The 72,089-nt window shown below is 40.9% G+C and overlaps 1 long non-coding RNA gene across 2 annotated transcripts; it reads left to right on the forward strand.

Moving 5' to 3' along the window:
* The first annotated feature begins 11,794 nt into the window (after window positions 1-11,794).
* On the forward strand, window positions 11,795-39,976 carry LOC138756141 (uncharacterized). Of its 2 annotated transcripts, XR_011352795.1 has the most exons (4): window positions 11,795-11,971; window positions 16,835-16,932; window positions 32,547-32,656; window positions 34,320-39,976. It is a non-coding gene; the product is annotated as an uncharacterized lncRNA (long non-coding RNA). The 2 variants fall into 2 exon arrangements; XR_011352794.1 differs by lacking the exon at window positions 34,320-39,976 and having other exon boundaries at window positions 32,547-32,984.
* Window positions 39,977-72,089: the final 32,113 nt, after the last annotated feature.

A 72,089-nucleotide genomic window follows, 5' to 3' on the forward strand; every position in this document is an offset into this window, starting at 1 on the left:
TTTACCTTCAGTTTTCTAATCACCTCTGGTTCATTACACAGCACCCAATCCTCAACAGCCAATCCCCTGGTGGGCTCATCTACAAGCTGCTCCAAAAAGCCATCTTGTAGGCATTCCACAAACTTTTCCTCCTGAAATTACATTGTCCTTCTGACATACCTTATCTATTTCCACTTGCATTTTGTAGTCCACATCCCAGCTTGTGTTTGGAGGCCTGTATATAACTCTCATTAGTGTTTGTTTGCCTTTAACATTCCTAAACTCAACCCATAAAGATTCTACCTCTTCTGATCCTGTCCATTCTATCCAATGATTTAATATTGTTGCTTACCAGCAGAACCATGCTGCTCCTTCTGCCTTCCTGCCTATCTTTGAATGTTCCCAATGACAACAATTCTTTAGCCACAACGCAGCAATGACCACAACATTGCACCCTTCATCCTATAGCTGTCCTGCAAGATCATTCACCTTGTTTCTAATGCTGCATGCATTAAAATATAATACCTTCAGACCAGTTTTTGAATGTACTATGCCTCTCTCATCTATCCGGCTACTATTCTGTTCCATTGGTGGCCTGTCATTTTTGCTGTGCACCACTTCACTTAACTGCTGTTTTCTCCTTCTTCAGCTCTAGCACACTGGTTCCCACCCCACTGCCAAATTAGTTTAAACCCTCCCTAACCTACCCACCAGGATATTGATCATCCCTCCCAAAAAGAGGTCCCAGTGACTCAAGAATCTGAAGCCCTTCCCCATGTTTCTTATATTTTTCAGCCTGATAACCGTATTTTTTCCCTCACTAGCACGTGGTACAGGCAGTAATCCTGAGATTACTACCCCGAAGGTCCTGCTTCTCAGCTTCATCCCTAATTCCCTGAATTCCCTCTTCAAGACCTCTTCACTTATCTTCCCTATGTCATTGGTGCCAATACATATTATTCACCTTCTCCCCTCAGCATGTTCTGGACCAAATTGGAGACACCCCATACCCTGGCACCAGGGAGACAACACACCATCTGGGTGCCTTTTTTGGGCTCACAGAATCTCTTATCTGTTCTCCTCACAATGGAATCTCCTATCACTATTGCATGCTTCTTCACCCTCTTCACTACAGAGCCATGCTCAGTGCTAGAGACCTAGTCCCTATGGTCGTCCTCTGTCAGGTCATCCTCCCCAGAATGATAAACTGGATGCTGAGGGGGATGGCCACAGAGGTATTCTCTAAATACTCCCTGTAGTTCCAATCTATCACTTCCTCACTCTCCCTAATGACCATAGGTCATCAAGCTGTGGCTCCAGCTCCTTAGCACGGTTTCTTCAGAGCTGCACCTCAGTCCACTCAGTGGCAGATTAAATACCACCGGAGCCCTAGGCTGAGCTTTAGTAAGGCCCTCCCCCCACCCCCATCAACTTTTGCCCCCTACCCCTTGGCCCCCACCATTCATCCGACGCTGTGACTGTGGTAAATCACAGAAATCTCATAGCGTCCACAGGAGGTAAAGATACCTTGAAGAAGGCAAAATGTCAGTAATACATCTTTACCTTCTATGATGCTCTGAGACCTGCTGAGTTCCTTCAGCATTTCTGTGATTTTACAACTCAGTTTACAAATGAGGCTTCTCCCTTTCATTTTGCTGAGATTTCATTCAAAACAATTTATACTTTACACATTTTCTACAACTGTCACAATAGTTACAGACCAAATATCCCTGCAGTGAAGGAATGCATTAGGCTTTCATTTAATAAAACTTGATTATGAAAAATCACATTTCAACAATGATTAAAAACAGACATCAAGCAATCGCAATCACCTTTGATGGTATTATTTGAAGAGAAATCACAGATTTAATTTAAAATTATATAAATCTAACAATTAATTTAATGTACAACCTTTATTTGCTAACCCTGCCAATTTCAATGAAATGTTAAAGCGGTGAGGGAGAGGTTGCGTCCACTGTACCCGTCCCGCTGTGCAGTGAAAGGTTGTCAACTCTGGCCCCGTACCCCTTTCAGCTGAGCATGGAGACATCGCGTGCCCTGTCCCACTGGGCAGGGAGAGGTCGTGCCCCCGACCCCATCACCTGTCCTGCTGGGCAGGGAGAGGTTCTGTCCTGCATCCTGCTGAGCAGGGAAAGGTTGCTGTCCCCTGTCCCTCTGGGCAGAGAGAGAGGCCCCATCGCCCAAGCTGTTGGGCACAGAAAGGTCACCGTCCTGCAACCCTGTCCCCATCCTGGCCCCCATCCTTCTGGTCAGGGAGAGGTTGCATCTCCCTTACCTGTCCTGTTGGGCATGGAAATGTCTTTGTCCCACAGCTCCATCCCCTGTCCTGCTTGGCAGGGAGAGGTCATGACCCCCACACCCATCCCGCTGAGCAGGGAGAGGTCATGTCCCCTATACCTGTCAGGGCTGTTGCATTCTAGACATTGGAGAGTATTTCAAACTCCAATGGAAGGTACATTGTAAGGTTTGCCGTGAGGGGAAATATCTATCCAGCACCCTTGGTTCCTACAAGTTAAATTGCAGTCGGATGCACATCTATAGACTTCTGAATGTGTTACCTGAGGCACAAATGCCAATGAGTATTAAGTTATCATCACCTAAGCTAACAAACTGGATGGGAGAAATCACTCAGCAGCTCAGTCCCAAGATAATTGACATTTGTCTGTCAGAAATGAAAAATATAACTTAGCATTTGGCAAAATAGCTGGATCAAAACTATATGATTCTCAGTCTGTGCATTCAAATACCCAGCCATTTTAGCACCCAACACATTTCACCAAACATGTCTCTTCAATTTAAATAGGGGATTGTCATTTTGCAACATCTCAAAAGGTCTGGGTTTATAATTAAGTTTCCATGGAACATATTCCTGCTGTGAAGGGGCCAGCACTGAAGGTCTAGAGGCATACTCTGGCATCTATTTATTTACCCTGGGATTTACTCTTCCCCTTCCTTTTGGATCCTCTGAGCTTGTCTTGTCAAAATGACAAGTGCTAATATTGCCTCAGATCATATTGGTGTACATTTGCTGGGGCATGGTATGTGTGAAAACCTGTGCCTATTTCTAAGGGGTAAATAAATACAACAGCTTTTTTGTGCAAATGGTGGACAATGTGAACTGCAGTGTGCCCCCAAGTCCTGATAAACAACCACAGTCTGGCATAGTCTTGCTATTTAACAGGCATTGTTATGGCTACTAAAAAGGTCACAAAGGATTTGTGGCACCATGAAGCCCATCTCAGTTATTCCAGGGAGGGAAGTTTTGTCATGCAATACACTGACAGAAAACTGCAGATACTGCCTCATTGCCTGTCAATCTTGTCACTAAATCTTCAGCTTCAGACCCTTTTACATTAAGTGTTCTGGTCATGTAGCAGTTGGTCTTAATTCCAAGCAAGCTGGATCTGTGGAGCAATGTCTTTCTTTTTATTTCCCCTGCTGGTTTATTAGGCAGATTGTGTTTTGCCGAGGCAGCTAGGTCAGACGCAGCAGATGATTAGCATGGTCTCTTTGTGTGGTATTTATAGCAAGATCTGGCCAATGTCAATCCTCACTTTATTGTTTTAATTCTCTTGAAATCTGTGAATTTTACCTTCACCTCAGATAATAAAACATGTGCTTACTAGGGAGAAGAGTGGGAAAGCAATGTCTTTCTATAACCATCTGCATTAAAAGTACAGCTTCGTCGGATTTAAAGTTAAAGGTATTTTTTACATTCAGAGATGCTTTTCTTCACTGCTCCATGATGCTGGTTTGCTCCCCTGTAAAATAGCTCTCTCTTCCTTTTCTTTGCAAAGCACATTTTAACAAAATATTTAATTTAGTGGAACAGGCAGGAGTTTTCCTGGAAAGTCTTGAATGCAAACAATTTCCGCCACTACAGGGCAAAATAGATGTTCATACTATTTGATAAAGTTACATTACCTTTAACTAAATAAAGATCTTTCAAAAGAGTCATAAAGCATCCATAAATATAGATACTGCATATGTATAACAACATTTTTGCAGAGATAGTCAGGATGAAGTTTTATTGCCAAATGCATTTTATCAATAAAAGCAAATTTATTAACAATTGAGAAAGATGCATAAAACAAAAGGATCCTTTGTGTATTCTGTGGAAGATAAGCATTTGGAAATCTGAAGAACATCTGGGAATTAACAACTTTATATGAACTTAGGAATGTTTACCATGGGGAAAACTAAAGATTTTCTGTGAGCTTCCTCTTCCAATCAAAAAAATTGAAATAAAACTCATTGAAAGCACAAGGATATGAACTGAACAGAGGATATACACTATTTCACACAAACATCTGTTTTAATTCAAATCTGTGATCCAAAATCCTTACAAGGTTTTTTTTTACTGATACATTTATTTCATAATTTTCTTGAATCTACTCTTAAAAGTATCTGAATTTTATTTATATCAAAAATGTAATCAAGATTTGTTCCCCTTTTCTAAATGAATTACTAAAAGAGATTTGACAAATTTACTTGTTATCTGAATATATTCACAAGGAATTAAAAGGGCGGAGAGATTGGCCAATAGGCTGAAAGCAGAGAATTGTGATGAATTGTTGCTTCTCAGACTGGTAGGAAGTGTGCAGGAGTATTCCCTGGGGATCAGTAAGAAAACCACTGCCCTTTATAAACTGACCACGAAATTTCAAAGTTTGCAGAAGTTTGCTGGAACTTGGAGATGCAGAAAATAAGGAGAAATGTAGGAGCAGAGTTCATTTGGGTAGAAACTGATGAGTAAAATGGATTGACCCACCCTGCTTAAATTTAATCTGTGAAGTAATGCATTTTGTTGAGAAGTTTACAGAGTCTAACATGAGATGAACAGAACAATTTTAATGTGTGTGTAGGAACAGAACATAAAAGAGCACATAGGATTGGCTGTGGATTATACATTGCTTCAAGTCTGATTCATTATTACATTAATCATGACTGATCTTACTTTGAGTCTCAACACCACTTCTTAGGCCAAAAGGCAGAAGTGTTAATTCCTGTATATTGTAAAAATGAATCTGTCTACATCTTGGCTATATTTAAGGACTCAGCTTTTGGAAAATTCTGAAAAATTGCAAGTTTGAGACAAGAAACTTCCCCTCATCACAGTCATAAGTAAAGATATCATCTTTCAGTCCAAGCTCCTGACATTATATAAGTCCAGACAACTTGATCTCTCTTCATACAACTGCCTGAGCTACCTGGAATGAGGAATAAACAGTTGCAATGCCATCTCCATGACAGGGCAGGCTTGTGGGCTGGAAAGACTTGCACTTTTAAATTAAAAAAATCTTTTCAGTTCAGTACCTGCACATAAATGTTATATATATTTTTTAAACCTGAGAGTGAAAGTTTGAAGTTGAAAGCAAAGATGAAAAGGCTGTTCATAAAAAAACCCCACCTGGAATAACAAAAACTGACTTCATTTGTTATATAAAAGAATTTAAAATTAAGAGCAGTAATCTAATGCAATATAAGTATCAGTTAAGATTCAGTTGGAGTATTGCATTAAGTTCTGTGGATTATTCTTTCAAGGATATAAGATTTGGAAAGGGTGCAAAAGACATTCACTAGAACATTGACCAGGAAAATGGGACATTAGTTACTTGAAGAGCCTGGAGAAGCTGACATTAATTTCCATGGAAGTCTGCTCAAATGCGTTAATAAAAATACAGAAATACTTTCAGCAAGTCTTTCAGCATCCATATGGAGGTGATGGGGGTTGGAGAGTTATGGGTGGAGACTGGAAGGGTTGAGCTAGTGGAGTTGTTTGAGTGAACTGGTGTGGACTCGAAGGGCTGACATGGCCTGTTTCTGCATTGTAAACGGTTATATGGTTCTAAAATATATAACCGATGTTTCAGGTTTGAACCTTTACTCAAGGTATGAGTAAAAAGTAGACAAGGGGCCTACACTGGCCTATATTAAGAAGCTGGTGAAAAAGGAAGAATGGGAGGGGGAGGAGTGCAGAGCAACAGAAAAAAATGTGTTAAATGGATATGATAAGAGGATAGGAGAGAGGAAAGGTGAGAATTGATGGGGAGGGGGTAATTTTTGGCTGGGTAAAAGAGAGACAGAGAAAAGGGAAGAAAGTGAGAATAGAGCTCAAAGAAAGGAGATATAGGCAAAGATGGGGTGAGGGTGGCTAACAGAAGCCAGAGAAGTTGATATCCAGTTGGAAGGTGCCCAGATGGAATATGAGGTGTTGTTCCTCTAATTTGCAAGTGGTCTCAGTCTGAAGTGCATGAGACCATGGATAAGTATGTTGGCATAGGATAGGGAATTGAAATAAGTTGCCACTGGGAGATCCACACAATTACAGCAGACAGAGTGAGGTGCTCAATGAAGCAATCTCCTCGTCTACATCCAGTCTCTCCAATGTAGAGGACAGCATAATGGAACCACTGGATGCAGTAGATGACTGAAGATTTATATGAAGCGTTACTTCACTTGGAAGGTCTGTTTTGGGCCCCAAATGGTGCTGAGGGAGGTGGTGTGGTGCAAGTGGTGCACTTCCTGCTGTCACAGGGGTAAGTGCCAAGGGAGCAATTGATGGGAAGGGAGGAGTGGATGAGGGAATCATGAAAGGGAGTGGCCCTTGCAGAATGGGGAAAAAAGAAGAGAAGGGAAGATGTGTCTGGTAGTGGGATCATATGGTAAGTGGCGAAAATGGAGGAGGATGAGATGCTGGATATGGAGGTGATGACAAGGGAAATCATGTCCTTGTTGCATATGGGGGAAGTGGGAGGCTAGGGCAGAAGTGTGGGAAACGGAGGATATGCAGTGAGATCTGAGTTGATGGTGATAGAGGAGAAGCCATGCTATTTGAAGGAGGAGGATATCTCTGATGATCTGGCATGAAAGAGCTCATCTTGGGAGCAGATGTGATGGAGATGGAGGAATTGAAAGAAAGGAATCAAATTGTTACAGAGGACAGGGCATGAGAAGGAGTAGTTGAGGTAGGCTTGGGAGTTGGTGGGTTTGTCGAAGATACCTGCCAAGGGTTTGTCTCCCAAGATAGCACTTGAGAGATCGAGAAAAGAGAGAGAGTTGCTAGAATGGAGCAAGTGAATTTGAGATCAGGGTTGAAGTTAACAGACAAATGTCAATTATCTTGGGACTGAGCTGCTGAGTGATCTCTCCCATCCAGCTTGTTAGCTTAGGTGATGATAACTTAATACTGCAATAAAACTCTAATTTTATTGTAGCAAAATCACAGTTGTTGTTCATTGATGAAATTTTCCCTCTGTGGTAATGTGCTGGATTTTTTGATATTTGTCAAGTGAAGTTTATTTTCATCTGATTGAACAAGTACAACCTGACAAAACAGCTTTCTCCAGTCCTTGGTGCAAAACATTCAGACACACGACCAGACATAACTCACATACAGACACACAATACATATGGAGGATAAGTATTCATATGTGCAAATAAATAAATAATATTGTTTCATGAATACAAGAATCTCAGATGATTAGATTGTGAGCAGTTCCTTTGGTCAGTCATCATTCCAACTACCCATGGGAAGAAGCTGTTCCTCAGCCTCATTGCGCTTGCTCAGATACTTGTGTATTTCTTTCTTGACGGGAGCAGCTAAAAGATGCAAGATGCCTTGTGCTAGGTGGAAAGGATCCTCGATGGTTTTGAGCACCCTCTTCAGGCAACAATCCCAGTAGATCATATCAATGGGGGCAGGGGGAGGGGTGCTGGGAAGACTCCACTGATCTAAAGTGGGGTGCGGATTGGGAGAATTAGCACCCCGCCTACCTCAAAAGAGCCCAAGAAGTGTGTAGATAACTGACAATAATTCTCCATGATTGCAAATTCCAAGAAATGACATGGTTAAATACAGAACTACCTCATTTGCATTACAGGCAGGTGTTTCTGAAACCTTTAACATTTTTTTTATGCAAGTAATGTAATACTTACAATGGATAAAGGTTTAACGTAAGAATAGAATAATCTACATAATTTGTAAGGCAACCTCTCCTGTGAACTGACCTATTGTAGATTCCGCTACACAATCATACAACTGGCAATAAAATCATAATCTCATAGACTATTACATTTTTTCAATGTTATTTAATGGATGAGATGTTAAACTGAGACACCATTTCTCTGTTTTTGTGACTCATGTGGATAACTCTATTCAATGATGATCAGGGAGTTTTCCGGTTGCAGATGTCAAATAGTTCCCAGATCAACTGATACTTTACCTTAAGCCAAGTTCATTAATACATGTAAGAGGAGTACTAAAAATTCATCTGCATTCCTAGAATTTTGATTGCATGGTAGTATAGGTTCCCATATAACAGTTTATGGCATGGAAACAGGCCATCTCAGCTCTACAAGTTCACGCTGGTTCACTCAAACAACTCCGCTAGCTCCCCCTGCCTATGCTCCCCGTCTATTCTCTGCCCATAACCCTCCAACCCCCTCTTATCCATGTATATATCCAGCCTCCTCTTAAATGAAAGAATTGACTCAGTCACAACTATTTCCTCCAGAAGATTATTCCATTCAGCCACCACTCTCTGAGTGAAGAAGTATCCTCTAATGTTTCTCTCAAAATTTTGCCCCCTGTTACCTTGCTGTATGTCTAAATTTAAAATTTAAAATATAAATTTTTAAAAACTTAAAATTTATAGTCAGGTTTATTGTCATTTTATTGCACAAGAACAATCCAACAAAACAATGGTCTCTGGTCCTTGATGTAAAACACGTAGACTCATGGCCAGACGTAACATACATACAGACAAAAAATACATATGCAGGACAAGTATTCATATGTACAAATAAATACATAAATAAATATTATTTTGTAAATATGAGAGAATCCGATGGTTAGTGAGAGCAGTTCCTTTGGTCGCTCAGCATTCTCAATGCCCATGGGAAGAAGCTGTTTCTCAACATACTGAGTGCTGGCTCTGATATTGCTATATCTCTTCCCTGATGGGAGCAGCTGGAAGATGCTAAGTGTGGGAGTGATAGGGGTCCTCAATAATTTTGAAAGACCTCTTCAAACATCAATTGCAGTAGATCACAATGATGGTGGGGGTGGGGAGGGGGGTGGGGGAGAAGATTCCAGTAATCCTCTCCTCTCTTTCACTATTGGGTGGCCTGGTTAGCACAAAGCCTTAACAGCACCAGCGATTGGGACAGGGTTTCAAATTCTGCATGTCTGTAAGGAGTTTGTACAATCTCCCTGTGTCTGCATGTTTTTTCCCTGGGGTCTATGGTTTCCTTCCACTTTTCATAACATACCGATGGTGTAGGTTAATTGGGTGACACGGACTCAAGGGCTGAAATGGCCTGTTACCATGCTGTATGTCTAAATTAAAGAAAATAGAACTTTTGTGGTCCTGTGCATTGAGCTCTGATCCATTTCTCTGCAGCAGACTTACCACATAGTGATGAAGCTGGCCAGGATGTTCTCAAAAGAGCTCCTGCAGAAGGGTGACATGATGGCAGACAGTATAAACTGGATGCCTGTGAGAGTGCAGTCCAAATTTGTTGAGTAGCAATTACATTAAAAACTGTATATTAGAGACCTAAATGAAAATTGAAAATATTGAAATGCAAAGATACAACCATATCTGTGAAAAGAAAAGTTTGAATTTTACATTTTCAGGTTAGGTCCTGATGGCTCGAATGTGTCTAGAGAATAGACACATGCATGGTTGAGCTTATAATGGGCATTAATGAAACAGTGAAACAATTTAAAAGAGTGCATTGTCGGGCCTTAGGTCTTTTGGTTCACGGGAGCATTGGGAGGAGGAGCGAAAGTCTTGACAGAGAGGTGAGTGGAAGGGAGGCAGTTTGAAAAGAGCACGAAGGGCAACTGAAGGGTTAAACAGAGTGTTAGTTTGCAGGAATGAGTCATTGGGATAATTGGCAGGGACAAATAAAAGGAGGGGAAGCTGAAGAGGAGCAGCCAGTGTATGAGTGGCCCAGTGAAGGAGTGGAGCTCCTTTTGAGGCTTTGGCTCGAGAGGCTTCAGAGAGCAGAGACTGAGGAAGAGCTTGCTTCCAAGAAGGTAAGGTCTTTGATTTTAAAGTAGGAAGATTTAATGGAGAGAGCTAAGGCAGTGGAATGCTCCTAGTGCAGGATGTGGGAATCTGGGACAGCACAAATGCCCCTGATGACAACAGCTGCAGCTCCTGGGAGACCATGTTAGAGAGCTTGAGCTGGATGAACTTCAGATCATTTGGGAGACAGAGATAGTTATAGAGAGGAACTTCAGGGAGACAAGCACCCCTAAAAGGCAGGAGACAGGTAACTGGGTGCCAGTTAGGAGAAGGAAGGGAGAGAGGCAGACGGTGCAGAGCATCCCTGTGGCTTATGCCCTCAATAACAAGTATACTGTTTTAGATACAGTTGATGTGGAGGGCGGGGGGGGGGGGGTGGGAAACAATCTATCAGGGACATCAAGGTGGTCACATGTTCATTAGAGAGGCTGGATCCCTGGTTCAGAAGGGAAGAGGGAGAAAAGGAGAGTTATGGTGGTTATGAGACCAGATAGGAGCTTTGGTGAATGAGGTTGAGGCTTCTGGATGATATGTGATATGTTACTACCCAGTTCCAGGAGGGTAACGGTGAGCAGCCACATGTCGTGGTCTAAGTGGGGACCAATAACATAGATAGGAGTAGGGATGAAGTACTGAAGAGGGAATATAGGGAGTTAAGAAAAAAGTTAGAAAGCATGGACTCAAGGTGGTAATCTCAGGATTGTTGCCTGTGCCACGTGCCAGAGAGAGAGAACAGGAAATTGTGGTAGATAAATGCGTGGCTGAAGGGGGCAGGGGATTAGATTTTTGAATCATTGGGATCTCCTCAGGGGAAGGTCCGACCTGTACAAAAAGGGAAAGGCTACACCTGAACTGGAAAGGGACCAATCAATATCCTAGCAGGCAGGTTTGCTAGAGCTGTTGGGGAAGGTTTCAACTAGTTTGGAAGAGGGATGGGAATGAGAATGTGAGTACAGAGATTAGGGTAGAAGGACCAAAGCATGATGCAATGTGCTCTGAGTTGGTGAGGAAGGACAGTCAGGGGACAAAACATAAATGTAGCTAGTTTGAAGGATTGAAAAGTATCCATTTCAATGCTCAGAGTATTAGACATAAAGGGGATGAACTTAGAGCATGGATCAGTACATGAAACTGGGATATTGTAGCCGTAACTGAAACTTGGCTGGAGGAAGGGCAATATTGGTTGATGCAGGTACCTGGGTTTTAGAGTTTTGAAAAGAATAGAATGGGGGATAGAAAAGGTGTGTGGGGGTGGCGGGGGGAAGAAGTAGCATTATTACTCTTGATATTTTCACGGCTATAGAAAGGGATGAATATGCAGAGAGTGTCCACTGTGTCAGTGTAGGTGGAAGTCAGAAATAGGAAGGGAGCAATCATTGTGATGGGAGTAGTCTATAGCCTCCCAAGGAACAGATAAGCAGTCAGATTTTGGAATGGTACGGGAAATACAAGGTTATAGTTATGGGTGGTTTCAACTTCTGTAATATTAATTGGCACCTACTGACTGCAACAGGGATAGATGGGGTATGGGGGCACACATCCTCATGGTAAACCGGTCCCACTTGTATCGCCACGTGGCGGGGCAGCCATGGGGAAATGGCGTTGTCAGAGGCTTCTCTCTGACTCCAGCTTCCCTTCCAGCGCCCACCCTGGGCAGTGATTATGATGTCACAATGCACCAGGTGACTGAGCTCATGCTGCCCTTATAGGGGCGTGCTGAATTTGAATAAAAATAGCCATTAACGTCCCTCAATGTGGTGGCTGTGTTTCTTCCACTGCTCACACCGTCACAGGGGCTTAATTTGTCAGGTGTGTCCAAGAAGAATTCCTGTCACAACATGTGGACTGGCTGACGAGAGGAGAGGACATATTGGATATGGTTTGGGGTAATCAATCTGGTCATGTGGCATACCGCTTGGTAGGGGAGCATTTAGGTGAGAGTGACCACAACTCCCTTAGCTTCAACATAGCTATGGAAAAGGAAAAAAAAAGTCAAATTGGGAAAGTTCTTAACTGGAAGGTGGCTAATTCTGAAGGGTTGAGGCAGGGACTAGCGAGAGAATAAATTGGAAACAGATGTTTAAGGGTGAAAGCACAAAAGTAATGTAGAGGAAGTTTAGGGACCATTTGTGCAGGGTCAAGATAAGTTTATCCCATTGGAAAAAGGAAAAGATAGTAGGAAAAGGGAACTGTGGCCGATGAAACAAGTGAGGCAGCTAATCAAGAGGAAGAAGGAACCATACACTAGATATAGAAAGCAAGAAACAGGAAGGGCTCATAAGAAGTATATGGTAGCCAGGAAGGAAGTTAAGAAAGGACTTAGAAGAGCTCGAAGGGGGCATGAGAAGGCCTTGGCATGTAGAATTAAGGAGAACCCTAAGGCATTCTATGTATATGTGAAGAACAGAAGAATGACAAGAATGAAGGTGAGACTGCTAAAAGATAAAGGAGGCAACATGTGTCTGGAGGCAGAGGAGGTTCGGGAGGTCCTAAATGAATATTTTGCATCATTATTCACAAGAGAAAAGGACCTTGATCACAGATGTTCAAATTGAACGGGCAGTATTGAATCTTCATAGAAACATCAAGATTAATAAGAACTTGGGGCAGGACACTATATACCCGCTGGTTGCTGTGGGAAGTGAAAGAGGAGATAGCTGGGGTAGTAGCTATGATTTTTCAATCCTCTTAAGCCACAGGGAATGTGCTGGAAGTTTTGAGAATGGAAAATGTAGTCCCCTTGTTTAAAAAAGGTAAAAGGTAAAATCTGGGAATTATAGACCAGCAAGTCTTACATCAGTGGTGTGCAAATAATGGAGAGGATTCCTAAGGATAGAATTTATAAGCATTTGAGTATAGTCTACTCAAGGATATTCAGCATGGCTTTGTGAAGAGGAGGTTGTGCCTCATAAGTCTCATTGTTTTTTTTGAAGAGGAAACAAAATAAATTGATGAGGGTAGAGCAGTAGATGTGGTCTATATGAATTTTAGCAAGGCATTTGACAAGGTCCCTCATGAGAGACTCAACCAGAAAGTCATGAGGCATGAGATCAGTGGAACCTTGGTTGTGTAGAAGAAATATTGTTTTGAGGGAAGAAAGCCAAGTAGTAGTGGAAGGAAAGTATTCTACCTGAAGATCGGAGACTAATTGAGTACTACAGGTATCTGTTCTGGGACCTCTCCACTTTGCGACTTTTATAAGTGACCTGGATGAAGAGGTAGAAGGATGGGTCAGTAAGTTTGTGGATGGCACCAAGGTTGGAGGAGTCATGGATGGACATGAAGGTTGTTGAATGTTACAAGAGGATATAGACAGAATGCAGGGTTGGGCAGAAAAGTGGAAGATGGATTTTGATCTGGATAAATATGGCATTTTGGAAGGACAAATCAGAAGGCTGAGTACAAGGATATTGGTTGTTCACTTAGGTTTGGAAGAACAGAGGGACCTTGGCATTTAAATCTATACAACCCTCAAGGTTGCCACATAGGTTGATAGGATAGTTAAGAAGACCCATGGAATGCTGGGCTTCATTAATAGGGGCATTGAATTAAGGAGTAGACAACTCTACAAATCTCTGGTGAGACCACACTTAGAGTATGGTGTTCAGTTCTGATCAGCTCATTATAGGAAGGATGTGGAAGCTATGGAGAGGGTGCAGAGGAGATTTACCAGGATCCTGCTTGGATTGGAAAACAAGTCTTATGAGGAAAGGTTAGCAGAGCTGGGACTTTTCACTTTGGAGAGTGAGAGGAGATGATAGAGGTCTACAAGATTATGAGATGCAGAGAGAGAGGGTGGACAGCAAGCACCTGTTTCCTAGGGCAGGATCAGAAAACATCAGAGGACATGTACAAAGTTAAAGGAGAGAAGTTTAGGGGAGACTTCAGGGATATGCTTTTTTAAAAAAAAAGACAGTTGTGGGTGCTGGAATGCCTTCCTGGCATATTTTTGTACTCCATTGTTAACTGCTGATTAAAAGTATACTTTTGTGCTTTTTCTATATTTTAAACATTTTGAACATTTGATTATCAGATGCAATAAATGTTTGCTTGATGTTGGAAATCTTTATATTTAAAAGGCATAAAATTGAAGATCATGCAGTAACTTTTCAATGTGCTTGTTTGGTGCATGCGGACAGTCCAATTATGTTTTCTGAGAGCACCCTGAAGTAACTGGTAACTATATCACTAGGTAGACTTATGGAATTGTGCCTTTTTTGGTGTTGCCAAGAATGTCACTCAAACTCTGACACTCCATACTGATGGCCAGTGATTTATGTGCATAATTGTGAGTGAAATTGAAAATATTTAACGAGTGATAAGCCACACTTTATTACTAATAATAACACAGAGAGCACATGGTATAATAGATAATAATATGAATAGTGATTTTTAAAAAAAAAAACAATTAAATGCCTGTAACCTAGAATATGACATGTACATCCTATCAAATCTGGTACCTTTCATAATGGTGATGCAGTTTTCTGGATATAGTTGCTATTGGTTATTTCCAAGGATGTGACGATCTTCTTAATAGCAGCTTTTAAGATCATTACAGCTAAGATGTAAAATTCAGAGCGGACAGTATTCCCAATATCTTCTTTTCTTTGGCTTGGCTTCGCAGACGAAGATTTATGGAGAGGTAATGTCCACGTCAGCTGCAGGCTCATTTGTGGATGACCTGTCCGATGCGAGACAGGCAGACACAGTTGCAGCGGTTGCAAGGGAAAATTGGTTGGTTGAGGTTGGGTGTTGGGTTTTTCCTCCTTTGTCTTTTGTCAGTGAGGTGGGCTCTGCGGTCTTCTTCAAAGGAGGTTGCTGCCCGCCGAAATGTGAGGCGCCAAGATGCATGGTTTGAGGCGATATCAGCCCACTGATGGTGGTCAATGTGGCAGGCACCAAGAGATTTCTTTAGGCAGTCCTTGTACCTCTTCTTTGGTGCACCTCTGTCACAGTGGCCAGTGGAGAGCTCACCATATAACACGATCTTGGGAAGGCGATGGTCCTCCATTCTGGAGACGTGACCTACCCAGCGCAGTTGGATCTTCAGCAGCGTGGATTCAATGCTGTCGGCCTCTGCCATCTCTAGTACTTTGATGTTGGTGATGAAGTTGCTCCAATGAATGTTGAGGATGGAGCGGAGACGATGCTGGTGGAAGCATTCTAGGAGCCGTAGGAGATGCCGGTAGAGGACCCATGATTCGGAGCCGAACAAGAGTGTGGGTATGACAACGGCTCTGCATATGCTAATCTTTGTGAGGTTTTTCAGTTGGTTGTTTTTCCAGACTCTTTTGTGTAGTCTTCCAAAGGCACTATTTGCCTTGGTGAGTCTGTTGTCTATCTCGTTGTTGATCCTTGCATCCGATGAAATGGTGCAGCCGAGATAGGTAAACTGGCTGACCGTTTTGAGTTTTGTGTGCCCGATGGAGATGTAGGGGGGCTGGTAGTCATGGTGGGGAGCTGGCTGATGGAGGACCTCAGTTTTCTTCAGGCTGACTTCCAGGCCAAACATTTTGGCAGTTTCCACAAAACAGGACGTCAAGCGCTGAAGAGCTGGCTCTGAATGGGCAACTAAAGCGCCATCGTCTGCAAAGAGTAGTTCACAGACAAGTTGCTCTTGTGCCTTGGTGTGAGCTTGCAGGCGCCTCAGATTGAAGAGATTGCCATCTGTGCGGTACCGGATGTAAACAGCGTCTTCATTGTCGAGGTCTTTCATGGCTTGGTTCAGCATCATGCTGAAGAAAATTGAAAAGAGGGTTGGTGCGAGAACGCAGCCTAGCTTCACGCCATTGTTAATGGAGAAGGGTTCAGAGAGCTCATTGCTGTATCTGACCCGACCTTGTTGGTTTTCGTGCAGTTGGATAACCATGTTGAGGAACTTTGGGGGGCATCCGAGGCGCTCTAGTATTTGCCAAAGCCCTTTCCTACTCACGGTGTCGAAGGCTTTGGTGAGGTCAAAAAAGGTGATGTAGAGTCCTTTGTTTTGTTCTCCGCACTTTTCTTGGAGCTGTCTGAGGGCAAAGACCATGTCAGTAGTTCCTCTGTTTGCACGAAAACCGCACTGTGATTCTGGGAGAACATTTTCGGCCACACTAGGTATTATTCTATTTAGGAGAATCCTAGCAAAGATTTTGTCTGCAATGGAGAGCAGCGTGATTCCCCTGTAGTTTGAGCAGTCTGATTTCTCGCCTTTGTTTTTGTACAGGGTGATCACGAAGGTCCTGAGGCAGCTTTCCTTGAGCTTGAAAAACTCATGCAGTTTGCATGCAGAGTTTTGCCGCCAGCCTTCCAGACCTCTGGGGGGGATTCCATCCATACCTGCTGCTTTGCCACTTTTCAGTTGTTCAATTGCTATTCAAGACTTTAGAAAAAAAACAATGGGACAACGTTTGTAACAAGTTCAGCTAACCCAAGGGTGACAAAATGAAGATACTGAAATTTTATAGAGTTCATGTAAAAATTACTCTGAAATGGCTTGATCTATTGTTTTCATTTTTAAAAAAATGGCTCTTAGAATAGTAGATGCATCTAATAAGGAGTACATCGTTTATGAAAGGCAAGGCAAAACCCATGCTTAACTACCTTCAAAAAATTGGGATTTATGGAATCTTTACCCAATGCCAACTTTGACACGCTGTCTCTGGGCATCAAATTAAATGATGCACATCATTATCTTTAAGGAAACGAGATAGATTGGGTGACACCTTTGTGGAAAACCTCCATTCTATTTGCAATGTAACTCTGAATTCCTAATCTCCTGTCACTTTAATCCTCATTCTAACCTTCTGTATGTTTAGGTGCCTGCACTATAGAACAATAGAAGAGAACAATTCAGCTCTGTATCGGCCTTTCAGCTCTTGATGTTGTGCTTCCTCGTATATTCCTTCCAAAAAAGGTACTAAACCCCTCCCCACCTGAAACCCTCTATTTTTCTATCATCCATGTGTCTGTCTAAGAGTCTCTTAAATGCCCCAATGTTTCATCCTCTGCCATCTTCCCCAGCAAGGCATTCCAGGCACCCACAACTGTATGTGTAAATAAAAAATAATAATAAACTTGCCCCTGATGTCTCCCATAAACTTCCTTCCATTAACTTTGTACATATGTCCTCTGGTGTTTGCTGATCCTGCCCTGAAAAACAGATGTTGGCTGTCCACCCTATCTCTGCATCTCATAATCTTGTAGACCTCTATCAAGTCTCCTCTCATTCTTCTATTCTCCAAAGAGAAAAGTCCCAGCTCTGCTAACCTTTCCTCATAAGACTTATTTTCCAATCCAGGTAACATCCTGGTAAATTTCCTCTGCACCCTCTCTATAGCTTCCAACTCCTTCCTACAATGAGGTGATGAGAAATGAACACAGTACTCTAAGTGTGGTCTCACCAGAGATTTGTAGAGTTTCAAAATACCTCTTTACTCCTGAACACAATGTCCCTATTAATGAAGCCCAGCATCCCATAGGCCTCCTTAACTATCCAATCAATCTGTGTGTCAATCTTGAGGGTTGTATGGATTTAAATGCCAAGGTCCCTCTGTTCTTCCTCACTCTTAAGTAACCCTCTATTCAGTCTTCTGATTTGTCCTTCCAAAATGCATCACACTTATCCAGATTGAAATCCATCTCCCTCTCCATAAGTTTGCACACCACTGATGAAAGACTCACTGATCTATCATTCCCAGGATCCTCCCTGTTACTTTAAAAAAAAAACAAGGGGAAATCCATTTGCCATTCTCCAATCCTCAAGCACCTCCTCTGTGGTCAAAGAGTATTCAAAAGTCATAGCTACTGTCCCAGCTATCTCTTTCATTTTCCACAGCAGACTTGTGTATATCACATCTGGCCTCAAGGACTTATCAATCTTAATCTTTTTAAGATCCAACAGTTTCCCTTACTTAATCTCCACATTGTTCAGCACTCAATTTTAACCTCACCGTGATCAAGGTCCTTTTCTCTTGTGAAAACTGACACAAAGTATTCATTTAGGACCTCTCCAACATCCTTGCCTCCAGCCACATGTCACCTCCTTTATCCTTTAGTGTCCTTCATTCTCATCATCCTTCAGTTTTTCACATATGCATGGAACTCCTTGGGTCACTCCTTAATTCAACATGCCAAAGCCTTCTCATGCCCCCTTTGAGCTCTCCTAATTCCTTTCTTAAGCTCCTTCCTGGTTACCAAATACTTTTCATGAGCCCTTCCTGTTTCTTGCTTCCTATATCTAATGGATGTTTCCTTCTTCCTCTTGACTAGTTGACTGACCTGTCTCGTCAGCCATAGTTCCCTTATTCTACCATCTTTTCCTTGTCCCAGTGAGTCAATGACAGCAGTGATATAGTCTTACAACTTGATAAACCTTTACTAGGAAATGTTTAAGAATCTCCATGGACAAAGAATGTGCTTCTTCATAGTTCTGTTCTTCAGCAGATTATTTAAATTTAGACATACAGGATGGTAGCAGGCCCTTTTGGTCCACGCTCACATGCTGCCCAGTTACACTTAAATGATGTTTTGTATGGTGGGAGGAAACCCACACAGATATGATGAGAACATACAAACTCCTTCCAAATAAAGTGGGATTCAAACTCTGGTCTGGATCACTGGTGCTATAACAGCATGCATTAACCTTAATGCTAACCACGTCTTTTGAATTCCCCAGTAATACTCTCCCCTCTTCCCTCCCGTCATTGCAGCATTTAATTGTTCTTCAAAGAACAAACATAACATGGTGTCAGAAGTGTGTGAGTAAGTAAAAAAAGACAATAGTTCCCATCATGGGTAAGTTGAGTCATCCCACACAGATGCAGATTACTTGCAATAGAACTGATAATTTGAAATGCTTCAAAGAGTGATTCAACATTTATTTAGAGGCTGTGGAGCAGGAGTGTCTGAAAAAATGGAAAGAATCTATATTTCTATTCAGATTTATTGTCAAAGAACATCCATAACATCACATAAAACCCTGAGATTCTTTTTTCCTGTGAGTTTGGCAGAAATACTGTTACGAGCCCACAGGACTCCAAAACCTAGCAGCAATAGATATTTACCACAAGTAGTTACTTAAACAAAAGTTGCTTTTAATTATCTTTAAACATAAAAACAGAATCAAACTTTAACTTATCTCTATTAACTTAACTAATCTAATTTAACCCCCTTCTAATTCTAAGCACATGTGTATGTAATGTGTGAGAAAATTTAAAAGTTCTTTAGTTCACAGTTCAATCTCACTTCTCATTCTTCCAAGTTCATTGGTTGCAGGCAATTCTTATACTGTGCACATAATTTAACATATATAAAGTTCACCAGGCTTTGGTGCTCGAAAGGTCAATGTTTACTGCTCAGGATGGTTCTTGTAGGTTTGCAGAGAGAGATGTGTTGTTTTAGGATTTCCATAACTTAGGTACCATCATTAGGAACCTCCATGTTTTGCTGATGAAACTTGCCTCATCAGGGTTCTCCAGATGATAACCTCTTTCTTTCAGGCTATCACAAAGTTCCTTTCTGCTTAACTTATTCTAAGAGAAACATCAGACAGACAGCATTTCCAGCCATCCACCACTCTGGAGCTTCTGTTTCAGTTCCAACAAGCTTCTCCTGGCTTGTACAGTTTACTGTGTGTCTCTCTCTCTCTTACTGAGATTCAAACTGCCAGCCACATGTCCTTTTCTCTCTCGCTTGCAAAACCCCTGACCTTCTCCAGCAAACAATAGTCTTCTGGTTCATATGTTGTTTTAGGTAAACAATAACCTCTGTGACCTCTGATTGAGCACTTTGCAGAGAGGTCAAAAGCCCAACAAAAACATCCAAAACAGACAACCTGACTCCAGTTGTTCTTCCAAGACAATAAACTATCAATTTCATGACATCATTTCAATTAGCACCTACTTGTGAAATGTGCATAGGATTCTCCATAGTTTCTGTAAAGTCACTAAATGTGAATTCTTCAGTATTTCAAATAAGATGTTTTAAAGTATATGTATGTAACTTACTCTAAATCTTACCAATTTATCTCCCAAAAACATCTCCAAATATTCCATCACAATACCACAAATTGGTAGTGCATAAAAAACTGTACACAGCTTAAACATGTAAGCAAACAGAGTTGTAAACAGATAATAAGTGTAAACAAACTGACTGTGAAATAGTGTACAAAAAGAAAACCAATAATGTGCACAAATAAGAGTCCTTAAAAGAGCCTTGGACTGAGTTTGTCATTGCAGAGTTCAATGGTGGAGGGCTATCAGTGTCCCTGAACATGGTGCTGCAAGTCTTGTGGCACCTCTACCTCTTTCCTGAGAAGAGCATGTGCTGGATGGTGTGGGATTTTGATGAGTGATGGATATAGATGCCTTGGACATGGGGAACAGTTTTCAAATTGATGAGACAGCTTTCACTTTGGACACTCTGATGACAAAATTCAAGGAGTATTTTGTTCCAAGTAAAAACGTCACGTTCGAGAGGTTCAGGTTTTTCTCCTGTGGCCAGAAACAAGGTATGAGCTTTGAATAATATTTAGCCAAGTTTCACACACTGAGTAAGTCCTGTGAATTTGGAGATTTGAAAAACTCACTCATTAGGGACAGAAAGCTTGCGGAATCCCAGATAATGGACAGAGAAAGACTGTTGCGTGATAAGGATACAACTCTGGAAAAGGCTGTGAACATGTGTAGGGCAACAGAGACCACACAAGCACAAGCTAAGGAGGTGCACAAGATAGAGAAAAACAATGCATGCAATGAAAACAGAAGCAGAGCACCAGGAGTTTCTCAAAGCTACAGTAAAGCAGAGATAGGCTCAAACAGCAAATTCTGCAGGTGTTGAAGCAGATATATTCTAAAGATGTGTCCTGCCTATGGAAAGTCTTGCAATAAACATGGGAAGAAGAATCATTTTGTAAAGTGCTGCAAAGCAGGGGCAACCAAGGGAAAGGTACATACAGTGGATGAAGAAATGGAGGAATTTTTCATGGAGTCACTTCAGACTACTGCTGCTGGTAAAATGAATGAATCATTCAATTGAAACAGTGATTCCATTTAAGCTCAACACTGCAGCCCAGGTGAATCTGTTATCTATGGTGATTACATGATCTTCACTGTAAAGAGCAAGATTTATCCAGTAAAATTAAAAGTTACAGGTTACACTGGAGAGAACATTCCAGTAAAAGGAGGCTGTATGGTGTCCTTCACACAAAGGGCAACATCTAAAGTCACAGCTACTGATTGTAGAAAAGAGAGTACAGTCAATATTAGGTCTGAGTGCATGTGAAGAGCTCGATCTGGTGAAGAGAATTTTCACAGTGGCTTCACAGACCAAAGATGAGCACACAAAACTCATGGAAGAGTTTGCAGATGTCTTTGAGGGGCTTAGATTCACATCGATGACACGGAGGCTTCTGTTGTCCATACATGCAGGAAAGTTCCATTTCCTCTTAGTGACAAACATAAACAAGAAATAGCACAATTGGAATGGATGAAAATCATCCAGAAAATTGAAGAGACTACAGATTAGGTCAGCTTACTGGTCAACATGCAAAAGAAAATGGACCATTGCATATATGTCTGGACCAAATAAATCTCAATAAAGCCATCAAGAGAGAACAACTTAAATGCTGACATGGGAGGAAATCCTGTCCAGGTTTGCAGGTGCGAAGTAGTTTAGCAAGTTTGATACATCATCAGGGTTTTGGCAGATGAAGCTCAATGAGGCAAGTTCAAGACTATGCACTTTCAATACTCCACAACGAACACACCGCTTTCTTTGGCTACAGTGTGTGATCCTGTCCGCACCAGAAATCTATCATAAAACCTTCCACGTGATCTTTGAAAGACCATGATAGGTGACATCATTGTATGGGGGTCCATCAGGAATGAACATGATATGTGACTAAGGCAAGTAATTGACATGGCATGGAATGACAATCTGAAATTAAATAAAGAGAAATGTGAGTTTGGCATAAAGACACTGATCTTCACAGGTGATATCATATCTGAACGGGGAGTGAAGCCTGATCCAAGAAAGACGTCAGCCATTGAGAATATTGTGAGGCCCCAAAACAAAGGGGAAGGGAGATGTTTTTTTGGGGATGTTGACTACCTGGCTAAGTTCATCCCTCTACTATTAACTGTGTCAGCACCAATTAGGATGCTCAACCAGAAAAATGAGTGGATCTGATTGCACAATCAGGAAGAGTGCTTCCAGGACTCAAAAAAGTCCTAACAGAAGAGCCTATACTAAAATTTTATGATATAGATAGTCACACCAGGATCTCGGTGGATGCATCCCATCATGGCCTTGGAGTAGTTCTACTGCAGCAGCATGAGGACACATGGCAACCTGTAGCCTATTCATCAAGGGCTTTAACAAGAGTAGAACCCAACTATGCACAGATAAAGAGTCTCTTGCCAGCTCTTGTGCATGCAAAAGGTTCCATCAATACTTTTATGGACAAGGTCTTAATGTGGAGACAAATCATAAACCATTGGTCTCAATTGTGTCCTAACCACTGAATGAGTGTCCCATGAGAAAACAGGGCATGTTGATAAGGCTACAGAAATATAATATGTAAATGATCTACACACCAGGAAAATATATGTTTGCAGCTGATGCACTGTCTCGAGCAGTTGATGAAAAAGAAAAGAACGACCAAGAGGTTTATGTGGAGATACAGGCCTATGTTGACATGATAGGAACATAGGAACATAGGAAGTAGGAACAGGAGTAGGCCAAAAATGGCCCATCGAGGCTGATCCGCCATTCAATACGATCATGGCTGATCTAATTTATGACCTAACTCCACCTACCTGCCTTCTCCCCCTATCCCCTAATTCCTCTATCATGTAAAAAATTATCTAACCAAATTTTAAATATGTTTAATGAGGCAGCCTCAACCACTTCCCTGGTTAGAGAATTCCAAACATTCACTACTCTCTGGGGAAAAACTATTTTTCCTCATCTCTGTCCTAAATCGACTCCCCCGAAACTTGAGACTGTGTCCTCTCGTTTTAGTTTCCCCGGCCAGCTCAAAAACCCTTCCTACATCTATCCTATCCATACCCTTCATAATCCTATATGTTTCTATAAGATCTCCTCTCATTCTTCTGAACTCGAGTGAATACAATCCTAGAAGATTTAATCTTTCATCATAAGTCAACCCCTTCATCCCAGGAATCAACCTAGTAAACCTCCTCTGGACCGTCTCCAAAGCCAGTATATCTTCCCTCAAATATGGAGACCAGAACTGGACACAGTACTCCAGGTGCGGTCTCACCAGTACCTTATATAGTTGCAACATTACCTCCCTACTCCTGAATTCAATTCCTCTAGCGATGAAGGCCAACATTCCATTTGCCTTCTTAATAACCTGCTGCACCTGCAACCTAACTTTTTGCGATTCATGCACAAGCACTCCAGAGTCCCTCTGCACAACAGCATGCTGTAGTTTTTCACCCTTTAAATAATATTCAGCTCTTTTATTTTTCTTGCCAAAGTGGATAACCTCATACTTACTAACACTGTACTCCATCTGCCAGACCTTTGCCCACTCATCCAGCTTAATTGTATCCCTCTGCAGACTCTCCACATCCTCATTACAATTTGCTCTTCCACTCAATTTGGTGTCATCCGCAAACTTGGCTACACCACATTTTGTCCCCTCCTCCAAGTCATCAATGTAAATGATGAACAGTTGTGGGCCTAACACTGACCCCTGCGGCACCCCACTTACGACTCTCTGCCAACCTGAAAAACCCCCATTTATCCCGACTCTCTGCCTCCTGTCAGACAACCAATTTTCAATCCAGGCCAATATACTACCCTGGACTCCACTTTCCTGTAAGTTACTGATAGGTCTCTTGTGTGGCAGCTTATCAAACACTTTCTGGAAATCCAAATATACAACATCAACCTGTTCCCCTCTATCCACCGCACCCATTATATCCTCAAAGAATCCTAACAAGATTGTCAAACAAGATCTTCCCTTTCTAAAACCATGCTGCGTCTGCCTGATTGAACCCTTACGTTCCAAAAGTTTCACTATTTCATCTTTAATGACGGCTTCAAGCATTTTTTCAACTACAGACGTCAAGCTAATCGACTATAACTTCTGCCATTTCCTTCAGAACCCTTGGATGCATATCATCAGGATCAGGTGATTTGTCTGGCTTTCGTCCCATTAGTTTCTCCATCACTACTTCCTTTGTAACAACTATTTTATCAAGGCCCTCCCCAACATTCACATCCTTAACTCTGCTCTTGGGCATGCTGGATGTGTCTTCCACCGTGAAGACTGACACAAAATATTTGTTTAATGCCTTGGTCATTTCCTCATTTTTTGCTACCAGTTTTCCTTTCTTATCCTCCAAGGGTCCTATGTTAAACTCTGGCCTCCCTCTTCCGTTTTATATATTTATAAAATTTTTTGCTTTCGGTTTTTATATTTTGTACCAATTTACCTTCATAATCATTTTTCCCATTTCTTATTACCCGCTTTGTAACCCCTTGTTGTCTCTTAAAGTTATCCCAATCTTCCAGTTTCCCACTGCTCTTTGCAGCTTTGTACACTTGCGCCTTCAATTTTATACTCTCCTTTATTTCCTTTGTTAACCACGGTTGATTTTTCCCTCCCTTGCTGCCCTTTTTCCTGACCGGAATATATTTTTGTTGACCATTACAAAATATTTCTTTGAAAATCTTCCACTGTTCCTCAACTGTTTCATCAATTAACCTGTGCTCCCAGTCCACTCTGCCCAATTCCTCCCTCATCCTATAGTAGTCACCCCTGTTTAAGCATAATATATCAGTTTTAGATCTAACTATTTCCCCTTCAATCTGAATGAGAAATTCAATCATACTATGATCGCTATTTCCCAGATGGTCTCTGACTATTACATCATTTACTCTACCTATCTCATTGCACAACACTAGATCCAGGAGAGCATTTTCTCTTGTTGGTTCCTTAACATGTTGCTCAAGAAAGCTATCGCGGATGCATTCTATGAAGTCCTCTTCCAGACTCCCACGACCAACTTGATTTTCCCAATCTATGTGGAAGTTAAAGTCCCCCATGACTACTGCCATATCATTATTACATGCCTCACTTATCTGTCTATTTATTTCCTGTGCCAATAAACTATTGTTATTTGGTGGGCGATAGATAACACCCACCAATAATTTTTTCCCTTTGTTATTCTTTATCTCTACCCAAATGAACTCAACATTATGCTTTTTAGATCTTATATCATCCCTCATTACTGCCTGGAGCTCATCTTTGATTAAGAGTGCAACTCCACCTCCCTTACCATCCTGTCTATCTCTTTGCACCACCTGATACCCTTGAAAGTTTAATTCCCATTTAGGGTCACCTTGTAGCCATGTTTCCGTGATGGCTACCAACTCATTGGCATGGGTACCGATTTGCGCCTCAAGTTCACTAACCTTATTTCTAATACTGCGGGCATTCAGATAAAGTGCCCTTATGCTCTTTGTCCTTTTAATATCTAGTGACTTCTGTAACCTTTTCTTTTGATTTTTCTGCCCACTACTTTTCTTTGTAATTTTCTTAACACTATCATTGACCCGAAAACTCATTGCACCATCTGATTTTTTACTTTCTCCTCCCAACATTACTTTTCCTTTTTTACTTTTCCTGGCCATTATTTTATCTTCCCTACCCTTTTCCCTATCACTCTGGTTCCCATACCCCTGCCAAATTAGTTTAAACCTTGCCCCACTGCTGTACCAATTATCACTTTATTTCCAGTATCCCAGGATGGAACAGAGCAAATCAGGAAAGCAACAAAGACAAGTGAAACAATGAAAGAGCTCAAAGATACTACACAGAAAGGATAGCTGGCAGCTAAGAATGACTGTCCAATGAATATTTGGGTTTATTGGGCATGCAGATTCTCCTGTCCAATTGTTGGTGGGTGAACACATCCGTACCAACCATCCAATGAATAAAAATCTGTCGACACCTAAAGGAGTACACAAGGTCAAACAGGCTAAAGTGGAAGAGAAAGTAAAACAGGAACAGGATTATGATAAGACTGTGAAAAGCCTATCAGTCCTGAAGCCTGGAGTTCAAGTGCAAATTCGAAATCACAATTCTGGCACATGGTCCATGCGAGGATATGTGCAAGAGGAAATAGATCTACATTGCTATGTTATCCAGACAGAGGGAGGGACACCTCTGAGAAGAAACTGTGTGAATCTATGACCACAAGCTCCAAGCCATCATCGTGGCCTGTCACACAAAAGGAGCTGGCACATGTAGAAAAGGAACATGTTCAGAGTTCACAGAAAGATACAATTACTAACGTAGAAAATGCAAGCCATACACCAGTGGAAACACACATCAGACCAAAAAGGACTGCTAAACCACCTCAGAGACTGATAGAAAGCTGCTGATTGGAAAGAGACTGGTGATAGAATGTACTCTTGTTATGTAGACGTAGTATTTGTGTGTGGTTTTTTTTAAAAGGTAAAAGATGTATTATTATGAATGTCTAATAAAGAACTACATCGGCAGCATGGTTGGCATAGCGGTTAGCATGTCTTTTCAGCGCTAACAATCGGGACTAGACCGGGGTTCAAGTCTCATGCTATCTGAAAGGAATTTATACATTCTCCCCACGTCTGCATGGGTTTTCTCTGGAGGCTCTTGTTTCCTTCCACTATTCAAAATGTACCAGGGGTGTAGGTTAATGGGCTGTAAATTGGGCGGCACAGACTCGTGGGCTGAAATGGCCAGTTACCACGCTGTGTGCTTAAATTTACATTTCCCAGTAGAAAATGTGCATGGTTTGCACAGGAACAAATAGTAGTCTACCACAGAAATCGAGGGCATTGTTGGTTCAAGCAGTTCGAAAATAAAATTGTCTAAGCGTTAAAACCACGCAATGTTGTTGTTCTTGAAGGAATGAACATAATACGTATTGGTCAAGAAAATGTCTATCTGTGATCCACACTGTTTATGGGACAGTGGTCTGATCACACATTGGTCTGATTCATAAATGACTTTTCTGGTATTAATACTGAATGAGCAAAAATGTATTCCAATTTAATATTAGAAAGACTAAAGCCATTATTGTGTCCCCTGGCAAACAGTTCAAATAATTCAAGGAATGTCATCGAGTCCCTTGACTTATACAAGTTTGGTTCTGTAAACTTTTCTGCCAGGTACTTTTTTTTGCAAGATGGATTACACCTGTGAATTTTCAGGAGTCATTTACTGGAACTGGTCCTCCCAGTATAGACAGGGCAAAAACACTGGGAAATTGTTTCACTGAGCACTTTATCTCTGTTCGCTGCAGCAAGGGCTTTTCTGTGGTGTACCATTTTAATTCCACATACCCTTGTCAAACTGACGTGTCGGTTCCTGGCCTCGTGTACTGACAAATTGACAACACCTGCAGAATGGAGGAACAACATCATATATTCTTTCCCAGCAGTCTCCAACCAGGTAGCATTAACATCGACTTCCAATTTCTGTTCACACCTCTCTCTCTCTCTCTCTCTCTCTCCACCCCTATTAGAGAACTATAATTTCTAGCCTATTCCTCCATCACAGCTTTGTTTTATTCCACCCTCTCACCTATATCCACCTGCTACCCGTTAGCCTGTGTTCTTCCCTATTCTCCTCCCAATACACCTCCTTCACCTTTTTATATGGGCATCTGCCTGATTTTCAGCACTCCTGAAACTTTCCATGGATGCTGAATGACCTGCTGAATTTCTTCCTCACTTTAGTGTACTGCACTAGACCAGAATCTGCAGATTTTCTTGTTTACTTGAACATTTTCTATTGTATTTAGTTGCTAGTAAATACTTTCCTAACCTGTGCAATTCTTGAATATAGACTGCCCCAGGTAAGATGTATTTTTTTTTAAACTGATATCCTGAAATCAAATTTTCCCCAAGTCTGAAAATACACAAAAATTATTTGATGTGATGACTGTACCTTAACAGTATTGGAATGAAGGCATCAAAGGGTCACAACACTAAAAAGATAGAACAATTACTGGAGAGACAACTAGCTCCAACATTAATAAACATATAAGCATTTACAGCACAGAAGCAAGCCTGTTCGGCCCTTAGAGTCCATGTTGCACAATTTCTCCCACCTAGTCCCACCTAGCCTGCATTTGGCCCATAACCCTCCATACCTCTTCCGTCTATATACTTATCAAACTTTTCCTTAAATTTTAGCCAATTTTCTACCGCCTCTGCGGGAAGTTCATTCCATACCCCACCATCCTCTGCATGAAGAAAATCCCCCTCGTGTTTCCCTTAAACATTTCCCCTTTTACTCTCTATCCAGGCCCTCTTGTTTGAATCTCCCCCATCCTCAATGAAAAAATTATATCCACATTGACACTCCAGGGAATAATGTTCCAGCCTGCTCAACCTTTCCTGAAACCCCGGCAACATTCTTGTAAACCTCCTCTGCACACTTTGTTCCGTTTATATCTTTCCTGTAATTTGGTGAACAAAACTGAACACAATATTTCCAAATTTGGCCTCACCAATGCCTTATACAATTTCAACATAACATCCCAACTCTTGAATTCAATACTCTGATTTATGAAAGCCAACATACTAAATGCCTTCTTCACCACCCTATCCACATGTGATTTAACATTCAGGGAATTATGTACCATGACTCCTAAATCCCTTGGTTCCACTCTACCCCTCAATTGTCTACCATTTAACATGTATGACTTGTTTTGATTAATCCAACCAGAATGTAGCATCTCACATTTACCAGTATTAAACTCCATCTGCCATCTTTCATCCCACTCTTCTAACTGGGTCCTATATCACCCTATAAGGTTTGAAAATCTTCCTCACTGTCCACAACACCACCAACCTTTGTATCATCTGCAAATTTACTAATCCAATTTGCCACCCTATCATCTAGATCATATATATAGAAAAAAAAAAAATATATATATTTCTCAACATGATTATCCAACTGCACGAAAACCAACAAGGTCGGGTCAGATACAGCAATGAGCTCTCTGAACCCTTCTCCATTAACAATGGCGTGAAGCAAGGCTGTGTTCTCGCACCAACCCTCTTTTCAATCTTCTTCAGCATGATGCTGAACCAAGCCATGAAAGACCCCAACAATGAAGACGCTGTTTACATCCGGTACCGCACGGATGGCAGTCTCTTCAATCTGAGGCGCCTGCAAGCTCACACCAAGACACAAGAGAAACTTGTGCGTGAACTACTCTTTGCAGACGATGCCGCTTTAGTTGCCCATTCAGAGCCAGCTCTTCAGCGCTTGACGTCCTGCTTTGCGGAAACTGCCAAAATGTTTGGCCTGGAAGTCAGCCTGAAGAAAACTGAGGTCCTCCATCAGCCAGCTCCCCACCATGATTACCAGCCCCCCCACATCTCCATCGGGCACACAAAACTCAAAACGGTCAACCAGTTTACCTATCTCGGCTGCACCATTTCATCGGATGCAAGGATCGACAATGAGATAGACAACAGACTCGCCAAGGCAAATAGCGCCTTTGGAAGACTACACAAAAGAGTCTGGAAAAACAACCAACTGAGAAACCTCACAAAGATAAGCGTATACAGAGCCATTGTCATACCCACACTCCTGTTCGGCTCCGAATCATGGGTCCTCTACCGGCACCACCTACGGCTCCTAGAACGCTTCCACCAGCGTTGTCTCCGCTCCATCCTCAACATCCATTGGAGCGCTTTCATCCCTAACGTCGAAGTACTCGAGATGGCAGAGGTCGACAGCATCGAGTCCACGCTGCTGAAGATCCAGCTGCGCTGGATGGGTCACGTCTCCAGAATGGAGGACCATCGCCTTCCCAAGATCGTGTTATATGGCGAGCTCTCCACTGGCCACCGTGACAGAGGTGCACCAAAGAAAAGGTACAAGGACTGCCTAAAGAAATCTCTTGGTGCCTGCCACATTGACCACCGCCAGTGGGCTGATAACGCCTCAAACCGTGCATCTTGGCGCCTCACAGTTTGGCGGGCAGCAACCTCCTTTGAAGAAGACCACAGAGCCCACCTCACTGACAAAAGGCAAAGGAGGAAAAACCCAACACCCAACCCCAACCAACCAATTTTCCCCTGCAACCGCTGCAACCGTGTCTGCCTGTCCCGCATCGGACTTGTCAGCCACAAACGAGCCTGCAGCTGACGTGGACTTTTTACCCCCTCCATAAATCTTCATCCGCGAAGCCAAGCCAAAGACAAAAAACATATATGATATAATATATATATAAAACAGCAGTGGACCCAATACCCATCCCTGAGGCACTCAACTAGTCACCGGCCTCCAATTTGACAAACAATTTTCCACCACTCCTCTCTGGCATCTCTCATCCAACCATTGTTGAATCCATTTCACTACTTCATCATTCATACCTAATTTTTCCACCTTTCTTACTAACCTCTTATGGAGAACCTTGTCAAAAGCCTTACTAAAGTCCAAATAGACAACATCCACAGCTTTCCTCTCATCAACCTTTTTAGTAACCTCCTCGAAAAACTCTAAGATTTGTTAAACATAATCTGCCCCCTACAAAACCCCGCTGACTACTCAGAATCAATCCCTGTCCTTCCAAATAGTTGTGTATATACCATCTTTAAGAATACTTTCCATTAATTTAGCCACCACTGATGTCAGACTTACAGGCTTATAATTACCAGGTTTACTTTTAGATCCTTTTTTGAACAGTGGAACAACATGAGCCACACTCCAGTCCTCTGGTACCTTCCCCGTGGCCAGTGATATTTTAAATATTTCCATTAATGCTCCCACTGTTTGTACGCTAACCTTCCTCTGGGTCCTAGGGAATATTTTGACAGGACTCAGAGATTTTTAATATATCCAAAACTACCTCCATGTTCCTGTTTGATTGTAGCTTCCTTAACATGACACATGTCTCTTGACTAAATTTATGATCCTGCTCATGATCCAAGGTTCTCATACTTCTCCATCTTTTCCATCCTTCACATTGGAACATGCCAGTCCTGAACTCTAATTAGTTGGTCCTTAAAGAACTCCAGATGTCAATTGTTGGCTTTCCTGAGAACAGCTGCTCCCAATTAACACACATTAGCTCCTATCCAATTGGATCATACTTTGCCCTCCCCAAAATTTAGTATCAGTCCACAAGGATCAAGCTTAACCTTGTCCATAACTATTTTAAACACTAAGGAAAGAGTGATCTCTATTTCCAAAATATTCCCCCACTGAATTTATGATCACCTGGCTGGACTTATTTGCTAATACAAGATGTAGTGTGACCCCCCCCCCCTTCCTGATTGGGAAATCAACATGCTGCTTTTAAAAATATTCTTATAATTGGAAAAATGAAATTGATTTGGGATTGCAGATATGGCATCTAAAATTGAGATCATGTATTCCTTTGGAAAAAATAACATATAATTTATGTGATAATGATCTCGTCCTTTGGAAAGTGTAGAGCCCTTATTGGATTATATGGGTTTGAAATGTTGAAATCCCTGGGGCTCGTTGTGGTGGCATTCTTCTGATCCATGGTGCTTGAGTGTGTTTTTGATGGTTATAATCACCTGCTTTCTTCTTTCTTTCTTTCTTCAGGGTTTTTTTGGGGTGGGAGGAGGGTGGGTTGTAGGGGGTGGTGGGAGTTTGGGGGGGGCGGTTTAATTGTATTTCCCATTTAAAATTTTAAATAAAGTATTCAAAAAATAAATGTTCTTGGACACATTTAACAAATTTTCCCCCATCTAAACATCTGGCACTAATGTCATCTCAGTCAATATTGGGTAAATTATAATCTCCCACTATGACAACCCTGTTGTTTTTGCACCTTTCCATAATCTGTCTACATATCTGTTGTTCTATCTGCTGTTGGCTATTAGTAGGCCTATGATATTGCCCTATTGGACTGATTGCACCATTCTGATCGCACCCATCTCTATTCACACTGCCTCAGTTGCTGAGCCCACCATTAGGACCTCTTTGAGGGTAGCTGTGTCACTCACCCTGATTAGCCATGCTATGGGTCCATATTTTTTAGCTTCTCCTCTATTCCATCTAAAACACCAAAAGCCAGGAACATTGAGCTGTCGTTCCTGTCCTTCTTGCAGCCTTTTTTCCAAAGTGGCCACAATGTCATAATATCACCTACTAATCCAGGATCTAAGTTTATCTGCCTTAGAGTACTCCTTACATTAAAAAAAATGCACTTTTACCCCCCCTTGCTGTGACAATCTCCCTTCCTTTCTTCCCTTTTAGACTTGCTAGCCTGAGAATCTGCCATCTCCATAACTTCTCCACTTGTTCTGCTGCTCCTCAGGTTCCCAATCCCCAGCAAACATTCCTATAAGGATATTGGTCACACTCCAGTTCAGATGGAATTACCTTAGGAGGATTCTGTACTGTTTCCTTCTCCCTTTCCACTTCCCAATGATTATTCAACTGTCCATAGCCTGTGTCTTAGGTGTGACCACATCACTATAATTGCAATCTATACTTGTTTTGCTTTTCAGGTGATCCTGAGTTCATCTAACTGCAGCTCCAATTCCTGAATATATTCTTTGAGGAGCTGCAGCTGGATGCATTTTCTGTGAGTGCCGTCCGTGAAGCCAAGCCAAAGAAAGTAAGAAAGAAGAAAAGTCCCAAGGGACATTAGAAATCACCCTGATGTTCCACATTTTGCAAATGGCCTGGGACAAGTTATTATGTGAAATGTACCACATAAATCAAAATTATTGTTGTTGTTCCTAATAAATTTGATACATTCCAGAACTTCTTGAAAAGCAAATACAAATATTGCCATGTCCTTGATCAATGAAGAGGAAAGTTCTTACATTGATGGACAGAAAGTATGCTTCAAATATATCTCTCTTCTGCATGCTTTGAGTAGGCTGGTCTGGATGAACAGTCTCTCTAACTGCTGCAAAGTTTAAAAAAAAAATCCAGATGAAGGCCCAACGTTTTGACAGAAATTTAGACCTTAAAATAATAAAACAAAATCTTTGGCCACTACTTCATCCAAAGAATGAATTAATAAGAAAATCTGATTAATTAACTCTCTGCCCTGGTGTTACCATCTGTAATTTTCATGTGGCGTGTAATCAGAGACAGACTCAAATCAGCAAATTGATTCCAAGGTTTGTGGAACTTGGCATTAAGAAGTTTCAATGTTTAAGTAATATTATTAATTTTGCATTAACTACCTACAAAATAAGTTCTCCACTCAATAGAAACAAATATTTATTGTTTCATGCAGTGAAGTCTATCTTTTTGGTGAGCAAAAGCAGAGCTGGATGACAGGGACAAATATTCTCTAAAACCTGTAGTTATGGGACTTGTAATCAGTTTCAAAATTGCAGATGTTTCTGTATGAAGTAACACCTTGCATTAATTACAACAACTACTGTTTAACGTGACATATATTTTATTTTGAAATTATATCCTATTTTGAAACAAGTGGTGATTCAGAGATTTCAATTAGTAAATACTCAAGACAATAGTGAATTATTGTCCCCAGGGCTTAAAAATACCTAATTTCCACAATCAGATGATAAGAGCTGGGGAACTGGATCCTTTATTTCCCTTTTTACATGCACAGAATTTGCATAAAACAAATTAAATGAAATTAGAACATGCTACTACTATTCATTTCCAAATATAATTATGCCCATAGGCCAGGGCACTCTATGTTCAATTTATCATAATGCAGATGACATTTTTGCAGCATCTTTAATCAATATGTTATTAATTTGGGTCATGACTATTCAAAGTGGAGAAGGAACATTTGGGATGATACTCTGTGTCCTCTCTTTGGGATCTCACAACCACCTTGCACACTACACAGAAGAAGTGAGCCACATCACAAACTATCTAATCAACAGACACATCTTGCTTTCTATGTGGAAAACACTATTATTCCCATACTGGCTTCATTGGCCATGTCAGAACCTAAAAAAAAAACTGGACCGGAAGCAAGTCATCCTTGATCCTGAGGGAGTGCCTAAGAAGAGGGCTTCAATAGTGGTGTAATCCATTTCCTCCCTTACAAGTGTAGATTGGAGCTTTTGTGTGCTGCAAATAAGTTCTCTATTCAAAGGTTCTCCAGGACATTTGTGAATTGCACTTGACCCCAGGATTTGCAGATTTTCTTGTTTAACTTCATCCCAATTTTGATGCCTTCTCTACAGTATCTGCTAGCCTCAGTTTTTAATGTTCCAGGATGTTTGAAATCTCCTCTCTGTTTGTTCCATTAATGAATTTTGCTTTTTTATACATTTATTCTCCAGATCAGAGCAACATAGTGCGATCACTGTTTAATTGATTGCCCAACATCAGAGTGGTGTGAGTCAACTGTAATACAAGACTTGATTGGTGAAGAAGATGACAAATGAGGGGAAGTGATACTGATGACTCACACAGAAAGGCTCCATTTCCCACCTCATTCAAGGCAGTGGTTCTGTGGTGCCATGGGGGGAGAATACCATCAAGAACTGACATCCTTCCTGGTGATAAGAGGGAGTTATAGATTCATCTCCCATCTAGATCTGAGCCACACTAGTTAACCAAGGAGGTCTGCAAATGATGGGGCCAGGTGCAATACACAAATATTTGAAGAGGTGGTATTGCACTGAGCCTTTTCCTTTTCGGTCCATGATTCTGCGTGCAAACTTTTGCAGCTTTAACAACTTTCAAACATTTCTGGGAGGGAACAACACTTAGACACAGTGTGTGTTAAGCACACAAAATGAGTGAAATCCAATTTCTAAACACATATTTCTCAGGTTGATAATGATGATAAACTGCAAAAAAAATGCCTGTGAATGTTGAATGAGGTTGTTTAATAGTTTACTTGTGCGGCAATCACTTCGGAGACTGCTTGTGAGCACAGCTTGACCTAATAAATGCATGGTGCTCTGCTGGATCACAAATATTGTATTTGAGCACCTGCCACCTCAAATATTGCAAAACATGTTACAGAATAGGTCTTGTGCTCAGAAATAAATAGATCTATCTGGTCTGTGTCCAGGACATGGATGGGAGGTGATGGGAGCAAGAAATTTGATGCATCTTAGGTAAATTATTGGAAGGTTTCTCAGAGATCAGATATACAACTAAAACACAGAAGTCTACAGACACTGTGGTTGACGTAAAAACACAATGCTGAAGAAACTCAGCTGGCCAAATGGTGTAATTTATATAGCAAAGATACATAACTAACATTTCGGGTTTGAGCCCTTCATCAAGGCATGAAAAAATGTGGGCAGGACACTGAACCAAATGGTGGGGGAGGAGGAGGAGCATGGTCCCAAATGCAGGAGGTAATATTGGATAGCCAAGGACTAATTAGGCATAGTCAATATGACTTATGTGTGGTATGTCGTATTTAATCAATCTTGTAGAGATTTTCGAGGAGGTTACCAAGAAAGTTGATGAAGGAAGGGCTGTTGAAGTTGTCTACATGGATATTAGTAAGACTTTTGAGAAGGTCCCACAAGGGAGGTTAGTCACGAAGGTTCAGATGCTTGGTATTCATGGTGTGGTAGTAAACTGTATTCAACATTGGCTAAATGGGAGAAGCCAGAGAGTGGTAGTGGAAGATTGTTTCTCAGATTGGAGGACTGTGACTAGTGGTGTGCCTTAGGGATTAATCCTTTTGGAAGGATAATGAAAAATAGGACATACATAAGTAAATAGTAGGGGACTGAGAAGTGTGGTAAAACAGAGGGATCTAGGAAGAGGTGGTTGTTGACTTCAGGATGGCCAAGGGGACCATGGTCCATTGACCATTAACAGCTTGACCGCTGAGGTCATCAAGAGCATCAAGTTCCTTGAAGTGCACTTGGCGTAGAATTTGACCTGGTCCCTTAACATCAGCTCCATAGCCAAGAAAGCCCAGTAGCGCCTTTACTTCCTGCAAAGGCTGAGGAAAGTTCATCACCCTCCATCCTCACTACATTTTACAGCGGATGTATTGAGAGTATCCTGTGCAACTGCATCACCACCTGGTTTTGAAGCTGTACCTCTGTGGACTGCAAGACACTGTAGAGATAGTGTTCAGTGGAAAAAATCATTGGGTGCTCTCTTCCTACCATGAAGGGAATCTACAACACTTGATGCAGGCAAAAGGCAATAAACATTGTGAAGGACTCTACAAACCCCTCATGTAAATGTTCTTCCTTTTGCCATCTGGTAAGAGGTACCATAGCACTCGGGCCCTTACGTCCAGATTGGGTAACTTTTTTTTCCCCCAAACCATCAGGGTTCTGAATTCCCAGAAAATATGTGGATAGTGTAATGTAGACATTTACTGTATACATCTGAATATTTTAATATTTTGAAGTGTTTAACTTCTATTCTAACTTATATTTATGAAAATATGCTCTGTGGTTCTGGAGAAATACTATTTCATCTTTACTATGTGAGACTGATATGAATGATAAATAAAGGTGACGACTTACACAGATACATAATTCCCTGAAAGTGGCATCACAGGCAGATATGGCTGTAGAGAGAGCTTTTAGCATATTGGCCTTCATGAATTAAAGTATTATAGAGGAGTTGTGATGTTATGGTAATATTGTACAAGATATTGGTGAGGCCAAATTTGGAGTATTGTGTGCAGATTTGGTCACCTAACTAAAGGAAAGATATCAATATGATTGAAAGAGTGTAGAGGAGATTTACAAGAATGTTACTGGGACTTGAACCTAATTGTAGGGAATGGTTAAACAGGATAGGATTTATTCCTTGGAGCATAGAAGAATGAGTAGAGATTTGATAGAGGTATACAATATTTTGAGGCATATATATAGAGTAAATTCAAATAGGGTTTTTCCCACTGAGATTAGGGAATGATACAAGTTAAGGGTGAAATGGGAAAACTTCAGGGGGAATATAAGGGGGAACTTCTTCACACAGAATGAGGTGGGAGTGTGGAATGAGCTGCCTGCTGAAGTGGTGAATATGGACTCAATTTTAATATTTAAGAAGAATTTGAACATGTACTTCAATAGGAGGTGTATAGAGGGCTATGGATTGGGTGCAAATCAGTGGGAGTAAGCAGAATATTAGTTCAACACAGATTAGAAGGGCCAAAGGGCCTGTTTCTGTGCTGTAATGTTCCTTGGTTCTATGGCAAATTTGAGTAATACACAGGGGAGATTGGGATTTTCTAAGGATTGGATTAGGGTTGCTAAGGTGAAGGTAACCTGAGAAATATGTGTTGAAGGTGAGATTTAGAGTTAAAACTCTAAGTCCTCAGATGTGACCTGACAAATCTAAGTAGCAATAGAACATGGCATATATGAAGTGTGAAGGTGACCATGGACTAAATTCAGAGAAGTGGCATCCAGGCAAGGTGTCATGTCATTGAATGTCACCGCATGTGTCTTGTTGCATCTGTAGGTCAATATGTGAGATATATCAAAGAAGAAAAATCATGAACTTCAAAGAACTCATGATCACCGCAATTTTTGTCTGTAATTTTTATGAATTTAAATTGAATTGTGTAGGGACCAAAAAAGTGGCAAAATTTCCATTTGCCTGGATTGGAATTTTTTTTCTGGGATGCATTATTTTTACATGCTGTATAAAGGAATTTTGTCTAAAACAAGTTGAATAAATATTGCTAGATCTAAGGAAAGGATAAAACAAGAAAGTCTTCAGATGCTTTATTCAAGTGCACTACACAAATGTGCTGGAAAAGCTCAGCAGGTCATGCGGCATCCATTGGAAGTAAAGGTTAACCAAAGTTTCAGGCCTGGACTCTCACTAATTCAAGAAATCTTTTGCAGCTGTACTTTTTAAGTGTGTTGTATGTTAGTACTAAAAAATAGATTTTTTTTGCCTCCAAAATTCAACAACATGTTAATAAGTGGAATTGATTTTGGAAGCTGAGAAAAGCACATAACCACAAGACAGGCTTTAAGCAATATGCAGCTGAATGCTGTGGCAGAGGTACTTTCATCAAAATTAACAATGCAATGTATTTCCAAACTGAGAGCAAATGAAACAATGTAATCGGATGGACAGATTTTTATAATAGTTTTATTGACATACTTGACATGGACACTTAACCTCATTTAATGCATCCTGGTTGTTTGTTTGCGTGATTGTTTATCACATTAACAGATGTGATGGAAAACTGGGGGAAATCATACTGGTGACAAGGGTTTACCTGAACTTGTACCATTTTCACAGGGCTGATGTTTGTGACAATATAATGCTGCTTTCCAAGTAGCAGGATGGCTGCCTAGCAACCAGATTAAGCAGTAAGCCTTTGAAATAAACTAAAATTGCACTGCATCATCTTTTTGGCATGATTCTGAAGAACCTCCTTCCACTGCCATGATGTTCAGACTGTCAACAATACGTTTTTAAAGCAAGGAACAATTTTCTTCATTATCCTCATCTCTCCGGTCCCAATTATTATTGAGGATGTTAATAATAATAATTAGTACTTGTTACCTACATTTGTTCTGGTGCATTTTGTTATCCAGGACTATTGACAACCCTCAATCGTCCACATGAAACACAGGGTATATCAGTACCAGGCTGGTGTCTCTCCAGACTATAATCTAGATGAAAGCCTAAACCAGATCTTGATAGAATGATGGATCAGCATTGGACACCGAGAGATATTTAATGGGAGGGAAATAGTCAGAAAAGAGCGGAAGATGGGAAAATAGTAAGCCATATAGAACCAAAACAGTGAAATTAAATTTGAATATTGATTATATTTCAGTCAGATTAAGGAAAAATGCACCACTATGCAAGAAAACAAAAGAGAATGTGAGGGCTGGATAGGGGTTCACCCAATCAAAAGTTCCCAGTCTCTTCCTCTCCACTACTGAAAGATCCTTTTGCACCAAACGTTCTTTTCCTATGAATTATAAACAGATAAAATGATTTAGTTGTGTAATTGCATCTTGTTTCTAACTTTTTCACATGTCCCATATTTTAGGACCCCAGGTATTGGTTGGGAAAACAATGCTTAAAAATGATTATTTTTTCCTTTGGAATGAATGAGTGATATTACCAATGGAAAAAAGTTTAGATATGCTTTTGAGTTATCACACTGATAGAAATTATCAGGATAGGGGTCTCAAGTTACAAAACTGGTTCAGGCTTCATTTAGTTCAGGAAGAATTAAAGCCAAACAATAATGGCTTCTCGGAGCATTTTTAAAAAATTGATTGACAATAAAACTGCCTACATATACTCAATATAGAAAAGTGTGCTCCCACTGTGGATGAGAAGTTATTTGAAAATTTATCTAAAATGCCACTGGTTGAAAAGGGTTAAACTAATTGCCCCCCAAAAAATCAGAAAACAAGAACAGCAGGTGCTGAAAACCTGAAACAAAAAAACATAATGCCCAAAACACACAGCAGGTCAGGGAACATCTGCAGTGAAAGGAACAGAGTTAACATTTCATGTCAAAGTCCCTTCGCGAGAACTAGCCTCTAAGTGTGACCAGCTGTAAGCGTCTCCTGTGTCAATTGTATCTTGAAAACTGACAGTTGGATTGACTTTGGCTCCAGAGTGGAGGCAATGAATGTTGAAGTGTGACAAGCTGCAGTTCAGTGGAGGCATTGTTGAATGTAGGGTGTAGATGGACAATGGGGAACATAACTAAAGGTTTTGGAGTGATAAACATATGAACATAGGAATTAGGAGCAGGAGAAAAGGACACGAAGGCCTATTCTGCCATTTAATAAAGAGATGGCTGATTTGATGCACGACAAGGATTTCTTGGTTTTGATTTACCTCATTTTGTCTGCATCAATTTGTTTCATTTGAACTCTGCTGCTTGGCAGAAAGATAAATTAAAGATTTAATGGCTGTTGTGTAATGCTTCTTTCAAAGATGTTCTGAACTGTAAACAATGCAATAATATGAAAACAGAAATCCTACTACACTAGTGTTATAAATATTGAATAAATCCTGATATTTTAAATTGAGTAGATTGATCACTCTGTTGAAGTACTGTCAAAAAAATGCAACATAAATATATGAGGTATACATGAAATAAAAATCAGAGCATTATTTCTGGCAATATATTTCTTTGGTCTTACTAAATTTAAAAGTCAGGTTTGGGCATGTGATAAGCAGCAATAGTTACAAAAGAGATTTCCTATCAGGATTAATCTTTTCAGATCAGATTTCTTTTCAAAATATAGATAAATCTTTGAAATGGAAGTGACTAAAGTTACACGGAATCCCCTTTTGATGATGGATGAACAAAAAAAGTCATTGAATTACTAGATGCACTTGTAGTGGCCTTTCACCCCTCCCCCCCACCCCTGCCCAACCATCATTTCACATAGTCCAGCTGCTCTTGCATGGAATTGATCTGTGAAGGCTATAGTTAAAAAAGAGGAAAAGGAGACTGTCCACTTTCTCATATGGCTTCAAATCAAATCTAAGTACCCATTGTTTTCACATATGATATCTAAATACATTAAAAAAAATCCAACAAAGTATTGTTGAGTCAAAACAAATGCACCAGCTGGGTAGATCTATCAAATATAGGCAAAAAAAGCAACAGACACTTTTAATAAGCTGAGTGAATGCAGTTTGTTGAACATAAAAAGCAGGGCCCAATGCACATTAAAATGGCTCCAATTTTCTGTGAAAAAAAGTCCCATCTGAACAACTCTGACCACAGTTAATCACACTAAAAGCTACTGGTGCTTAATTTGATTTACCAATATAACATGCAAATAGGGTGATTAACTGGAGTGAGAGGCTGAGTTGGAGCCTTTTTTTAAACCATCAAATAAAATACGAACAGACAGTAAACTGGCAGCACAAGAAAGTTTAAGCATATTCGTTTGATTAGTGCTACAAAAATTTAATTAGACAGCCTAATTACTTGACAAATTGCTCTGCACTATAGAAGAGGGAAAGCTTTTTATTCTTGTAAAAACCCCCATGTGGATCCTAGCAAGCGCACTCTGCCAATATGTAAAAAGCATAATTAAATAAATGGGAAATGGCACAACAGTCCCTAACAATGGCAAATGAAATAATGTGTGTAATTAGCAAGGACACACAGCTAGCTCCATATGTTCTATTCTGCTCGTACTTTTTTTTGGCTATCACATTTGGTATATCCAACACATTACTGTGGCCGTGATTATGCAATTTCAGAATTTTATGTTATGTGTTAATTATTTTAAACTCCATGCCAAGATGTGAACATACTTAAAAGAACTCAACACAAGTGCACAACCCACCATATGTATTTATACATCATTAGACAAGTAATGCTGAAGGGGACTCATTTTGACATTGAGCAATGAAGAAAAACAATATATTCCTCAATTCACTGACTAACAAATGGGAAAAGATGTAGAATAGGCAACTGAATCAAATGATCCATATTAGAATTAAATTGTATCAAAATTTATCAACTTTTTATTTACGTTAACTTTACATGATTTTTGAACCTACTGTAGCTGCGCGCTACTTGAAAGAAGACAGACACATGTTGTATAGTCAGGTTAAGCTCTGAGTTTTATTAGGGCTCAGGCCCAACTTTTATACCTGCACTGTTCCTGCCATGGCCCCCCTTGGCTGACGTCACAATATGCATAACAAAAGCGGGTTTCCTGCAAACGGGTATTTTCCTGCATGACAATGCCCTTGTTTCCCGTGCACTGTCCCTGTCTGTTGGCTGCGCAGCCAGGCCAGTGCCATTTTGGGGTTGCTGGTCTTTAAGCTGCCCTGGCTGTTCACCCACCGGTTCGCTTGTTGGGGCCAGTGCCACTGCACTGGCTGCTGGCCTTTGGTTGTGCTTGCCGCCGGAAGCACCGGCTTGATCACCGCCGCAATGGGCCACCACAATACCTACAATTTTTTTCCATTGCATGTTCTTTACAATAGTCAAGGGGCTCAATTTCCAATTTGCTGTGTTCATATCAAGTTGACTTTACACAATGTAAGATGCACAAAATGTTCATTGATGCCATCCAAAATAAATGCCTTTTCCTTCTCTTTTTTTTCCTTTCCTGAAAAATACCAGTCTTTAAACTTTAATGGGTGAAGTGCAAAATGAACATCCAGTTCACTGTTATCAAACATCTCTTGGATTTAGACCACTTTCCAGCATTTCTTGTGATTGGCAAATAATTTAACCATAGTAGCATCACAGTTTATCCCTATCTGAATTTTCCAGCATGGGTTAGTGGAAGGAGAAGGCCATGCTGATTTTGTGTTTCCTACCCACCCCCACCTTATTTCATTTAATCCAAATGTATTGCCAAGCAAGATCAGTTAGCTTTGCAAACTAAGAAGCAAGATGAGACCATATTTTGTGCATAACATTTTAATGTATGATATATGTTCTAATTTAAACAAGGGAACTTGGAACCTATTTATTTATCTGGTTGTGGTTGTGCTGGCTGAAATGCATCCACTTGTTCCCCTACTCCCTAACCCCACCCCCACCCTTACCATTCCAATCACACCTCTCTAGAAAATAAACAACAATTACAAGGACCCATAAAAAAGTCTGTTCGATTTTTTTAAAACTTGTGATGTTCACCAGATGGCTCACTGAACTTATAAACTGATTAGCTGAGCCTTGCATGTCAGGATAGTGGCAGACCTGTTGAGGCACCTGGTCTCCACCAGGGTTTAGATTGGGAGAACTGGTTAGGAGTTTCAGTCCTGTGCTCTATGAAACAATCCTGCAGAAAGAGTATTTTTGTGGCTACTTGGGAAGGATAATAAGAAGTTCAACTCTAAAGCTCTACATTGTGAGGTGGTCTTCAAATCCTTTCTAAGGTGAAGAACAGAAGCAAACTACTTCACATGCTGGAGATATGAAGGAAAAACAAACATTGTGGGACAGCACAGTGATGCAACTGGCATAATTGCTGACTCACAGCTCTAGCCACTTAGGTAATTCTGACCTCTGGGGTTGTCTGTGTGAAGTTTGCATGTTCTCCTTGTCATTGGTTCCCCTTATCCTCACATTTCACTCCATTAGATTCGACATCCAGCATGCCACTTTTCATTTTTATCAGCTACAACTGGACCGTACCACCACCATTATCTACTCCGTTCTGCCTTCTGCAGGGATCGCTCCCTTTCCCCACCCAACTCTGTGACCCTCAGTATTTCCCACTGCAGACATAGGAGGGGCTAAACTTGCTCTTTCACCTCCTCCTCACCACCATTCAGGGAGCTAAACAGCCCTTACTGGTGAGGTAAAGGTTCACATGCACCTCTTCCGACATCATCTACTTCATTTGGTTCTCCTGATGTGGTCTCCTCTCCATCCATGAGATCAAGTTCAGGTGTAGGAATCGTTTTACAGAACAGGTGTGCTCTGTCCACAATTGGCATCCTCAGCTCCTATTTGCATGCCAGTTCAACTCTCCATCCTTTCCCCTCACTGACCTGTCCAACCTTGACTTTCTCCACTGCCAGTGTAAGGCTAATGGAAACTAGAGGAAACAACAACTTATATTTCACCTGGACAGCCTACAGCCCAATGGATTGAAAATTGAATTTTCCAATTTTATGCAATGAGTCCTCCCTCTCCTCTACCAAACTATTTATTTTCTTTCCCTTTCAACACCCCTCCCCTCCTAGGTACAATGTATTGAATAGGTTCCTTTTGTATGTTAAATTATCTCTGAGTTGAAAACAAAATTGAACAACCATCCTCATTATATCATTTTACAAGACAATAATAAGGACCAAGAATCTTTTCTGATTTGTTTGAGTCTTGAGCTTATGCATGATTGGATTGGATCTATTGTGAACTTTGGCTTGGCTTCGCGGACGAAGATTTATGGAGGGGGTAAAAAGTCCACATCAGCTGCAGGCTCGTTTGTGGCTGACCAGTCCGATGTGGGACAGGCAGACACGATTGCAGCGGTTGCAAGGGAAAATTGGTTGGTTGGGGTTGGGTGTTGGGTTTTTCCTCCTTTGCCTTTTGTCAGTGAGGTGGGCTCTGCGGTCTTCTTCAAAGGAGGCTGCTGCCCGCCAAACTGTGAGGCGCCAAGATGCACGGTTTGAGGCGTTATCAGCCCACTGGCGGTGGTCAATGTGGCAGGCACCAAGAGATTTCTTTAGGCAGTCCTTGTACCTTTTCTTTGGTGCACCTCTGTCACGGTGGCCAGTGGAGAGCTCGCCATATAATACGATCTTGGGAAGGCGATGGTCCTCCATTCTGGAGACGTGACCCATCCAGCGCAGCTGGATCTTCAGCAGCGTGGACTATGATACAAACCACTCAGCTGAGATCAACTAATTCAGATGAGACTGAGAACACTGCTGCATTTACATACCTAGTTTCTGACTATCCACTAAAACTGGTTTTGAAACTGCACCCCCCCCCCCCCCCCCCAACTCACATTTCACCTTAAGCAATCTCTAAGCTATAGGTGCTCTGTGATTAGTAAGGGATGGCTTAAGGTGGTATGGGGGTGGAAAGAAAAAGGTTGAAAACTACTGTTTTGATCGTCCCTAATTGACTTGTTATGTGCACGGTTTCATAACTGCAAAGAAAATGGGTCAATGACAATTTTTCTCAAGCAACATATTTCAGTAGCCATTGGGTCAAGAGCAGTGATTCTCCACCTTCCCTTCCCACTCACATTGCACCTTAAGCCATCCCTTACTAATCACAAAGCAATGATAACTTAGGCATTGCTTAAGGTGGAATGTGAGTTTAGAGGGGCAGTTAGAAAACCACTGCACAAAGATAATTAGACAAGAAATCCTGAGGCTGGTTCATTAAAGTGGCACTTTTTTTGAAGTGATTTCTTTATAAATCATGAAAATACCACAATGAAATTATAAATTTTATGACTGTGATTTAATGTGCATAGCTAAAGCTGCTGGTTACAATTAACCCTAAGGAAAATTATATTTTTTTTAATTTACAGCACTTGAGCTGCACTGCACTTCTATTCCTTAATTACAATTGAAAGCTGACATTTAATATTCCATTAAAATAAGGACTCAAATTCACTACTGAATATAAGGTTTGACCCAAACTAAATCTAAATTCACTTGCAAGTTACAGTTTTGAAAACTAGATGTTTTTATCTGTACACATCTTAAATGTTCTGGGAAAAAATTTTAAGAAACATAAAAAAAAATCCACACAATTCTCATTTAAAGAATTCATGTTGATCTAATTCATACTGCTAATTTAATGGAAGTTCTTATGTATAAACTGGGTAATACTGCTATCAGAATTGAGATATTTAATTTGAATGTGGTGAATGTCAATCAATTAATGTTACTAGAAATAACTTCTGTTCTTGGATACATTCAAAAGCATCCATTATGACTAATGAATAAATATTATGTCTCAAATCATACATGAGAAGCATGTTCATTATGTTCAGCAGGTACAAACATTGGTTGCACATGCCAGGAACATGCAGAAAGGACAGTCTGCAATGTCAATTTTTACACAATACCAAATGCTTGTGCCAAGTTGCATGTCAGCAATATTCCTGACACCATGTGAGAAGCATGCATGAGATATCCTCAGATACTAGCCATAGACCCCTCCTCACCAATCACTTCTCCCCATTCAATCCTGTCCCATCTTGTCACTGACAAACCACCAGACATTGTGACTCTTGTGATTCATGAAGAACATAAAAGGCAATAGCAGGGCAAAGGCTAATCAATCCCTCAGGGTTTCTCTGCTATTTAACGAACTCATGGTGATCAAATCTTGGTCTCAATCTTCTGCACTCTCCCAACACTGCTTAATGTTGTAGGCTTCCTTTTGGTGCAAAGAACCATTGACTGTAGCACCATCTCTGGGAAGGATATATGAGACTCCTGAGATGAGGAGGAAATGCAAGGGTTTTCGAGCCTGGAATTTAAGATGGTATGCAACTGTTCCCAAGAATTCATGATGATTAATGTCTGTTATTTGGGGAGGATGGTAAGAACTATCTTGACCTGACAATTATCCTGAAACTCTCTGTTGAAACCTTAATTTTTGAACTGCTGCCCAAGGCCAAATTGAAACCCAGGGAACATAAATTTAGTAAATTAAGCAAATTCTGGAATTTAAGAAAATCCTCGGATCGATCACTGTGCCCTAAATATCACTGGATCGACATGAAAAATGCCAGTGACACCTCCACCCTATGAATGATCAAAAGTGGAGAGCACAAATAACTTCCCTTGACATTCAATGGTATTACCATTGCTAAATCCATTGTCAACCAAGACTAATAATCAAAGTGAACTAATCACCTGTGGGCAGTGGAAGCCAGAGGCTGAATACTCTGGAGTTATTGATTAAGTTCTTGATTCTGCAAAGTCTTTGCATTATTTTCAAGATATAAATATGTGGAATATAATGGAATATCCTTCATTGACATAAATAAATGCAGCTCCAACAACCAGGACAAATCAATCTCTTTGGTGGGCACCTTGTCCAATAAGTGAACATATGGACTTCATAACAAGACTCAGCTCCACTATGTACTGCTATGTAATCCATGTACTGCTGCAACTCAACAACATCTCTCAAACCTACAACCTCTATCTGGGTCATACCAAGTTCTATCTTTATAGAGGAGCAGCAGGTGGATGTAAAATGTTATGTGACAACAGGTGGACCTTTCCAGTAGTTCATTGCTTGGAACCTCCTTATAGGCAGTGCAGGATTCAAACCCCAGTCCAATCCAAATCACGGATGCTGTAAAGGTGTTGTGCTAACCGTTACGCCAACCATGCTGTCCTATTCATGTGCAACTCTTTCAACCTGGCATGTTACATTTGTCTCTTGCAAGGATCCTTTCTCTCCTTCAGCAAGGTGAATTGTCATCCAGGTATGTGTTTCGCAGAGTGCCTGTGCTCTGGCCACATTGGCCGTCTTCTGCTTTTGGTTGCATATCATTTCAACTCCTCTTCCCATTCCTTCACTGACCTGTCTGCTCTGATCTTTATTTATTGCCATGGAGAAGCCAAACTCAAGCTAGAAAACAAAATCCACATCCACTTTATAGCCTACAACCTAATGGATTTCCCAATGTCAGGTAACCCATGGCCCTTTAAACTTATGACTGTGTGGCTTGTTACGATAATAACACCATCTACAAATTTTCTGATGATACCACGGTAGTGAGTTGTATAAAAGAAGGGGATGAGTCAGTTTACAGAAGGGAGATTGAAAACTTGGCTGAATGGTGTACCAACAATTACCTTGCACTTAATGTCACCAAAACTAAGGAGCTGATTGTTGACTTCAGGAAGGGTGTACAATCCAGTGAGCACTGGGGAATCAGAGTTGGAGACAGTGAGCACTTTTAAAGTTCTTGGGAGTCACTATCTTGGAGAATCTTTCATGGACCCAACACACCAATGGCAGTGTGAAGATAGCACTTCAGCGCTTCTACTTCCTCAGAAGTTTGAGGAGCTTTGGTCTGACATCATAAACCCTGGAAAATTTCTACAGGTGTGTGGTTGAAAGTGTTCTGACTGGCTGCATCACACTCTAGTATGGGGGACACCAATACCCTGAGTGTAATGCCCTCCAAAAGGTAATGGACACAGCTCAGGGCATCACAAGCAAAACCCTCCCCACTATCAAGAACACCTACAGGAAACATGCTGTCAGAGAGCAGCATCAATCATCAAGGAACCACATCACCCAGGATATGCTCTGTTCTCACTCCTGACATCAGGAAAGAGGTCTAGGCACCACAAGACTCACACCACCAGGTTCAGGAACAGCTGCTACCCCTCCATCAGATCAGACTCCTCAACAGAGACTCAACTCATTCAGGGACTCATTTAAGGACTCTTACCTGTGCATTTTATTAATTTTTTAAAATTCTCTCTACATTGCACAGTTTGTTTACAGTTGTTATCTGTTTAGAGTTCTTTATTTGTTTACACGTATGCGCTGTGTACAGATGATTTTTGAACTTACAGAAAGTGGTAATTCTGCCTTGCCTGCAGAAAAAAAGAATCTCAGGGTTGTATGTAACGTCATGTTTGTATTCTGGCAATAAATCTGAAATCTGAATCTGATCTGACATCTGAAATCTGGGCAGATGAGAGCTACAGTTTATTATTTTATGCATCTGCATTTTTGGCATGGAAAATGATGCACACTTTATAATCAGAACCAAAGTAAAACTGAAAATACGTGAACAATTTCAACTGTTTAAATACTCTGACCTAATGGAACAGTTCATTTGGCCTAGTGCAAGTATTGGGTGGAAAATAGCAGGTTTAATGACTGCAAACTGTAAGAGATAAAATGAAAAGTGCAAAACATTAAAATAATTTCATTCATATAATTTGGTATAAAATTGAAACTATTGTATAAATGACTGTATTTATTGTATTAATAGGAAAAAACACAAGAATGATTTCAGATAGCATCTTTAACATTATAGTATAATAAAAGTCCTAAAAACCAGACTGCTCAGGGAATGACTTGGTTCAGATTTTCAGATTTTCTGGATTCTTGGGCAATACTTTTAAAATTCAAATTTAAGGAGAAACAATAAGAAATGAACAGGTAAATTTTGATCCTTTATTAACTAAATATTTTTTCATATACTGTGGCCTCCATAATGTTCGGTATGAAGGCACTTATTTTCCTTTATTCGGCCCTGTGCTCCACAATTTTAAATTTGTAATCAAACAATTACATGTGATTAAGGTGCACTTTCTAGATTTTATTCAAGATTATTTGTATACATCTTGGTTTGACCATGTAGAAATTATGACACTCTTTATACATAATCCCCCTTTTCAGGGCACCATAGTGTTTGGGACATTTAGCTTTACTGGTGTTTGTGATTATTCAATTATGTTTATTTGCTTAATTGGTGCAAGTATAAGAGAGCTAGGCTTGCTTCTATGCTTTTGATCACCTTTGGAGTCTGTAATTGTCATTTTTCAATATGAGGACCACAGAGTTGTGCCAATGAAAGTCAATGAAGCCATAATGTGGCTGAAAAACAAGAATAAAACAGCAAGAAACATCGCCCAAACCCAATCAACAGCTTGGAACATCATTAAGAAGAAAAAGTGTACTCATGAGCTCAGTAATTGCAAAAGGACTGGAAGGTCAAGGAAGATCTTCACTGCTGATGACAGAAGAATTCTCATCATGATGAAGAAAAACCCCCAAAGACCTGTCCAACAGATCAGAAACATATTTCAGGAGGCAGGTATCAATGTGTCAATAACTACAGTCTGCAGAAGACTTTTTGAACAGAAATACAGAGGATGGACTACTAGATGCAAGCCATTGGTAAGCCATAAAAACAGCATGGCTAGATAACAGTTTGCCAAGAAGTATTTAAGAGCATGCAGAATTCTGGAAAAATTCTGGAAATTCTTGTGGATAAATGAGATGAAAATTAACCTGTATCAGAGTAATGGCGAAAGCAAAGTGTGAAGGTGTAAAGGAACTGTCCAAGATCCAAAGCATACCATCTCATCTGTGAAACATGGTGGTGGGGGTGTTATGCCCTGGGCATGTATCACTGCCACAGGTACTGGTGCACTTATCTTCATTGATGATGTTACTGCTGATGGCAGTAGCAAAATGAATTTTGAACAGTTTAGAAACATCTTATCTGCTAAGGTTCGAGCAAATGCCTCCAAACTCATTGGATGGCACTTCATCCTACTACAGAACAATAATCCCAAACATACTGCTAAAGCAACAAAGGAGTTTTTCAAAGCTAAATACCGGAAAATCCTTGAATGACCAAGTCAGTCACTTGAACTAAATCCAATTGAGCATGCCTTCCATAAGCTGAAGAGAAAACCTGAAGGGAACCTAAGCCCCCGAAACAAGTATGAGCTGAAGATGGCTGCAACAGAGGTCTGGCAGAGCATCACAGGAGAAATACTTAGCATCTGATGATATTTATGAATCATAATCTTCAAGCAGTCATTGTATGCAAGGGTTATGTAACAAAGTACTAAACATGACGACTTTAACAGACATAGCCTTGTAATTTCGCAAATATAATGGTACCCTGAAATGAGAGTCTATGTATAAAAATTGCTCTAATTTCTACATGGTCATACCAAACTGTATACAAATAACCTTGAATAAAATTTCAAATGTGCAATTTAATCACTTGTGACTTGTTTCATTACAAATTTAAACCTGTGGACCACAGGGGCAAATAAAGTTTTTTAAAAAGTGTCTTTGTCCCAAACATTAAGGAGGGCACTATAAAATACAGAATACAAAAATATATATATTTTCTCATATTTCCACAACTTCCCCGTGGCCACTTGTTGCCACTATGTATCTGTGGCGCTTGTGCATGCATGCATGCACTCTAAAGCCCACGAGTTTAAAAAAAAAAGTTTGAGAGTTTTTGAGCAGTCCGGATTCTCAGGTGGTCTGGATTTCTGGGATCTGAATTTTTGGACTTTTACCGTATCCCAATGTGCTTCATTAAGATAAACTAAAGTGAATCAATAATAAAACAGATGACAGAATGGAGGTGTTTGGAAATGATATCTTTTGAGGAGACTTTTAATGATGAAGGGATACAAAGCAATAAGGAGGTGTTCAGGAAAGGAGACTAGAATTGGGGCCAATATGTTTGAAAATATTGCTATCAACTGATATTGTAACAAGTGGAGTCAGAGAAATAATACATGATATAGACACTTAAAACCATTCGTCCAAGCACACTTATAATTGTCACTTTAATAAATCACCCATGTATAATCAACCCCCTACCTTTAGGCAATATGAAACTTTCAGTCAACCACAGATTTTTATGACAGGTGCACATTTATGAGTGAATAAATGTAGGAAATGCACTTCTATCAGGATCCTTTGTATTACTTCTGATAAGTGGTGACTTGCTGTAAAGTATTGTTCAAGATTACATCTGCTGGAAAAATTATATTATCCACATCTATATTTTGCATAATTTGTGCAGAGGCTCCAGTTATTTCTATAACTGACATCAATTTTGTAACTAGGGCTGCATATCAAAAATAATAATCAAGCAAATACTGCGTAGGAAATAAAGTGCCCCATTGTCTGAAAGTGGGTCTTTAAAGTGAGAAATAGAAAATGATTTCTTGATTTCCATCAAACGTAAATTATTCATTTGAAAAGGATTAAATGTTTACGTGAATGCAAATTACCAGTTGGGACTTCATTTATACTCCAACACATTCGTCAAAGGATTTGTCCAACCATATCTTGACCAAGCATTGCCTTTATTTTACATTTCGACATTCAAGGAACCTTTTATTTTAATCTCTATTTGATATTTTCCAGTGAATTGTAGATGATAATTAAGTTTTGTGAATAACTGGTATGAAATTAAGGTAGATGAGAGTGTATTTGAAATGTGTTATAATGGAGCACAGCAACTAGAACCTGGTTGAAATGGGGATTAATTTGCTCTGCTCTTATGTTGAATTGGGCTGGTCAGGGGGGGGTTAGGCAGCATCTCGTATCTCAAACAGCAGACAAAACTTGAGCAGACTTTATTTGTCAATGATGAGTCGCAATCTGTGTCTCTGTTGCTTGTCTGATGAGTTGATTTGCCTCTTTTGGAGCATTCTCTCTGGTATTAGTTTTCAAGTTTGTAAGAACTGTCTTTTCTTCAAGATAAATAGACAGATACGGTTACATGGTATGAATATATTTTCTGTGACTTTGTGTTGGTTGATTGTGAGGACTGCGAGGTAAAGACAGATGTACAAGGTCTATGTATATCGTATCCATAGCCCTTTATTAACAGAATCAACTGCAACACTCACCATGTCATGACACAGTGCAGTACAATTTCAATTCACTTATAAAGAAAAGTAACTTATTCAAAGAGTATTATTTAAGTTGGGAACCTTTATTATATAATGTAAGTAGCCCTGAGAGTAATTTGATATCACATCCACAGAAGGCCACACAAAGCCTTTTGCAACGTGGCATACAATGAACGAGTAACAGGATCATATTGGGTAACAGGCAAGAACTAAAGAAATAAGTATACACATTTTGCTCAAAAAAATCATTGGTATTTGCGAAGGCGTGTTAATGGGCTGCTGCGTAAAACTCCAATGACAATCTTGATTGTAGGTCTGCCACTTGCCTGATTCTCAGAGTGCTGGGAACTATTAAAATGGTCTTTCACAAGGTAAGTGGATGTGGGCCAGTGCAGAGACACAAAATAAAACAGACAAGTAGACAAGTCCATGGCTGCAACTGGGTCAGTGATATCAGTGGAGAAAAACCAGGGTGGGAGGAGGAAGGCCTTGGATCTGAAGGAAGATTGAGGAATGCAGGTGGATGGTAAATTGAGGGCAAATCAATGGTTGGAGTGGAAGTAAGTGATTGGGGCAACAGCAAGCATCCCTACCTTTAATCCATATGCATTCTTATATAGAAATCAACAGGATTGTGGTAGAGTGTCAACTACCACACAAGAAAAATGTGGCAACCAGCCTAAATGGCTATTGACAAGTGGCACTCACATTAATTTATGAAGTGTTCAGAAAGGCTGGTATTGAAGCATATCAGCTCCTGTCTGAGCGGTGACATGGATTCATTCCAATTTGCCCATCATAGCAATAGATCTATGGTAGATGCCATCTCACTGGCTCCACACAAAGCCCTGAAACACATGAACAGCAAAGATGCGTACATCAAGATGCTCTTTATCCACTACAATTCGGCATTTAATAGCGTCGTCCCCTCAAAATTGATCAGCAAACTCCAATACATGGGACTCAACACCCCACTGTGTAATTGGATCCTGGATTTCCTCACCTCCAGACAGTTGATGAGGATTGGTAAGAACATCCGCTCCACAAACTCCATCAGTACTGCACCACCACAGGGCTGTGTTCTTAGCCCCCACTCTACTCCCTTTACACCTACGATAGTGTGGCTTGGTATGACAGCAACACCATCTACAAGTTCACTGCAGTGGGTTGTATAAAAGGGGGCAATGAGTCGGCATACAGGAGGGAGATTGAAAATGTGGCTGAAGGGTGCACCAACAACAACCTCGCACTCAATGTCACCAAAACCAAGGAGCTGATTGTTGACTTCAGGAAGGGAAAGCCAGAGCTGTACAATCTAGTGCTTATTAGGGGATCAGAGTTGGAGAGGGTGAGCAAACTTAAGTTCTTGGGAGTCACTATCTTGGAGGATCTTTCCTGGACCCATCACTCTAATGGCATCATGATGAAAGCAGGTCAGCACCTCTACTTCCTCAGGAGTTTCAAGAGGTTTAGCATGACATCAGAATCCCTGGCAAATTTCTACAGATGTGTAGTGAAAGTGTACTGACCAGCTGTATCATGGTCTAGTATAGGGACACCAATGGCCCTGGGTGAAAAGCACTGTAAAAGATAGTGGACACAGCTCAGGACATCATGGGTAAAACCTTCCCCAGCATTGAGAACATCTATAGGGAACGCTGGCGTCAGAGAGCAGCAGCGATCATCAACAATCCACACCACCCAAAACACACTCTGTTCTCATTGCTACCATCAGCAAAGAGGTATAGGTGCCACAAGATTTGTACCACCATTTTCTGGAACAGCAACTACCCCTCCACCATTAGAATCCTCAACAATAAACTCAGTCAGCGACTTACTTAAGGATTCTTACTTTTGAAATTTATTGATTTTTTTTGCTTTACTTTACATAGTTGTTTGTTTATATTTCTTTATTTACTTGTACCCATATGTTGGGAGTCACTATCTTGCAGTTTTTTTGCACTGCAAGTAAGTGGTCATTCTGCCTTGCCCACAGGAAAAAAGAATCTCAGAATTTTATGTGATGTGATTGTGACAAAATTTGAATCTGATTTCATTAGGTATATTGAGGATAAATTAAAAATTCCATAGATCTCAAATGGTTTCTGTTCATTGGAAAATAGTAAAAAAAAACAAATTTTTTTAAAGAAAGGAAAGGAGAGAGAAAAGTCACTACACCAAATTGCCATCACTAGTTTCTACTTCTTTTCCCCCCTCACCTCCATCCTGCGAAGTAAGTATCCCTTCCAGGACAAGTAAGATTCACAGGCACCTCTTTCAATCTTATCTATTGCATTGGCTGCTCTTGATGTGGCCTCCTCTACAATGGTGAAAGAGCTCCTGGTTGCATGCCATTTCAACTCTGTCTCCCATTCTCATACTGAATTTTTGTCTGCCCTCATCTTTTTCCACTGCCAAAAGCAATCTGGAAGAACAGCACCCACATTATGCTGATCATCTATGACAAATAGCCTGATATAATTAATAGGGAACATGCATTGAATCTATCAGCAAAGAAGTGATAATAGGGTAAAATTAAAGAGGTTTGGACATAAACACCATGAATTCAACAAAGGAAAATCATGTTTGACCTAACTGCTTTTTGAGGTTTTATTGGCAGGATGGGTGAAGGACTGCAAAAAAGCTTTCTATGAGGCATTGCAAAGTAAATCAACACATTTAGGGCACATGGAATTGAGAGTAAAATGCCAGTATGTAATGATGTTAATGGGCAGAAAACAGGGGGAAAATAAATTGATTATTTGTTTACTTTGGAGTTATGATGAAGTGATTTGAAACTCCTTCTGTTCACCATCACCAACAATGATTTGGATTAGGACATCAAGTTAAAATGTCCAAGATTGCTGATATACAATATAGCTGGGTGGTAATGAAAATTATTCAGAGGTAACAGAAAGGCTTCCAGGAGAGAATACAAGCGAAATGAATGGACACATGGGAAATTGAGTATATTGTGGAGACTATGAAGTCATCCACTTTGCTGGAGAGAAAAAAAAATCAGAAACAATTCTGTTCAAATAGTGAGATACTGAAATTTAATGATGTTCATAGGGACAAGAAATCACTTAAATTTAGCATTCAGGTTACCATGGGTTATTAAGATGGAAAATGGGATGCTATCCTATATTGTTACAGTAATTAAATGTTACTGCAGTATTGAGACGATGATATTGGTATACAGTGGTTAGCTCTAAGGAAAAATATAGTTGTGACTGAGGGAGAACAGCAAATCTTCATCTGATTGATTCCTGGATTGAACAAAATGTCCTTTGAAAAGAGATTAAGTAGACTGGGTTGATGTATTTGACATAAATTGCAGAACTTTTAGAGCATTAATATGCAAAGGGATCTTAGGATGCACATCAACAGAAATCTGCAAAGCAACAGAAGTGGAGTAGGTGGTAAAGAAGGCATATGCCTTCATCAGTTGGGATGTTGAGTGTAAAAGTCAGGAAGTCATGTTGCATTGGTACAAAACTTTGGTTAGGCCACATTTGAAGTAATATGTGCAGTGCCAGTTGCCACATTACAGGAAAGATTTGGAGGCTTTTGTGAGGGTGTAGAAGTTCACCGGGAATTTAAAAAATTAAATTTAGACATATAGCATGGTAACAGGCACTTTTGCCCTTTGAGCACGTGCCGCCCAATTACACCCAATTGGCCTTACCCCCCGGTACATTTTTGAAGTGTGGGAGGAAACCAAAGCACCAGGAGGAAACTCATGCAGACATCGGGAGAATGTACAAACTCCTTACAGTCAGCAATGGATTCAAATCTTGGTTACTGGTGCTGTAACAGCTTTGCACTAACAAATTTATCAGGATTAAAGAGGTTGGACAAACTTGGACTGTTTTCTCTAGAGTGTTGCAAGCAGAGGTGAGATATGACAGAAGTATATAAAATATTTCACATAGAGAGTGGTTGGTACCTGGAACACATTGGCAGGGGACATGGCAGAAGCAGATATAAGAACAAAGTTTAAGAGGCATTGAGAAAGACACAAGAACAATCAAGGAATGAAGCAACATGCAGACAGACATCCATTTTAAAGTGGCGTCATGGTTGGCACAGATATCATGGGTTAAAGATCCTATTCTTGTGCTGAACTGTCCTGTGTACTGGCATTTTATAGACTTTAAAGAATGGGAGATAATCTCAAACCTAATTCTTATGGGACTTGACCATGTGGATACAGGTTTGTTATTTCCTTAAGACCCCAACAATGAAGACGCTGTTTACATCCGGTACCGCACGGATGGCAGTCTCTTCAATCTGAGGCGCCTGCAAGCTCACACCAAGACACAAGAAAAACTTGTCCGTGAACTACTCTTTGCAGACGATGCCGCTTTAGTTGCCCATTCAGAGCCAGCTCTTCAGCGCTTGACGTCCTGCTTTGCGGAAACTGCCAAAATGTTTGGCCTGGAAGTCAGCCTGAAGAAAACTGAGGTCCTCCATCAGCCAGCTCCCCACCATGACTACCAGCCCCCCCACATCTCCATCGGGCACACAAAACTCAAAACGGTCAACCAGTTTACCTATCTCGGCTGCACCATTTCATCAGATGCAAGGATCGACAATGAGATAGACAACAGACTCGCCAAGGCAAATAGCGCCTTTGGAAGACTACACAAAAGAGTCTGGAAAAACAACCAACTGAAAAACCTCACAAAGATAAGCGTATACAGAGCCGTTGTCATACCCACACTCCTGTTCGGCTCCGAATCATGGGTCCTCTACTGGCACCACCTACGGCTCCTAGAATGCTTCCACCAGCGTTGTCTCCGCTCCATCCTCAACATCCATTGGAGCGCTTACATCCCTAACGTCGAAGTACTCGAGATGGCAGAGGTCGACAGCATCGAGTCCACGCTGCTGAAGATCCAGCTGCGCTGGATGGGTCACGTCTCCAGAATGGAGGACCATCGCCTTCCCAAGATCGTGTTATATGGCGAGCTCTCCACTGGCCACCGTGACAGAGGTGCACCAAAGAAAAGGTACAAGGACTGCCTAAAGAAATCTCTTGGTGCCTGCCACATTGACCACCGCCAGTGGGCTGATAACGCCTCAAACCGTGCATCTTGGCGCCTCACAGTTTGGCGGGCAGCAACCTCCTTTGAAGAAGACCGCAGAGCCCACCTCACTGACAAAAGGCAAAGGAGGAAAAACCCAACACCCAACCCCAACCAACCAATTTTCCCCTGCAACTGCTGCATTCGTGTCTGCCTGTCCCGCATCGGACTTGTCAGCCACAAACGAGCCTGCAGCTGACGTGGACTTTTTACCCCCTCCATAAATCTTTGTCCGCGAAGCCAAGCCAAAGAAAAAAAAAAAAAAATTTAGAAACAAGAGTTACAATATCAAAATAAGATGTTGGCCATCTGAAAACAGGAGAATTTTAAAATAATTTTTAAAATTTACATGTACATGATGATAATGGGCTCGTCTGGTCCATGAGCACATGCCCACTAAATATACAAATTAGCCTACAATCCTGGTTAAAAACCCATGCAGAGATAGGGTGAACATACAAACTCCTTACAGGTGGTGCAGGATTTGAACCCTCGCTGTTGGCACAACTCTGTCAGCCAGAGGTCAGCATATATTTGGAATTTTTTACCCATAGGAAGGTGGACTCTGTTACTTAATATATTGAAGAGGGAGATTGATAGATGTCTTAATATTCTTTTTAAAAAATCAAGGAATATCAGGTAGATTAATGTGGAAATGTAACAGAGAATTTATAACATTACTGAATAGTGCAGCAGGCCAAATCGCTCCTGCTGTTTTAATTTCTCAGAGGATCTTAAATGAGCCAGAAATAGGCCATTTGGCCCAACTAGCCCACACTGGCTTCTGTGTTCACTTCAGCCTCTGTACATCTCTTCTTATCAAAGTCCATCAGCATAATGTTTTATTCACTCTTATCATTCTTGCTAGACCTCCTCAATATTTTTCATTTCACCTACATCCTATGGCACCCATTTCTACATTCTCTCTACTAGTTAAGCGGAAGTGTTTTTTTTCATTTTCTGGTTGAATTTTGTAGTGACTATCAAATAACAGCCTCTTGTTAAGCTCTAAAGTGAAAACAATTGCTCTCGAGTCACTCTATCAGATCACTACTAAGTTCCTACCCTCAGCTTTTTCTCAACCAACAAGAGAACCCTGGTATTTCAGTCATCACCCTCTCCATCTCCCCTCAATCATTTTTATAATGTGGCAACCAGGATAGGTTCTGAATAAATATTTTTGATAAAGTTAAGTGATAGAGTTAAAACTTGGTTATCTGCCATTTCAAGATTCAAGATCCAAGATAACTTTATTGTTAAAGTTACGCTACAAAATATGTAATATTACATGAACATTCCTTCTGCCTGCCTGCCATAAAGCAGACAGTGAGTCGCCATTAGTATCACCCAGCACCCCTTACAGTAAGAGAGAGATAAACAAAAGAGAGCCCTTTCAAAGTCACTGAATGTCTGTGAATTCCCCTCCAGCACTCGTACAATCTCTGAAGCTGCACAGACTCCTCTTCAATCCATCTGCAACCCAAGCTCCATATCCAAAGCTCCATCATGATTAGGGATCCTTCAGAGCCCGAGGCCCTTCAGGAGCCTTTCTTGCACTTGGCACCTCTTGCTTTGCAGCTCTGAGATCTGGTTCCTATGACCTCCAGTTGCCTGCAGCCTGTGTGGGCCTTTCAGCTGGTAAGTTCCTCATTGGTTTGCTAACGTGGTCATAGTCCTGTAGGGTAATATTCTCTGAAACTCCTTCTCAACGGAGTGGAGGGTGGGGGGACAGTGTGGGGGGGGGGGTTGCTTTGCTGCACTGATCCGCTGCTCTCTCAGAGTCTATAACCCCTTGATAACAATGCCGAACAAAGGCCACCATCATCTTCGGCACAGACCCGCAGTTGCAGGACTTTAAATAAAAACAGCATTGGCTCTTTTACAGGTCGCTTAAACCTTGTATGAAGCTTCTAGCATCAGGACCTGATGGTTCAACCGTCAGCACTGTATCTCTGATCTCTGCTCTCCCAGGTCTCAACTAGGGTAGCTCTGCTGTCACAGCAGCTCAGGCACCTATTGCCTTCTCTTTTATTGTTTTCAGAAACAAGCACCAGCCACAGATCTTCTGAAGGAATGACCAGTCCAATGGAGGGACAGTGCTAAGTGAGAGAGTCAATGCAGGGACATTGCTGAGGGAGTGACTGGGCTGATTATCAGACAGTGCTGGGTGAGTGTGAGGATCAATGGAGGGACAGTGCTGAGAGATGGATTGGGTCGATGGAGGGACAGTGGTGAAAGAAGGTGGATGGAGGGACAGTACTGAGGGAGGGACTGAGTGAATGGAGGGACAATGCTGAGGGAGGGGCTGGGTGGATAGAGGAACAGTGCTGATGGAGGGAATGGGTCAATGGAGGGACAGTGCTGAGGGAGGAATTTGGTAGATGGAGGGATTGTGTGGATGGAGGAACAGTTTTAAGGGAGGAGCTGGGTCAATGGAGGGTCAGTGCTGAGGGATGGACTGGGTTGATGGAGGGACAGTGCTGAGGGAGTGTCTGGTTCAATGGAGGGACAGGGGTGAGGGAAGGTCTGGTTCGATGGAGGATCAGTGTTGAGGGAAGGACTGGGTCAATGGGAGGGGCTATGTGGATGGAGGGTCAATACTGAGGGAGGGACTGGGCAGATGGAGGGAGTGTGTTGAGGGAGAGTCTAGTTCAATGGAGGGTCAGTGCTGAGGGAGCACCTGTGTGGATGGAGGGACATTGCTGAGTGAAGGACTGGGTGGATGGAGGGTCTATCTGGATGGAGGGATGGTAATGTGAGAGGGAGTGGTCAATGTAGGGGACAGTGCAGAGGGAGGGACTGTGGAGCTCTTGCAGCAACATTAATGGTGTGACTGAACTGTCATCATATTTGATTGGCTATCACCTGCTATTTTTGGCATATGTCAGATAGGAAACCTCTTTCTTTGCAATTGCATTGGATACAAAAAGTTTTTTTTTTGACTGGATATGTTTCATAACCAATAATAGACCAAACGATGAAAATTTTCAATTTATTGTAAAACTAGATCTCTGAGATTTTATTCAGGGAAGGCAGGAAAATTCAGATTCAGTCTGATTTAGTTTAGTGTTGGTCCAAGAGTTCCATAGCGCAAAACAAGCCATTTGGTCCACACTGTCCATTCTGAATAAGCTGAATATTTGGTCCAGGACCCTCTAAATCAGTGGTTTTAAAACTTTTTTCTCTCCACTCACATACCACTTTAAATATTCCCTATTCCATAGGTATTCTGTAATCAGTAAGAGATTGCTTAAGGTGGTATGTGAGTGGAAAGAAAAAGTTTGGAAAGCACTGTTTTAATCATACCTAATTGACTCGTTATGTGCATGGTTTCATAACTCCAAAGGAAATGGGCCAATGACAATTTTTCTACAGCATTATATTTCAGTTAGGTCTAGAGCAGTGATTACCAACCTCTTTTTACCTATTCACATACTGCTTTAAGTAATCCATTACTGATCTCAGAGCACTTATGGCATAAGGATTACTTAAGGTCGTATGTGAGTGGAAAAAATGAAAACCACTGATCTAAATTTTTCCAATTTGTGTACCTGTGTAATCGACGTTAGGGATGAAAGCGCTCCAATGGATGTTGAGGATGGAGCGGAGACAACGCTGGTGGAAGCGTTCTAGGAGCCGTAGGTGGTGCCGGTAGAGGACCCATGATTCGGAGCCGAACAGGAGTATGGCAGAGATGGCAGAGGTCGACAGCATTGAGTCCACGCTGCTGAAGATCCAGCTGCGCTGGATGGGTCACGTCTCCAGAATGGAGGACCATCGCCTTCCCAAGATCATGTTATATGGCGAGCTCTCCACTGGCCACCGTGACAGAGGTGCACCAAAGAAAAGGTACAAGGACTGCCTAAAGAAATCTCTTGGTGCCTGCCACATTGACCACCGCCAGTGGGCTGATAACGCCTCAAACCGTGCATCTTGGCGCCTCACAGTTTGGCAGGCAGCAACCTCCTTTGAAGAAGACCGCAGAACCCACCTCACTGACAAAAGGCAAAGGAGGAAAAACCCAACACCCAACCCCAACCAACCAATTTTCCCCTGCAACCGCTGCAACCGTGTCTGCCTGTCCCGCATCGGACTTGTCAGCCACAAACGAGCCTGCAGCTGACGTGGACTTTTTACCCCCTCCATAAATCTTCGTCCGCGAAGCCAAGCCAAAGAAAACCTGTGTAATGCCATTTACAATGATCCTTTGTTAAACTTTTTTTTGTATCGGTTTGATCCACATAAACTCCATACTCTGTGTGAAGAAGATGTCCCTAACTTCCATTTTAACTCTTTTCCCTCTCATCTTGAATTTATGGCCTGTTGTTTTAGATTTTGCTGCCCTGGGAAAAAGACAATGACTATTAGACTCATTTCTGGCCTTAAGATCTTGTCCAAAGACCAGCCCTTTGTACACATTGAAAAGCCGATCTCGCTGTCTTGCTTGAGAATGAGAGATGAACAACAAACAACAAGTAAACATTTCAAGAGTCCTCAGGGTCATATTCTTGTGAGGATAGAAAAGCACTCCACTTTGTGCACTCCTTGACAGGATTGAGTGACCTTTGTTGAAATATGTGTGTGTTTTCGTTATGGGTAAGGTAAGCTAAGATGGCCACTACTCCTATTCATTTGTCGACACTTGTTACCTCAGCTTATGAAATTTAGCCAGTTAAGGTTAGCAGCTGCTGGCACTCGAGTCTGAACCACATTATATAAACATTATCGGAAGAGCGGTGAAAATGAGTGGAAAAATAAATGTCATTACTGGGTTCGGTGTGATTTCTCATTGCACTTTTCGATAGTGTGCATTACCTCTTCATAGCAAAATAGCACACTAACAATATGGTTGTCCACCCATTGAGAGACAATGGATGGACCACCACAACATCATTGATGGCAGGAGGACCCAGATTTAAACATAGGGCTGTCTGTACAGAGTTTGTACCTACTCACCTTGTCTGCAAGGGTTTCTTCTGGATGCTCCAGTTTACTCCACCCTCCAAAAATATATGGGGTTTGAAGGTTAATTTGTGTATTTGGGTGGCATGGGCTTGTGTGGTGGAAAAATCTGTTATTGTGCTCTATCTCTCAATGCAAAAAAAAAAAAAAAATTCTCTCAGAAAGTTAACAGTTCCAGAACTACTTTAGATATCTGAGCAAAAAAGCCCATGTTGCTGCTCCAGTAACTATGGTGGGCAAGAGTTTAGGATAGGGAAAAATGATCTGCATAGGTTTTTTTGATTGAAGAGAAATATTCTTAAAGCACCTTATGGATTAACCCCTTCCTACCCTCTTTTAACTACTGCATTATTTTGCGGAAGATGTTAAAAATAAAATGAATGTCAGATGTTTGCAGGCAATCCAATTCTCCATTACAATATTTAATCAATTCACTTACTTCCTGCCAGCAGATTTGTTGTCTGCCCAAGATTCTGATGGCATAAAATCAATGTACATTTAGTTTCTGTTACATTTACATTTAAACCTTAGAATGTCAGCAGCAAATATTCTTGAGAACTAATATTCAGCTCAGCATGCAAAAACTTTGGTCCATTGAGTTTTGTTACTTGACCAGTTCAAAGTTTGTTTCGACTGCAGGGATCTTCCATGAAACCAGATACTTTGTTCAAATTACTTTCTGAAGCTACTAATTTTGCAGTTATAATGATGGTACAATTGCTAGCGCCTTGTCAGAATTAAACATTGATAATGAAATAAATCCAAGATTTCACACACGTGCTGTCAGGCATGGAAAATCCTTGTTATGTCACAGGTGTGATGTTTCTTTTATTACAATAAAGAAACCTGGGTTCTTTTTAAACAACTAAATATATTAACTAAAGCAAATAGCACAAAGACAGAAAACATATAGACCAGACCTCATGTGGAGACCTCCATCTTGAATCTACCCAAGATGCAACAGCATTCCTATGATGCCACACCCTCCGACTCTGAATCCTCCTGGTGGGTGCACACTATCACTACATCCCCTTTCCTTGAGATGTTTAATCTAACATGAAACCTTACTACAGTATTCTTTCAATTTAAAGTTCAACATAAATTTAACATTAACATCAGCAGCACAAACTTTTAAGTGTGCAGATCTTTTTTCTTTTAGAAATTCATTCTGTCAGGTGGTTTGACAACTCATGTGGTGATTTGACAACTCATGTGGATCTTCTTAACACAAGTGCTTGTGTGGGCTCTGCAGGTGTTTGTGTCAGCTCTGCTGGTCCACTACAGGCTAGCACTGGTGGCGCTTCCTCTGTTGCTGTACAGGTTGAATCCTCTGCATCCATCTGTTCCTGCAGCATCTCATGCATTTTCAGCAGACTCTTTCGATTCCTCCTCAGTATTTGATCCTCCTCTGTCCTGACAGTGTCGGATCCTGGATTTACTTCCTCCAGAATAGTGACCTTTTTTGTCCCAAGTGTTAGAATTTCTGAGTCTCACTGTGTCATGTTCTGCCAGTGGGCCTAAGCTTCTTGCTGATTTGTCATAGTTTTCTTTTTGTCTCCCTTGCAGACACTTTTGACATCTGTTTGACATCTTTGACATCGCTGATCTTGTTTTGGACAGCAGAGTAGGGAAGTGTGGTGCGTAGTCTACGTCCATCATAAGCTCAGCAGGTAACATGCCATGTTCAAGTGATGAAGCTCTGTAACTTTGGATCTGAGCTACAATTTTGTGCTTTCTTGAGCAACTGTCTGACTCTGTGAACTCCTTTCTCTGCTTGACTGTGGATGCAGAGTTCTGGAATTCTCTACAACTGTATCATGGTCCGTTGTTATTGTTACAGTAGAAAATTTGAGGAATTCCATGTCTTGCAAAGATCGATTTCATATATTTGATCAGACAAGCAGCAGACATGTTAGGAAGCAGCACAATCTCCGGATAATTCGATAGATAGTCAATAACCAGCAAGAAATTATTTCCATCCATGTGGAACAGCTCAATCCCAACTTTCTGCCATGGTTCTACTGGTAAGTCAGTTATTATCATGGGTTCCTTTGTCTGCTTTGCATGATTTTTCAAACAATTCTCACAGCTTGAAACCATCCTGTCCATTTCAACATTTATCCCTGGCCAATAATAGATTCTGGCCCTCCTCTTGCATTTTTCCATTCCGAGGTGTCCCTCATGCACCATTTTCAGGAACTCTTGTCACAGTAATTGAGGAATGATAATTCTGCTCTTTCTGAGTAGAAGCACATTGACAACACTCAGCTCAGCTCCGTTGTAATTTAGCTGATATTCACCTCGAGGCCATCCTTCATTCAGATGATTGATGACCTTCTCTAGAACTGTGTCCTTTTCTGTTTCAGCTGTGAGATGGTTGGATTTCATGTCAGAAACGGGTAGAGATTCAGTGATCAGATTCACTTCCTGTGGTACTTTCATTATGTACTTCATTCTGTGTCATTGCCCTATGTAACACATTAGCTAACACAATAAGTTTCCCTGGTGTGTACATAAATTCAAAGTCATAATGTTGTAGCTTCATCATCATTCTTTGGATTTGTGGTGATATTTCACTGAGATTTTTCTTGATAATCACTATTAATGGCTTGTAGTCTATCTCTGCCATGAATGTTAGTAGACCATACACATAACTGTGGAATTTATCGCGTCCATAGACCAGACCTAGACACTCTTCCTCGATCTGTGCATATTGACATTCAGATGTTGTCACATCCTTGATGCGTATGCTACTGGCTTCCAATCTTCTCCCACAACCTGAAGTAGTTCGGTACCTATTCCATCTTTTGAAGCATCTGTAGATATTTTCCCGAACATCAAAAGTACTGGTTCTGTAGTTAGAATGGCCTTCAGTCATCCCCATTCTTCCTTGTGGTTGTCTGTCCACTTGAATTCACATTTGTCCTGTAACAACTTCCTTATGTACATTCTTTTGGAAGACAGGTTTGGTATGAATTTACAATGGAATTGATCATTCCCAGCACTCTGAATATGCCTTTCTTTGTCAGTGGTTCTGGGTATCTCAAAAATTGCTTTCAACTTGCTCTTGTATGGCTCCACACCTGCCTCTGACTGTTTATCTCCCAGAAAGGTGATTTTCTTCACACCAAACCAACATTTGTCTCTGTTTAACTTTAATCCTTACTTTTGTAAGTCTCTCATTGTTTTGTTCTTGTGTGGATCCCGTAGGATCGTGTCATCCATGTACACATTTATGCCTTCTATGATGTGCTCCACTGTCCTGTGGAACACAAATGGAGTTGAGGAAATTCCAAAAGGCATCCTCAGACAGGAATATGCGGCAAATGGTATATTAAATGTACAGTATTTTGTGCTGTCTTCATGCAGTTTTATTTGCCAGAAGCCCTGGGATGCATCCAATTTAATGAAAAACTTTGCACTGACCATTTCATTTGTAATTTCATCCCTGGTTGGAATCTGATAATGATCTCTCTTTATATTGGCATTCAAGTCTTTTGAGTCCATGCACACGTGTAGGATATCATTCTTCTTTTTGACACACACCATTGAATTCACCCATCTGTGGGCTCCTTGCTTTCTTTATAACCTCTAGTGCCATCATTCGGTCGAGTTCCTGCTTGAGCTTGGGCACTAGAACCCACCTTGGGATGTGCATTACTGGCTGTGTGTCCTCCTTTAACTCTATCTTATAGGTGAATGGTAGAACTCCAAACTCCTTGAAGATTACTGGAAATTGATCTAGTATTTCCTCTATGCTGTTCCGTGCATTTTCGCTGTTAATATGCTACACCCTCTTTGGATTTGTGGTGATATTTCACTGAGATTTTTCTTGATAATCACTATTAATGGCTTGTAGACTATCTCTGCCATGAATGTTAGTAGACCATAAGTGAATAACCCTGAGTGAATAATGTCCATCTGGGATTACTGCGTACCTGAGGTGGTGCTCTTTATCTTTAACTTTCATGATGATGCTCTGTCCATTGTACATTCTGAGAAGTATAGGATTTGCATGGATGTATGGCTTTATCTTCATTGCCCTGATGTGGCGGTCTCAGATTAAATTGACCTTTCCCCCTGTGTCTAGCTTGAAAGGAATATTTGTTCCATTTGTATGCAATGACACAGTCCACTTAATCCCGTTTGACATTGTTCATTTCGGGAACTACCATGCCTATGAAAAGTGTATCAATGAGAGTAGATTTTTTTATAGTTGTACATTTTGGCTTCTTATCTTATTTCCTTTAAGAAAAACATTGTGTTGCATATTGATTCTGCCCTTTACACTTATTACAGCCTTTCCTATAAGATGGGCATTGCTTTGTTGTATGTTTAGTGCCACATCATTTACAATTGAATGTCCATTTTTTTGTTGTTTTCTATGTCTCATATTTTGTTTGTGTCTGTGTTCAGATACTGTGGCTACAACTATGCCTTCATGTTCACTGGCTTTTACACTATCACCAAACCTTCTTGCTTGCTATTTCACTGGTGTGATATATCTTCACAGCTCCAGCTAAGGTAAGTTCTGGCTCTCACAGCAACCTCTCTCTCACTTTCTTATCATTAATTCTGAACACAATTTGATCGCAGATCATTCACTCTCATAGAGATGCAAAATTACATGTTCTTGCTTTTAATTTTAAGTTTGTTAAAAAAAGTATCAAAGCTTTCTCCCTGCAGTTGCGTGCAGGAACAAAACATGTACCTCTCAAAGGTTTCATTTTTCTTTGGTGAACATTGTTCATCAAACATCTCAGTAACCTTATGAATCTGCTATGGTCTTCTGCCTTGGCAAAAATAAATGTGTTGAAAATCTCCAGTGCTTCATGTCCTCCGTGGTAAGTAGCATTGCTACTTGAAGTCCATGTATCTGGTTTGCTATCAATTCCAATGGCTTTCAGTTAAATCATAAATCTTTGTTTAAACAGCCTCCACTCATGGTCAATGTTTCCAGTCCACTTTACAGTGTCATGACTTTTAAACTTTCTATATTTGTCTGCTGTTATTGACTGTTACTCACTATGTACGCTGTGGAGTTTCTTTCACTCCTGTGCACAGCAGCACACTCCTGGTTTTTCTTCCAATCCTAGCTGTTTCTTCCACTACTGTTACCATGTGATGTTTCTTTTATTACAATAAAGAAACTTGGGTTATTTTAAAACAACTAGATTTATTAACTAAAGCAAACAGCACTAAGATAGACCATGTGGAGGCCTCCATCTTGAATCTACCTAAGATTCCACAGCATTCCCTAGATGCCGCACACTCCACTTCTGACTCCTCCTGGTGTTAGCATTCTGTCACTACAACAGAGTTAATGCTTTACAGGTTGCTCTAGATTAATGCTGAGCAGCAACAGGCTAATGAGACTTGTTCAGGGCCATTGCTAGGCTTCAAAGCATGAATTTCTAAACATAATATAGAGCTCATGAATTTCATAACCATGGTTCACTATATGCTTGAGGACCCAAACAAAACTTTCTCTGTGGACAGAGAAGTATCCCTACTTGCCTTGTGTTGTACACAGAAGAAATTTTATTGTTCACTGTTGGAAAAAAAATTGAAAATTGTCAGAAAGCTGTAAATTAGTTGAAAATTCATGTGATAGTAATTTATCCTTGGCCACTTGGTGCTAAATACACAACCTGACATTGTTTTCAAAAATTTGATCCAATTAAATTGTTGACATGAATGTTTGAGTGGATACTGGATGCAAAGTTCACAAAATATTCTATTTGGATCAAGAACAGGAAATAATCCTGATATAGTTATCTATTTAATGTAAATAAGAGAAGGAATCTGGGTAGGTCTGAGCAAAGACAGCTCATTAAAAGCTAAGCATAGCTGGGACTTGTATGGATTGCTAGATCAAACTCCCATCATTTCATTCCAAGAGAATTAAAATGTGAAAATATAATAAGTGAGTTAAATAAGACTGATGTAGTGCCACTGGCAGAAGAGCTCCAAAAGAAAACACCTGACTCAGGTTGAAATGAGCAGGAAAACTGTTTTATTCCTTTTCCTGCCAACTTTTATGTCACTTCTGTTCCAGCCACCCCTAAACAGGAAGTGATGACATGTCATCCCTGATGCGCTACTTGGTTCGTGGGCTTCATCCCTGAGATGGAGCTGGTCCAGCACCATCTTAGTGCAAACCACTGGGACGCGGGGTCGGCCGCCATTACAGAAATGATTTGTGTGTTCTGATCAATATTTATCTTTCTGCCAAAGATTTTCTGATTATTGCCTTATTGCTTTTCTTGGATCGATGTTGTGTATATACTGTATCTGCATCTTTACACCACAGAGGACAATACATTGAATATACTTCATTTGCAAGAAAATGGTTCTTGGATTTCAAGAATAGTGCATTAAATTGAGTTTCTTTCAATTGATTCTGGTGCGTAACCTCAAATGGTAGAGGATTGACTAGCCTATGTTTTATTTCTTTTAAACATTTTTAAATTATACTTAACATATAAATCTTGCATTCAACTAACAGGTCATATCATATACATATTACAAATTAATATAAATGTAAATCAAAACCCATCCATATTGTTAACAATACTTTAAAATAATTCTGGATGAAAAAATGAGTAAAAGCACATTAGACAATCTCTTGATCTAAACAAAGGGGAAAATTCTGTCTATTATAATGATCTATGACAACCATATTTAACAAGTTAGTCTAAAAATAGGAATAAAAAGTTAAAAAAGCAAAAAAATACAAAAAAAAACCCCTGCAACCTGTTTTAAATTGGCTCAGTCCCAGTTTTCCTTTCCTTATTATTTCTGTCTTTAAAATGAAACCATGATCGTAACATTACTTCCTGAATAATTGTTCCATCCTCTTTAAACTTTGCAACATTTGCCAAGTTCTAGACCATGGATACAAGTTCTTCACCTTAATTCCTTAACTAAAAATAGATTTGAACAATTTACTTTCAGCTGTTTCGTTGCCCACCCAATGAAAAAGTTAAGCAGCCTTACTGTCAAGATAGATCTATTGTAAATTCCTAATACATCCAATTATAGCGTACATCATAGATTTTGGTCATTAGGGCACAAATCAATAAGAAAGATGAATGACTTTTGTCCAACTCTGTGCCAGACTGAAATTTGTTTGACTTGCCTGCCTTTATTTGTATTCAAGATTGGTTGAAAGGTTATGAATTAATAAAGCTTTCATTTTACCTAGTGCTGAATAACATTAACCATTCTCAAACAAAAAAAGCATTATTTTTGCTTAATATTCAGTACATTTTGCAGAGTACAGCATATCTTTAATTAATCATCTCTATTTGTAAAATTCCATACCACTTTAGTAGGTTTCCCCAAATTATCAGCCAGCAAAATCTTTGGCACTTTGGCAAGTTATTTTTCCTCAGTTATAGAATTGTACAAGCAGAGATTTTGTCTCCTTGCTTGAAATTGTATCAGTATTAAAATAAAAATAAGCTTTAATGTTCTCTTCCAAGTGTCCAGAAGCTTTTGTTTTCATTCTTTATATAAGACCCTGAGTGCAATGTCTAGACTCTAGAAATTGTTTCAATAGGGATAATCCAGACTTGCTTGGTTTCTTCATCATTCAGTACTGTCTGTCAGCTTTCTAGATCACGTCTGTCCAAATACACCAGTTCAAATTGCTAAATTTGTTTTATTCCTGATGAAATAATAAAGATATGAATGTAAAAATGAAATCTTCATTATAATCAGAATCAGAACTTTATGTCTTGAACAAGTCACAAAATTTGTTGTTTAGAAGCAGCATCATGTTCATATAAACCACAAAACAAAAATAAATAAAAATAGTGAATGACAAGTCAAAGTAAGGTAGTGTCTTTGGTTCATTGATTATTCAGGAATCTGATGGCACTGGGGAAGAAGCTGCCCTTGTGCTGGTGAATACTTCTTTTGGGCTCCTGTTTCTTTTCCCTGGTGGTAGCAAAGTGAAGAGAGCATGGTCTGGGTGGTGGAGGTCCTCGAGGTTAGAGGCTACTTTCTTAAGACGCTGCCTCTTGTAGAAGTCCTCGATGGAGTGAAGTCTCGTGCCCGTGATGTCGCAGGCTGAGTTAACAACCCTCTGGAGCATTTTCTTGTGCTGAGCATAGGCACGTTTCAGTAAATTGGGATTCACTGGAAGGGTGTTGTGCTGACGACTGGCTCTGCCTCCCTGCTCCACCCCCCCCATCTGCTCACGTATAACCTTGGTTTTCCACCTAAACCCAGAACCCTTCCAGAGACTACTTTGAAACCCTAGCCATAGTTATAAGCTAATAAAAGCATTTGTTCTCCCTCCAGTTGTGAGAGATTTTATTCCCTAATTGATGGAAGTGCTACTCAAAATATGCTGCTGATAGACCCTCTGTCCCCCGACGTGGCTATGGAGATCACCAGCTTCCAGATCTACCTGAACGCAACCGGAGATGTCATCCACACCAATGAACTCAGGAAGTCCGCACTCGTTTCCAAGGTAGGAACAAAAGGGTACGCAGACATCAGGGACTGCACTACATATGATGTTGCATCGAGGCTTTGAAGACTCGGTACCTGAGTCACAAAATGAGGTCCTAGCGAGGCACTGACTTGTTTTACATCGCCAATGGCCAGGATGACTACCTGCTGGATTTGTGGACGCTTGCCAAGAAGTGCAGGTATAAAGTGGATACGGACTGCGGTCGTGAGGGAAAATAGATTTGGGACACTCTAGTCATAGGGGGTCTGCTTGAAGTACATGAGGCAACGACTGCTCAAGTCAGGTAAGAAGGATCATTGAACTGGCCAAATCATTGGAACAGGCCAAGCTCAGGAACGATGACCTCAAAGCCAGCGAGGTTTCTCACCCAGCTGCTCCAAGCAGCCCAGCCCCAATGGCTGCTGCTTCCCATGCTAGGGGGCGCTCCCATACTTGGGAGGGCTTTTTCTGCAGCAAGAGCCAGCATCCCCAATCTTGTTGCCCAGCTAAATACGCACTGTGTTCCAGCTGTGGGAAGAAAGGGCATTGGGCGAGGGTTTGCCGCACAAGGGTAAGCCCGGGGAAGTCTGTGGCCTGAACCACACCCGGATATATTGCAGCCCCAAGCCATCTGCCCCGAATTCACCCAAGCCCACTTGCTGTGCTACACGCCAACGGAGAGTGGCAGTGGCAGTGAGAAAACAGTGCAAAAAGGCTCAGCAGCCTTCTTGCCATGACCCAAATTCAAACTCGACGCCATCATCGTCAGAGTAGGAAGGAGGATGGCTATCTTGCCATACCATGAGGTTGACACCATCTTAACCATGGACAACCCTGGACAGTGGGGACTACTCAAGTGAGCAGTATGGAGTCTTTGGGGACCTAGCCTCGATGGTTCTAGATCAGGACAGACCTCACCAGCTCAGCAACTCCATACTGATTGTGAAGGTAAATGGACATTACACTAAATGCCTGATCGACACAGGCTCTACTGTAAGCTTCATAGACTCATGGACTGTGCAAGAGTACAACCTAATGATGTATCCTTCCAATTATCACACATTCCTTGCATCTCATTCACATTCTACATGTGTTCAATGACATTGTATAGAACATCTGTCATTTGAAGGGGGGGATATCTGTGAATTTTGCTTGTATATACTTGATGAATTGTGTTCTCCAGTGTTGTTGGGTCTGGTCTTCCTGTGTCACCTTAAAAGTCTCTCCTTGGAGTATTCAGGTCCCCTCCCCCCATAACGGTTCAGAATGGAGGACCCTTAAAATCAAAACCCACATGCAACCTCTCCACACTTAATATTGTCCTCCCAGTTTTCTTCCTGAATCTGTCCTTGGACTGCAAACCTATTGCTACCAAGAGCAGGAGGTATAGCTCAGCAGACTGAGATTTCATAAAGTCTGAGGATCAACATCTGCTTGATGAAGGTATTGTCAAGCTGAGCACCAGCCGTGGAGAGCGCAAGTGGTGGTGGTAAAACGGGAAAACAAGTCCAGGCTAGTAATTGACTATAGCCAAACTATTAATCAGTACACACTCATGGACGCATGCCCCCCCCTTCGAATTTTTGACATGGTGAATGATATTGCGCAGTATCGGGTCTATGCAACCATCGACCTGAAAGGTGCTTATCACCAGCTGCGAATCCGTTCTGAGAACTGTCCATATATGGCATTTGAGGCTAACGGTCATCTCTATCAATTTCAGAGGGTCCCTTTCGGTTTCATTAGAGGCAGACGGACAGAAGGGTGGACGA

The sequence above is a fragment of the Narcine bancroftii genome, chromosome 3, assembly GCF_036971445.1.
Source record: "Narcine bancroftii isolate sNarBan1 chromosome 3, sNarBan1.hap1, whole genome shotgun sequence".
Lineage (NCBI taxonomy): Eukaryota > Metazoa > Chordata > Chondrichthyes > Torpediniformes > Narcinidae > Narcine > Narcine bancroftii.